The sequence below is a fragment of the Grammomys surdaster genome, unplaced genomic scaffold, assembly GCF_004785775.1.
Source record: "Grammomys surdaster isolate TR1022 unplaced genomic scaffold, NIH_TR_1.0 220, whole genome shotgun sequence".
NCBI classification, from domain to species: domain Eukaryota; kingdom Metazoa; phylum Chordata; class Mammalia; order Rodentia; family Muridae; genus Grammomys; species Grammomys surdaster.
In genome coordinates, this window is record NW_021604665.1 from 15446900 (window position 1) to 15518988 (window position 72089).

The following is a 72089-nucleotide window of genomic DNA, read 5'->3' on the forward strand; positions in this document are numbered from 1 at the left end:
AAAGCTAATGATGACCACAAGAATCACATACTCAGAAGTTTCACATGCATCCAACACTAAAAGCTTAGTGGTAGTTGTTTTAATACTGTAATACTTGTTTAGAGGTGAGAAGGAATAGAATTCTGTTAGTTAGAGGTTTTTTGACTTCTAACAAACTGTAGTTTTAAGTGACATGTACCTATTTTGTTCTCAAAATGCAGTGTTCACTGAAAGAATATTCTAATATGGTCACCCTCTACAGTGCCATCTCCTTCCTCTGCATTTACCACATAAATTAGTATAATGAGGGGAATACCAAATACATTGTTCTTCAAAGTAAAGAAAACTCAAGGACAGAGAGGAACACCATGGAGGTTGTAATGTCTCAACACAGCCAACTCCAATGTGAGAGCAACTGCTTGCATTAACAGGAAGACCCCGTTCTCAAGGGAATGCTCATCCTCATTCCTGTAACTCCATTCCATTTCAAAGATGCCAGTCTTCACTTCATCAATGCCCTCCAAGCACTTTTTTAACCAACAAATAAATTTTGGCCCCAAGAACAGGATGGATTCACTAAGGCTTCATTTAGGGATGTACTGGAGGATTTAAGTGAGAAACAAATTAGATTTAGTCATATTATGTATTGTCTCTGCTTCACTTGTCTCAATGGCCAAAGGCTTTTAAGTGGCAGTGCATACAGTATTGGCCAACACCCTTTGCAAAGCTACAAGATGACAGTTTGTAAAATGTGGAGCCGTTAACAATCTAAAGAATCCATCAAATATCCAATAACTAGGTCACATTCCCCCCAACTTTATCGTCACCGTGCCTAATTGTCCTCTTCAGGATCTCAATAATCTTTCCTTCCAGCCAGCAGTAACCATTTCCCAGCTTCGAGTTCCTGCCCCCATTGCTGGCACACATGGTTTTCCTAGTGTTCCTCTGACTGGAGCCAACAAGATGCAGTGACCAAGACAAAGTAGGTTAGGCTTCCTTCCTCCCTCTTGCTTTGGGGAAGAGAGAAATTAGCTTAAATAAATGATATGCTGGTTTAAAAGAAATGGCTCAAACAGCAGGAAGAGCATTTCTCTTGCTGGCTCTGCCAGTTTCTTGGAGTACAAAGCTGTGGCATCACAATCCCCCATCTGACCTGATGTCTCTTTTTAATCTGTAAAACCTGGCTACATAATGCCTACTAGTTATGTCTGTCAGTGCGTACTATTTGCCACATAGTAAAACGTCTGCAAGAATTATACTTGCTTATTCTCACTTAAGCAGCACACTCCCTGGAGATTGGGACTGTGATTAACCTCACTTTAGAGCCAAGAAAACTAAGGCAAAGTGACTTTCCCATAGGGACATGGACCCTAATTGCAGTTCTGGGCTTTAAACCAATATTGGCCTGATTTCGAAGGTCAAATCTTGATGCCGGATTCACACCACCATCTTCATGAAGTCTTCTAAAACCTGGATGCTGATATAGATCTTTGGAGTAAGCCCTCATCATCAGCCATTGCTTCTGCTGTCTTTTCCAAGCCCTACCTCTCTAAAGCTGAGGAGCCCAGCTGCATCACAAGGTGCAGCAGCATCTCTCTCTAACTCCCAAGAAGATACAGACTTTCTAAGTCCTCTTGAAAGAGCACATATACGTTTCTATTTCCAGTCATAACTCCTTTTAAACTCTATCCTACATGCAGTCTACATGAAAAACGAAGAGACAAAAACAGATAGCCTAGTCTAATCTAAACTTGTCTTTTTTTTTCTTTTTCTTTTTCTTCTTCTGGCTCTCTGCAATTCATTCATTATCTAACCTGCATCCTAACATTGTCTTTCCCTAGAACCTATTAAGGTACCTTATTTGACCTCCCTGTAGCTACAAAATACTATTGGAACAAAATGAAACAGACTGACAAGTGGAAGCAAACACTTCTCAGATACCTATGCAAGACGTCAGTGGGGAAAGCCATAGAGATCAAGAAAGTAAGATTATTGTTACAGAATTTCTCCCCTAGCATTAAACGACTTCAAAAGTAAATTCTGTAATAATGTAGTCTTCCAAATTCCCCAGAATTTCTTGGCTTGCATATACTGGGGAAATAAAATCAGGTTCTCTTTCTCAAAGTTGTTCAATGTTGATGACTAACGATGCTTTCTCTCTTAAAGCTGATTCCCCCAATAACATGTATCAAAGGCTTCTCGTGAATCTTGCTTTGGACTGTCACTTTGAAGTTGAGACCTGGATTCATGTCCAGTCTTCAACCACCGCCACCCCCACTTCCTCACTCTTGCCTGCCACCACCCACCACCCTTGCCCTCAGCCCCCTCTGCAAACAGTCTGCACTTTCAATCAATCGTCTGCTAATGTGAACACAACTTTCACACCTAACCAAACAGAAACTGCAGTTTCAAAGTTTCAGAATTGTTTCCGGAAAGCCCCCAGAATTTCACAGTGACTTTGCCATACAGTTAAGGGTCCTAGAACTATCCTGGGTTCTGCATAGGGCATGAACCAATTCCGCCGCAGGTATGTATGTACGTTTGCACCACATAGACACCTATCTCCAAAGGATGGGTCAGGTCTCATACTTAAACTCCATTGCAGTCCCATTGTGACTATGGCGTTCCTACAAAGGCTTTTTCCCCCTGTCCTTGCCTCCCTCTCCCAGTCGCAGCCTTTCGTCCCTATTTTCAAAAAAAAAGGAAAAAAAAAGAAAGAAAGAAAGAAAAAGGAAGAAAGAAAAAAAAAGGAGCGGCTCTCTGCTCCCTGCAGCGGCTGTAGTGGCGTTGCAGCGATCTGGCAGGCCCTGGGTGGCGGGACCGAGCTGCCCCTTTGTTGGGCGGGCTACAGATGGTGCCCCAGCGCGGGACTGCGCCTAGGCGGGCGTAGGGGGCGGGAGGGGGAGCGGGGAGGCCGGGAAGGGGGTCGGACGGGAGGGGAGGAGACGGCTGAGCAGCCAATCGGCGCGCAGCCCATCAGCTGACCGCTTTTGCTTACACCAGGTGCACGCCGGCTGCAGGGAGCACAAAGCGGGGCGCACGGAGGGCGCGGGCAGCAAGCCGTGGAGCGAGGCGAGGCCCGTGCGCCCCGGTTTGCAGTGCTTGCCGGGCGGGGACCGGGGCCCCGGCGTCCTCTCTGGCAGCGGCATCCGTGCCACCGCACCCCGAGGCGCTTAGGGCGCCTTCCCTGAGACCGGATCCTTCCCTGCCCCGCCCTCTGTACCTCATTTCTTCTACCCTCTTTTCTAATCCCTCCTGTCTCTACCACGACCCCCAAGAACGCGATTTAGCCCAGCCCCGAGCAGCAGCTGTTGCTCCTGCGGCTGTCTCGCCTTGCATCTTGGTGCTCTGCTGGGGGTCCCCCAAGGAGCCAGTGCGCGCTGCGGGCTGGGTGGAGGCGCTGCTCTGCCGGTCCTCATCCTCCGGCTGGTGGCTGCTGCTGCCACCACCATCCGCTCCGTGCGCACCCCAATACCCCTGTCAGCCCAGCCTTAGGGTAAGTGCCCGGACCAACTGGGCCGCAGCAGGAGGTGTGGGAGGCAGCGGGAGGTGTGGGAGGCAGCAGGGAGGAAGTAGAGACAAACTTGGCAGCTTGGTGGAACCTACAGCGTTTGGGAAACCTCGGGATGAGATCGCAGAGCTTAAGGGGAACAAGGGGGCGCGGTTTCTCGAGCTAGAGAGGAAAAAAAAACGGCGAAATCGGGAAAGGAGAATCTACTGATCACCCTCTTGTCTTCAAAATGAAGCAGGGCAGGGGAGAGCAATAGTTGAAAAGGAAGGCCAAACAGAAATGAGCAAAAGGCAGTGATTGGAGCTGAGCCCCCCAGAATCTTAGGGACCCCTCAGAGTGAGGAAGAGAAGGGAAGGCTTGGGTCTGTGACCAGGGGAAAGACGCTGGAGGCCTGGGAAGAGCACAGACAGAAGACTCAGGGAGTTGGAAATGGGGTCAAAAGGAGAGAAAGGAAGGTGGCAGGTTGTGGGGAGAGGAAAATGTTTTGGCAATGGCCTCGATGTTAAGAATAAAGAGCAAGGAGTGTAATTAACAAAACATTGAGGATATTGAAGTCAGAGCATTGGAGAGAACATACTCAACTATTAACGTGGTCCAAGGAGAAAACTGTTCTGAACCTAGAAGGGATAGCCCCTCAAGGAGGCTTGCTGTAGATGTGGAAATTTCTGGGAAGTCTTGATCTTTTCCAGGCATTCTGCTCTGGGGTCACCAGCTAGGAAAGTTTGCCACCGAGTGTCCTTTGTGCTTCAAGGAGAGGGGTGTGGGCTGCTGCCAATTCGGTGTTTCCTAGGTTCCTGCGGTCACCGCTACCTCAGGGGGAAGTCCTTGGCTGGCTGGGTTCCCTTCCCACCCCTGGAAAAGCCTAGCAGCCAAGAGGTGTCCTGCACACTGGTCAGGTTGGAAAGTTCGTCCTGGGTATTTTGCCGGACAGCAGGCATGGATGCGCAGGCTGGAAGATTCCGTAGTAGTACTTACTCCAGAGGGACCTTGCCTGCGGTATCCACAGCAATAGCCTCAAACCCGACTATGCAAAGAGTGAGGGATCAGAGTGTAAACGCCTTTGAGTGCCTGAACCACATTGGCAAAGGCTCCTAATTCCCATCCTGTCGTTAGTTTGTTCATTCGAAGATTCAGATAAGACAAATGAGGATGAATTAAAATTTGCAGAGGGAACAACTGCTGACTTGGACTTTTTCCTGTAGGATCTTTTGAGTCGATACTGTTATCTTGTTTTGTAGTTCAATTTACCACAACCATCTAGGCAATTAATATTACTCATGTATGGTTATTACTTCATTTTTAAAAGCAGAAACTTGAGGAGTGGCGAAAGTTCAAGAAGATTTATACTTTGACCTGTATAAAGCTGGAGTCGAAGTGGTATTACTGGCTCCAAGGCCCTGTGTGTCATGAAGTCTCTAATTTGCAAATGTAAGGGGATCCTGGCAGATGTCTGGCCTCATCCATTCACATGAAGGAATTTGAAAAGACAAGGAGTCTTCAGTTAACAATAGACCTTAAGAACGTGGAATAAAGGCGCAGTGTGAGTTTCTCTGTTTGGGGACTCCATGGCTTGCTGATACCTTTATTCAAGAGCCAAAATTGTAGTGTGGTATTATATGGAAAGCTCACATCCACTGGCTCTTACCTGGCTGTGGATATGCCTGCTGCATACAGGGACTGTTTCTCTGCAGGCAGTAACTTTAATCAATCCACTTCCAGTGCTTTGAAGTGATTTCTTCACAGCCGTCCCAACTTTTAGAGTTCTTTTTCTTTGAATAATTTTTTACCTTGGCCAATATTTGCTCCCTGCCCTATAAGATAAGTAATAATAGGAAGAGGTAGTTGTCATGGGTCATCTGGAAGATCTCACTAGAGTGGTCACTGTCCATTTAACCTCACTTGGGTTCCATAGATGCTGAAGTTAGAGAACTGCAGGTGATGGGTATCCTATTCCAGCAAAGGGGATAGACCTGGCTCTTTGTGCGAAGGTGTCTCAGTACAGAACTGTGAGTGGGGGAAATCATCCAGTGAACTCCCAAAGCAAGGACCTTTCTGTCTTGTATAATAAAATAATATTAGCTGGTCTGCCATGCTGTTCACCTCCTGATATTTTAAGACTCATGGAGCAAACGCCAGGCATCCTGGGCCACATGTGAGGCTTGCAGTTCTAACCCCTGACAAGCTAGCTGCAGAAACTCTTCTTTTGTCAGTCCTAAACACTGTTGAAGGGGAAAAGAAGCCTATTCACTGAACAGCGTTTGCCCCTGTGTTCCATATACTCACCAAAGGAGACATTAAAATACAACAGAAAGATAGTATTGTTTTGAGCAGCTTGGTTGGGAAGAGGGGTGGAAAACAAATGTTGGCAGGTTGTTTCCCATGTTTTCTGAAGTTTTTGTTATTATAGTTATTATATTTTTGTCCGGTGCCCTTTATCTATAAGGCCATCTACTTCAAGTAGGAAAAAAAAAATGAATCAAGTCCAATCTGAGTAAGAATTGTTATAGTCGAGGTGCATTTTGTGTCTTGAAGCTATGCAGAAGTCATAAAGTAGCATGGGTATGCTGGGCTCTTCTGGGACTAGCAAACCTGGCATTTTGTCTCTATGATGGAATTGAGGGATGACTATTAAAAAGAAAAAGATGATATTTCCAAACTAAGTCCACATGCCCCTTTGTTGTAAAAATTATCACGGGGTAGTTTTGAAATCAAACTAAGATGGTATAGCATCACATCTTAGAACTGTCAGACTGTTGGCCTCCCTGGGTGAGATCTTTATAGCACAAGCCTAATGCAGGACAGAGTGAGTGAACATTCCTTTGTAAATAAAAGCAGTAAGGTACCACTAGAAAAGATTATTCTGTTAAACAAAAGAAACACAAACCAGATCCAACCACACTTGGTAGCTCTGACAAAATAGTCATAGGTAGCTTCTGTTAGAGGCTGGAATTGTGAATTAACAAGTAGGTCAAACTTGAGAAAACTGTCCCTCGGCCTCAGTATAGAGCCTGATATTGGGCTCTTGACCTGAGCTGCTCTATTACAAATATTCTCTCTCTGTGACATATCCAGAAAATATAACAAGTATTTAAAAGCTACTTCTAAGAAATAAATCTACTATTACAGTCATATTTCTATTTCTTCTCTCATCTAACTATAAATAATCATCAATTATCTTATTGGAGGCTTTTATGTCATCTTAAATAAGCCATAAACTGACTATAAAGTATGATACATTACAGGCATAGGTGCTGTTTTTACTAAGCTTTCACTGTTCTTTGTTGCAACTTCTTTTTCAGCTGCAAATAGTTATTCTCTGATTCATTCTGGCTGTAATATAAGGCTGCTCCAATATTGTATTTAAGTTTTTAAAATTATTATGCTGAACATCTATTTTGGGTTAAACCAATCTGAAGATAAAGCAGCTTCCATTTTAGAATCATATTTTGGTTTCTGAGAACAATGGAAATATCTTTAACTCATGAATAGAGCTTTGATTAATATTTTATTCAGAATAAAATTAAAATTATATAGATGTCAGAAAAACATGTAGTCTCTCTTATTTTGGCTCAAAGAACAAAGGCTAAGCTCAGTAAATTGCAAGATGTTAGAGAGCACAAGTGAACTATTTGTTATTAAAGTTTTAAATGAAGTTCACTTTAAAACTCCCTCCCCCTCCCACTCTTCCTCCCTCCCTCCCTCCCTCACTCCCTCCCTCTCCCTCGTGTATCTTTCATGTCACCATCCAGGGTATATATGTGAGTTTAGTTTCCATGTCTCAAGGAAGAGATATAGACATAATAAATGGTTTATTGACCTTGTATTAGTTTATCAGTTACTTGGTTGATAAATAGGCTATTACTGATTATACCTAAGTGATCTGGTATGTCTTCCTTAATCTGCCAACTTTGTGATTCTTTGGTTGTAATACAGAGTATCTGGGCAAATGGGGTTGAAAGGACTAACTATCACAATCAGTCAGAATGATTATAGAAGCTTTGCATCCAGTACCATTACACCGTAAAACATTTAGCTTGGATAGAATCCTCTCATCCAGTGAACTGAAATATGGCCCCTAAGAAGCAGAGAAAATAGATGCTGACTTGGAAAACACATCAGAGGTCCTGTCCACCCTCATTTTGGAGCACCTGTTAAAAAGACAAATGCATTAGGTTAGGACACTTAGTTTTGAGAGCTATGGAGTAGAGCCCTCTTTTCCAGTGGCTTCTGACTTTCCATTTACACTCTGTATTTCAGAGTTGTGATGTTATCTGAAAGCTCTGATTACTGTAAATGGGTTGTAATCTCTGACCCAGGCTTGTCTTAGCTCATGTCTATTATACTACAGGCAGACATGGACTCCACAGCTGTCACCTCATTTGTGTATGAAACAGACACATTGGTGGCATTTTTGGGAGGTTACCATAGTTACATTAACAATGTACATGTGGCATGACATCCTTCTATGCAAAAGGTTTTTGTGGCAGATATTTTGAAGCCCTGGAACTAAAGTACAACTATTTAAAGTTTGAGGAACACATAAATTAGTCTCCCATTGTTCTCTGGAGCCACCTTGTCAATCACAGGAGGACAGCCTTCCCATAGCCATGTTCAGGAAAGGGCAATCAAGAGCCTTTACCTAATAGAGATTTCCAAGAGCAGCATTGCTGGACCTCTGAAAAGAGATCAACTGTTGAATATTCATTTCAAAATATTTGGTTTGCCCATTTAGTACTGCCTTTTGTGAGCTAGCATATTAACATAGTCATTTTTAACTCAGAAGGGAAAACCTGGACAGCCCCACTATCAGTGCCTATCTCAGTAAAATCTGGGAAAGGAGAACAAATTAGTCTGTCTTTACTAAGACATTGTGTAGTAAGCACAATGTGAGGATCTTCATTTAGGACAACTCAAACAGCTTTGCAAAGAAAGAAAGGTGGCTTAATTGGTTTCATGTCTGTAATTTCCCCCTCTAGGAATAAAATAAAGAATATCATTAACCCGCATTGTTATTTCACAATAGTAGTGAGTCTTCATCTGTATCCATAGTAATCAGCATAATCAAGTACAGTGCACAGTCAGGAAAGCTCAAAGCAGTTCCCAACTCTGATACTAATGCCGGGATGTATGACCTTCCAGGTGTCATGCAACCATCCTGATGTTTCCTATCCCTGTCAGAGTGCTCTTGTAAAGGATTCAGAGAAGCTTCTAGAAGCCTCTAGGATTGTTACTGCAAAGAACTAGGCTTCTGCTCCAATGCTGTGATTTTTCTGGATAGCTAATGTTCAAAGGAACGACCGAATCTTTCCTACAAGGTGATTTTCTGGTCTTCAGACTACAGTTAAGCTAGTTGTTGTTGTTGATGTTGTTGTTGTTGGTTTTCCTTTTAAAAGAATTTCTGGGGGTTGGAGAGATGGTTCCAAAGTTAAGATCAGTGTTTGTTCTTGAGAAAAACCATGGTTTTCTTTAGATTAAGTCCCCAGAACACATGTGGTGACTTACAAGCACTTATAGCTCCAATGCCAGGGGATCTGATAACATTTTAGACCCTCATGGGTGCTGAGCACACAGGTGTTACACGTATACATGTGCAAGTAAAATACTCATAAACATAAGATAAAACAAATCTATAAAATAATCTCTCCAATATTGATAGCTTCATATTCCCTGGCCTGAGAAGCCCTTTTAGGGGAAAGAGTTTGAAGAAAGAAACAGGAAGCTGGTTATGCTTCCTAAACATCAGTCCACCTGATGAGTACATTCTGAACACTTGCTACATGCAAGATGTAACGGAAGGCCGTGAACCCAAGTGAAGTTAGCTAGATTCATCTGCAGCTCATACACCAAATCCAGCACAAGCTTCTTGTGTTCATTGTATTCTTCCATATTTTTCAGTGCCCAGAATAAAAAAGATGGTCTTCAAAGATTTCTACTAATGGCAAACTCCAAACATGTACACAGGGTAATATATACACAGAAATTTCTTCAAGTCTATCTTTAAGACAATTGAAAGCAGTTAGTGTGAAGAAGCCAATGGCAATAGTAAGCATCCTGAGTGCTTAGGTTGGTCTCCTTCAATGCAGATTTACCTGAATCTACATCAGTAAGGCCCTGAATGTGAAACCATCTTCTCACGGACTTTGCCTCTGCCTGCACTGAGCTTATTCCAGAAAGGACCCTGACAAGTGAGCAAAGAATACTGTGGAAGAACAGGATGTACTTTAATTCATATAATTGCAGTCAGAAAAGGCTTTGCGAATGACACCAGTTATGTGAAGAATGAGCTATCAACAGGAACAGGGATTCAAGAGACAGTTTGAACTCTAGTTCCATTGAGTGAACGTAGCATGGGTTTGCTTGAGGAAAGTCTCCCTTAGTGTATGAAGAGCTGCAGTCTAGAGACTGCTTATCTGTTCCTTCTAGGACTCTAAGTACTCAGTGTGGCTTGTAAACACACAAAGTGCAAAATAGAAAGTCTATAGTAATAAGCAACACAGCACAAGATTGCATAGAGGGAAGATGTGGCCGAGTTGACAATGAAAGCTTTGCTCAATCATAAGATTCATCTCACTTGACATGCGACAGTTGGAGATGGTAAGTATCATCATTCTTCTTTTCCTCTAATAACTAAAGGAACAAGAACAATCAACAGTTTTCTTGTGATGCTAAGCAAGTCACTTAACATATCTCTATGATATTTTTCTGTAGAAGAACAGGGTTTGCTTCTTAGCCCAAGTTGAAACTATCTAAGGTCACACAGTGAGTGAAGGAAGGGAAACAAGATCCAAGGCTCTCTACCTCTCGAATGCCCACTGCCTCTTCCTCTCTGACTGTAGGGCAGGTAACCCTATGAGGGTGACTCAGCACTCTAGCTCCTGGGTCACCAAAGTCAAGAACTGAGATGTCTCAGTGAAGGGGAATTATGCAGAGGAATTTAAACTGGGTTACCTCCACCTGCAGAGGAATGGGGGGTAGGGTTAGGGCACTCTCTGAGGTCTAAACCTGACCACAGCAGCTTAAAAAATATATACCAGGGACAAACTGGCAAGAAAGCTTATAGGAGAGTGACAGAAGGGTTAGAAAATGCAGAAAAAAAACAGAGAGAGGATGGTCCACTAAAAAAAAAAAGGGCAACAATATGTGTTACCTGTCTGTGTGCATGCACGTGTTGCATGCAGGTACAAGCATGCCTTTGTGCAAACCTATGCTATGACGTGTAGAAGTATGAGAAAAACTTTCAGGACTCAGCCCTCCTTCCATGATGTAGATCCCAGGGACCAAACTCCACCCAGATGCTAGAAGAACTGCTTCAACTTGTACATAATATTCTGAAGAAAATGTCAAAGCCCTGCCAGCAGACACCTTTATCTGCTAGGCCATGTTGCTGGCCTCAGGAATGTAGCTTTCTGGATTTGATTGTTTCTTTTCCTGGGCAAGGATGGTTCAGCTTTTTTTTATGAGAAAATGATGACCAAGATGTGCATGGATGCACACAAGTGTGTTCATATGTATGTACACACACAGAGAAAGAGAAAGAGACAGAGGGACAGAGATTGCATAGTGAAAAGCTTATGCCTTTTTATTTCTTATGCATAAGACTAGTACATCATTGTGAGTTTTGAAGAGAGCTTTCTTTCAAGACCATAGAGGTGTATTGACCCTTTGCTTCTCTTGGATACGGTAATGTTTTCTTGGAAGAAGAGAACTAAGCTCTCTGGCCACTCAAAGCTTTATGCATTCTCTGTGATACACAGAATCTAAGTAAGAGTTCATAGGATTTCTGTCACATCCTGAGATTTCCAAGGCACTGCTAAGGGAATCTACATTAACTCATCAGACATGAGTTATGGAATCTGCATTCTCATTAACTCACCTGACCATCACAGAACCACCGAGGACAATGAACTAACCATTACTGGATTTCTGTGGCTTGTTATTGCTGATTAGGGTTCTGAGCACCCGGGATGACATGCATGGCCCAATCCTCCAGAGGACCAGTTAACTTTGCTTTACTCTGTGGGGACACAGCTAACCTCCTCCTGCACTCACGAGCTCATCATTTCTCACCCAGGAGGCCAACTGAGACTGCAGAGATATTTTCAGGAAAGCACGAAGTTTTATGCACAGATTTTCCATATGGAGTGTTTTTCTTCTCGTATATGAAGGATAGCACTGTCAAAACAGACCCCTCGTGAAGAAGTTTCCAAACGGCTTCGCTCTCGCAGCTGAGCAATAGAGTGAGAGATTGGGTCTATGTAAATGAGATGCTTAGTAATTGGAAGGAAAATATTACATAGGGCTCCTAAATTATATCCCCAGAGTCCATCATTTTTCCCAACACACCAGGGTAGTAGGAGAATGATAATAATCTCCAATATTCTTGACTTCTGCAGTGTACCAGGAGAAACTGCAAACACTTTATATACATTAACTTATTTACAACTGTCACAGAGATTGTTTGACACTCTCACATAGATCCCCATTTTAAGGCTCTTTGGGAAACAAAGGCAGAAAGTGCTAAAGAATTTGCCTGAAGGCATATGGTCTTAATACATATTTGTTGGGTGAGGGGATGGATGGATGGATGGATGGATGGATGGATGGATGGATGGATGAATAATGAAAGTGATTTAAGTTTTTGAGGAGAATTCTTTGTTACAATTATATCATTTCTGCTTTCTATCGAAGACATTTTAAGACCCTCTTCTGTGACTTACAGGGCTGTTGAGAGGCAGAGTCATGATGTGAACCTGGCTCCATCTCACTATAAATCTTCACCATTGAAGCTCTTGTTATAGCTCTCCCTCTTTAGTTTGCAGCTCTGGAGCAAAGTACTAGATTAGATGAACTCTAGTAGCCTACCAATAATGTACAAAATTCTATAATTTCACATAGAGTAATACTTAAATAAAATAAAACATTTTTCGGCTTTTAATTTTCAAATCTAGTTTCATATTTTACCTACCTCATAACTATTGAACTGTCTTCTAAAATTATATCAAGATTACTAACCACATATTTCTAAATTATATTTAAAATAATTTGAATGGATGAAAATGCATTTTTGAAGATTATGTTCTTCTGACCAATATCACAGTGTATATTATTATTTAATATTAATTACACTGGCTCAATTTTGGTTTCTGAAAATTGTCAACTTAGGGAATAGAGGATGACTCAATTGGTAAAGTGCTTTCTGTATGAACATCAGGACCCAAGTTTGGATCCCAAACTCCTGTATTATAATAAGACAGACAAGATGTTGGCATGCACTTGTAATCCCATAGCTGTGACAGCTAAAACACCAGGATACCTGGAGCTTGTTGGCCAATCATTCTAGCTCAGCCAGTGAGCTCCATGCTCAGTGAAAGGATGCCTCAAAACCTAAAGTGGAAACAAACAGAGGAAGGCATCCTATTCTGACCTTTGACCTCAACATTTATATACACATCACAGTGTATATATTCTCCCCACACATTTGCACATATACATGACCATGTACACACACACACACACACACACACACACACATACCAACAACCAAACCAGTGCTAGGCACCATTCTGTTACACATAGAAAAGGCAGATGTAAAGTGTTTAACATTGAAAAAGATTACTGTCTTTAACATTTGCAGAGGTAAGTTGCAGAATCTTGAAGAAAAGCGTTAAATGATTTTTCCCAGAGCTTCAAGCTGTGAGCAGTGTTTAAAACAACTGCTTGAGCTGTTTCTAAAGATTGTGCTCATTCAAAGTGTCCCACAGTCATGGTAGTGACGCATCAAAACAGCATGCCAGTCAGTGCTGGCGTGTTTCAGGATGTACAGCCCAAATTCAGTGGGGTGGGTACAGTAACAATGTAGTTTTTAGAATTAGGGGAAAAATAGTTTCAAACAGTCTCAGGTTTGGAGGTATTTCCTTGAGCCTGAGTATCCCCATCTGCAAAACTGGGGTTGTGATGGTAAAACCTATCTTATACTACCAATATGCATACAAAGCCACTCACATTGTGTACAGTAAATGGTCCATAGTACATAGTAGCAGTGCATAGAAGAGGGATTATGCCAGCAACTGACCTTTCCATTTGCTATATGTCTGCATTTTCAGGATGCTAATTCTGAGACAAGAATTTAAGGGACAAGAAGATTCAGAATCGGTGTTCTATGAAGTCACTAGCTCACACAGTTGGGGCTTTTTGTCCTACAGCATAAGAGAAGTTTACATTTAAGAACTAGCAAGAAGATGCATGCATTCAAACCTTTGTCGGTATTATTTTCAGATCATATTTTGTGCTAGTCCATTTCCTGTAGCTATAACAAAATACCCGGGACAGTATATTTAATAAAGCTGGTTTGGCTGATGACACTGCTGACTAGAAAGTCCACATAGCACAGGGAAGTCATCTACCACACTGTGACCCCTTCATTGTGTTATCACATGCAGGAAAAACCACCATGGACAGTAATAAGTAAACAAGGACATTAGACAGGTGAGGCAGGGAAGTGAGCTTGCTTCAGAGCAGTCATTCCACTGGAGTCTGGCTGACCTCACAGCCTCTCCCGTTAGAGCTACCAGATTTTCACTGGCACCTTAGTGGAAGAATGTGGAATATCATCTTTGAAGTCCCTGCGTCATGGAAACGAGGATCACTTACAAAGAGCCTCACACACATTGTCTTGTCTATCCCATAACCATGTCTGACAGTGGACAAGTTTACTGGTTATTGGTAAATTCAGACACACTCTTAGCCTTTTCTTATTCACAAACGGTTACTTGCCTACCTTTAGATGCTAATGAATAGGATTTTCTAAGCATGTAGAGAGGAGTAACAGTGAAAGTTAAGTATTGTAAATATGGGGGCAGGGAAGAAAAAAAAAAGGATAAAAGAAAAACCTGACATGCCCAGTGTCAGTTAGTAAATAAAGAACAGGAACTCTTAGCCTTGTTCCCACCCCCCAGACTGAGTTAGTCATGCTGCCTTTTCTTTTCTCAAGTCTCCTCCTTGTCCTCACCTCAAGTATAGAACATGCTATCTTAATTTAAGATTATTTATTTTTATCACTCTAATGCCATCGCTACCACATAGCTCCATAAGGGAAAAGCCCACAACTTAGTCTCTGGTTCCTGGCACCCGTAAGAGTACTTGGCATAGGGAAAATGCGCTCAGCAAATATTCAGTGAGTAGGAGAAGAAATGTTCATAGTGTGTCTGTTTCATTTTGCCAATGCCGCATCTTTTAAAAAATGTTTAGTTATTTCCTCTGTACTCAGATAGAAGATAAGTCCTTCATATGCCTGCAATACACTAGGATGTTAGTGTGTGTGTCTCTCTCAGAGAGGTTGTTACAGAGCATTGAACTCAATTTGAGAATGCTTTCATGGTATTATTACTAAAGAATGTTATTAATCCAAGTATTCATTACATGAACATAGAATTCCGAGTTTCTCTTAGAAAGGCAATGTGAGGAATATGTAAAATTACATGGTATTATTTCCATCCTAAATGAGCTTCCAGACTCAAGAGAGATATAGAGAGTGGAAGCAAGGCAAAATAATTAAGTGACCCTCTGTCGATGCTCTTGAGCAAATCAGATAAAACAGAAGATGAGGCCAGATGCATTTAGGTTTGACTCTCTGCTATAAGACATACTGGCTGTGCAGTCTTGGTTGGTTTTAAAAGACTGCTTCTTTTCCCACCCTCTCTCATCTGCAGATAAGAGTATGTATGGGAAAGAAATTGGCACAGTTCTCAGAGCATGACAGTCTGCAGTTCAGTCATTTGGCAAACAGTGACAGCACCATTTCTGAGCAGATTCTTTTTTTCCCCCATAAGCTGGGGATACAGTGGCAAACAAAGTGGTTGATACAGTCTGCCTTCCCACGTGGAGCTTGCCAGCTGCTGGAAGAGAAGAAAAGCAGCAATCCAGTCATCACATATGTAAATATGATATCATGGCTTTATTAAGTCCAGTGAACATGGGGCCTGAAGAATATGACCTTGTGATATTTAGTGGAAGACCTCCTCAAAGAGATGATCTTTGGACTTGGACAATTAAGAGTTACCTAGGCAAAGAGTGTGGATCAGGGAGAGCTTTGCAAGTGAAAGCCCAGAAGTGAGAAGGAGCTTGGTGGGATTGAGGAGCAGGAGATAGAATAGCATGATTGAAGACCAGAGATGGCAGAGCTGATGTGCGGAACTGGAATAGAAGGGTTTGAGGTACATTGAGAAGAGGTGGGGCTGGGGAGATGGCTATGCAAGCATGGGGACTTGAGTTCAGATCCCTAGCATCCAGGGGAAAGCCAGGCATGGGACAGCTGTGCACTCCTATAACTCTAGCCCTGGGAGGCAGAATAGTAGTGTCTTGTGGGCTTTCCTTGATAGCTTCATCAGTGAAGTCCAAGTACAGTCAGAGAACCTGTCTCAAAATCCAAAAGATGGAGGGAGAGTTGAGGGAAGACACTCAAATGTCAGCCCCTGGACGTCAATGTGCATGCATGAGTATGTGCATCTGTGAACAGAAATACACACATGCAATAATAATAATAATAATAATAATAATAATAATAATAATAATAATAAAAGAAATGGATGGTGTGTAGTCCTGGGAGGGGAAAAAGATGAAGGTTTGAATTGCTTAGTAACAGAATAGCATGGAGTCCTTGCTGGCTGTGTGGCATGACAGTGTCCGACATCTTTTTTATGGCATGTATCCTGATCTAAGAATAATGGTCACAGGGGTTGGGGGTTCTCTCCTGTATTATGTGTGGCCTTGTATGTATGAATTAAGTTATCTGATTTTTATCAGAAAACAAACCATAGGATTGAAAGAATGAAAAGAAAAATGAGTGCCAAAATAGTATCTTATAAATTAGCTTCCTACTTTTGACTTAGTTTCATTGCCCCTTACCCCCTTCTACCTCGCTTTCCTCTTACAGCTGAGTTAACTGACAAGCCATTGCCTGTGTTGTCCATGAAAGCACAATTTCTTAATACTGATTTGGAGGTATCTTGACTCTCATGCACATGACTCATGTATGAGATGTCGTTCTTGCCTATGACCTCCACGTATGTTAATCATACGTCCTTGGCTTCATATTACATTACTAAGAGAATGGAGCCCAGTGATGAGTCTGCAGTCTCCTCTGTGAGACTTGCACACTGACTACCTTCCCCTGAGCACTAATGACAGACAGGTATTCATTAGTGATTTGTCCTTACTGGTAAGGTCGACGCCCCTGTCTAGTCTCTATCCCTGTGGCTCACAGCTCTCATTGTTGCACTGAATGAGGAAGTTTGCCCTCGTAATCATTTTATTTCTACTGTTGTATCTATTTGTAACTATAATCAGATAATGTCACCAAGTAATTATCTTAGGAGGTGGTAGAGGTGCAATCCGTGTGTGTATGTGTGTGTGTGTGTGTGTGTGTGTGTACATGTTCATGAATGTATACGAGCAAAAGCTAGGAGGAAAGCTGTGCATGCACATGGGTGTGCATATGTGAGTACCTGCAGAGGCCATGGGTCGACCAGTTCTCTCTCAGGCAACCTGGGACTCACCAGGTTGGCTAGGCTGGTTGCCTAGGGAGTCCAAGGGATCTACCTGTCTCTGCCTCCCCAAGTGCTGGGATTACAAATATCCCCCAACCACTCCTGGCCTTTTAAACACAAAAGTATATATTTCAGGTGGATCACGCTCTTGTCCTTGGGATTACAAGGCAAACACTTTGCTGACCCAGTTATCACCCGGTCTTTCCACTCACTTGTTTTGTAAGCAATGTTCAATTATAATTCATATTTTTGCTGCGTGACCCCTTTGCTACTCACCTTTTCTTTCCTTGTACCTTGAGATCTTAAAGGTCCCATTAGATACTGATGAAATAATCTCTTATATTTCAATCTCTGTACTGGAAGTGAGGACAATTTTACTCCAAACTGCTGGTTGTCTACACACAAATGTCTGCTGGATCTTTTCACCCTGAGGTACGAGAGGAAATAGCAGTGTGTATATCCTGAATCAAGTGCATCTAGGTGACAGAGTTTGTTTTCTGCATAAGAAGGAAGACACTGTGAGTTGGCCCAGCAGGTGCAGAGCAAGAGAAACCCAGATGTTCATTTCCCACACTCTGTCACTCCAGTGGAAACTCACTTTATTTTAAAAAATGTGCACACCTGGCTGTCCACTAGCCTGGCACCCACCCTTACCACAGTGGCCTCTGCATTTAATAACGCCTCCTTTATTCACCTCTAGACTGCTGTAGTGCTGTAATAGATGCTACTGAAGTTGTCATTCCCAAATACTCCTCAAATGTGGCCCTTCTTTGTTATTAGCCCTGTCATGCCCAAGCCAGGTCCCCTTACATTTTTATTTAGCTTGTGTAGAGGCTTATTAACCCCTTCCCAAATATTCCTGTTTATTCTTGCTCTGTCCACTCTACCTTGTACATAGCTAGCAGATTGATCCTTATTAGAGAAAAGATCCCTTGTATTCCCCCAATAAGAAGTAAGTGAAAAATACCTTAGGAAAATCTTCAAAGCCCTGTACTTACTTCTCTGTCTGGATTCCCATCCCTGTCGTGGTACAACCTAAATCCCACTTATGTTACATAATTCCTGTGCCACACACTTGTTCCAGGTGTCTGCTCTGGACTTTAACCAGTAGAGTGCTATTCACTGGTGAGCAGCTGACTCTTTTTAGATGCTCCAATTTGTAGGCTATTAGGCCATCAGTGTTTCTGTGGACTAGACTTGGACCTAAACACAGTTAGCTCCAAACACCACTACTATGCGCATACCTTCCCCTCTGTGAAGAACAATGTGCAGCAACCTCCATTCCTCTGCCCCAGAAACATTGCTCAGTAATTTGGAATGCATGGAACCCCTAATTGCAGCACATGTGAGTCGTAATATTTAATTAGCCCCAAATATGATACTAATGTGTATGCTCCCTAGGTTTTGAGACATAAAAGCCACAAAGTTATATGTTTGTTTTCTAAGCCACCATGCTGGAATCTAATACTGGATTCTCTAAGAAAGTGACAGATTTTCTGGTTTTGTTTTAAAATCCATTGTTGTTTTCCAATTTTAAATACAATTTTGAATAATATTAAACATTTACTCAGCCAGACTTGGTAATGCAGGCTTGTAATCTCAGGCACTTAGGAGTCTAAGGCCAGGAAGATCACAGGTCCAAAGCCAGCCTGGGCTACAGAATGAATTCAAAACAAGCTTGGGGAAATTTTATGTAAAAACATTTTAAACATAATGGAATATGGGTGAGTGACAGAGCATTTGCATATCATGCACAAAGCTTCATGTTCAATCCCCAGCACCAGAAAACATGTACATGCTCATATATATGCATATGTGTGTGTATTCCTTCAGTGTCACAAGCATTTGAATATCCCATAGTTTAGTTTGTCATTAAACCTAAAATCCTGCAGAAAAGTTGTAAGGTTCTTAGTTATCTTTGATGGTATCAAATGGCAGTGAAGATTTTGTTTGTGCAAAGCACCAAAATAGAGAGAATTTTTGTAGTTAAGACATGTCCAACTGTCTCAATGTGTCAATGTTTTCAAGTTGATATGGTTAGGAAGGAAGGGACTAAGGGAGGGATGAGAGAGGGATGGACAGAAAACAGACACAGTGTAAGTGAATGTGGCTTCATACACGGTTCCTTACAGGCTCCATAAGATTCTTCCCCAATGTCTGTCCTCTTGGAGTTGTGCCTGATTTTCTTACTGATTTTCACCCAAACCTAGTGCGGATCAGGATGAGTTTGCTGTTTCTATTCCACTAATAGCTTGATCAGCAAAGCCTCATGAGATGATGTGGTTGTTTCAGAAGAAAGTCAAGTGCACATTGAGAATAGCAGAGACAAGGAGATGGTATATATTAGTCAAAATGGTATGTTATTAAGAAAGAACCTTTTTATTTAAGAGCTAACTTTAGTTTTTGCATCAATGCAAAAGTGACTTTTATTTTTAAAGTTCAAAGTGTTAACTATAATTTCTGTTAGAAAACTAGGGGCTGAGTATGTAATATAGATGATCTTCTAATAACATTGGGTTGCTTTATAGTTTATTGGTTAAGAATTATACTGTGGATATTCAAGGATGATTTTTCTTTTTACTTACAACTTAATAAAACTCATGAATTGAAGAGAATGCATGGGAAGCATGATTTATAGTACCTGTGGGCATGTTAATGTTTTCAGCTGTTCCCTTGCACCGTCTGATTAGATAAGACCTTAGCTGCATAATGAAAGACCAGCAACTAAAGTCCTCTGGTGGGTTTATGGTCTCCAGGTCATCCGTGGTCTGAATACTTCTGAGTACTGGACCATTAGTTTCAAATGCATATAAAGATGGGGAACACAGCTGTATCAGGGAGATGCTATAATACGAAATGGTTTCAAATTCATCGAAGTAGTTTTCACCTGATTGTAATTTGCTGCAAAACAATTTAAAAACCTGATTAACAAAAATTCTCATTAACTACATACCCCTTACACACACACACACAGACACACACACACACACAAGTCTACTTTTGGAACAAAAAGGAAAACTTGTAAGAAAATCAATTAATAACAAAGGCTCTAGTTAAAATATTCATTATCAGAGTTTTGAAGAAAATAATGTTAAAAATAAACTTTAAAGGAGAAAGAAAATATTAAAGTTTGAAACTACAAGCTTTCCAGGAAACTTGAGCTAACCAGAAATCTAAATTTGCAGTTTTCTCAAGCCTACCATCTTTTTTGTAGATTTTACACTAAAAGTTTGTTTCCATTTATGTAATGAATAGAATACTGCAGTATATCCCAGTGCACACTGGAGTACAGGTAAGCGACTGAAGCTAGTATTCTATCACATAAAATACTAAAAACTCAAAAACTAACACACTTGGCTTAAACTCAACCCTTGTTCCATTTGTTATGGGAATTCTGACACTTCAGTTAGTCATGGTTCTCCAAGAAAAAATAAAACCAGTAGGTAAACGGGAGGATAAATAGTAAGTGGGTAGGTAGGTAGGTAGATGACAGATAGATGACAGATAGATAGATAGATAGATAGATAGATAGATAGATAGATGATAGATCACTCAGTTGGGGTTCTCCAAAGAAACAGAACCAATAGAGTGGACAGGCAAATAGATAATAAATAGGTAGGTAAATATATGATTGTTTGATTGATTGATTGATTGATTGATTGATTGATTGACAAATAAATAATAAATGTGAGATTATGCGAATTGCCTCGGGATTCTGAAGAAGTCAAAAATCAGACATATAGCAAACTAAAAACTCCTGAAACATATATAGTCTCAGTGTGATAGGTGCCTGCCCCCCCCACCTGCCCCATGTCCCTCCACCCCAATGCCCCTCCATGGTTTTGGCCCTGCCTTCTGCCTTTACTCATTGCAACACACTCTTACCGCAGAATATAGGCATAGAGTTTTCTTTATTCTCTCAATGTGATAAAGTCACACAGTTCTTCATATCCTATTAGACACGTTATATAAAAATAGTTTAGAAGAAGCATTGGAAATTAAGTTTATTTTAAGAGTTCAGAGACAGCTGGCTTTGTTTTGCACTCTAAAATGCACAGCTCAGTGTGCTGACTTCCACACAAGCCTAAGGACAACTGACATTTGCCAAATAGTGCTATATTTTACCTTGAGCAACAGGAGATTTTATACCACACATGCATATAATTTCACAAATTTGACACTATTTATTTATTTCCTTACTTTGAAACAAGGGCCAATGTGTTTGTTGAAGGCTAGCTGTGAACTTGTTTTGTAACCAATGGCTATGAACTTCCAATCTGGTTACCTTCACCTCCCTAGTGCTGACATTGCTTGTGTATATCAGCACACCTGCTTAGTACAGTGCTGGAGACAGAACACAGGGATTCATGAATGTAAAGCAAGCAGTTTACCAACTATTCCAACCACACTGTAGCCCAGACACTCTCTTCAGATTTTAAAGGAATACTTAAATCTGGAAACCATACATTCTTGACATTTTTCTGAAGTTTGGAAATTTGAAAATTTCAAGTAGCCCGACACTTTAGAGAATACTACATCAGAGATATAAGCTTTCATCTCATTGAATATATCATTTAAAAAAAACCTTAAAAAGTTAAAAATGTCAGATAACTGCTGGATTAAAATGATTGGAGACAGTGCAGAACCTAGTAAAGCAAAGGAAAAAAATGCAGTAAGTATTCTAAAATAAATATAAGACTGGTACATTTTGGTGAAGAGATAATTTCATTACTACAGGCCAATCTTTAATTCTGCCTTAGAGTGAAATCAAATTTGCTAGAGGAGATTTCTAAAGACGTTTAAAGAAGGTGCTCAGCTTGGTGAGCATGCCGGAATCTATAGCGTGGCATTAACAGTCAATACATGACATTTTCTGTATCGACTATGATGAATCTTGTATTGCCATAGGTGCCTCTATAGTGTTGAGTGTTCAAAGTTACTGTAGCAATCAGCCCCACAGCCGCACCTATTTAACACAGCACGGCGAAAGCTGAGTCCATATCCAAAGTAAAAATACTAAATAATATTCCATGAAGAATTTAAAGTAACGAACCTGGGCCCTCCAGGCACACTGATGTTGCCAAACTAAAGATGTAGCATGTTACTTAACATTTACTCGGCCTACTAATTAGAAAACAATTATTACATGTAGACAGATTACAAGATGAAAATTAAAATAATCTGTAAAAGACTAAAATTAGTCAGTTTCAGTTTCACGATAGTTTTTATATCATTTGTTCTTGCTAAAATATGGAATAAAAATAGCACAGTTGTTGGTTATAGTTCTGTTCTGTTTAGCCTCCTGTCAGTTCTTCAGTTTGATAATGTTAAATTGCTTCTTTAATTCGATATGCAAATAGTCCGTTTCTTTCAAAGGAAAAAAATTTAATTGTACAAGTGATTTAACCAGAAAGAAAAATAAAATATTCTTTTGTCGGTCCAGATTTCAGAGTTTTCCAAGTTATATCTGGTATGTGGCCTTCAAAATGTTGGAAGAAAGTGATTTGAGCATAGCCTGAGATGGCTCATAAATAATTACTGGTTTAGCTATGAGGTTCTTGGAAATGAAGGGGTGGAGGTCGTTGAGTTTACTCGAGCTCTTGGAATGAAGAACTAGGTTTCCCTATCTGCACTCATGAGAACCTCAGACAGTGCAGAACACAGACTGCTTCCCTAATCCATAGTGTGTTCTGGGAGTGTGTGGGGAGAAGGCACATAAGGACAGTTGGTGCCTTAAGTATTAATAAAATGAGTATCATAGAAAAGTAGTTTACATGGCCTCAAAGTAATTATTATGTGTATTAAAACCACAGACGTTATTAGGTCCCTAAGGCCAAAGTACCACACACTGGATGGTTTAAAACAATAGAAATTTATTGTTTACAGTTAGGGAGACCGGAGACCAAGATAAAGCTATTGTGGTACCAGCAGGCTCAAGCTAGCTTGCTCCTTTCCAGATTCTGGGCATTTGGCTTGCAGATCCTCATTGTTAACATTGTGTTCTCTGGCCTTTTCAACTTTGCTCTTCCTTTAATAGTAATCTGGGCTCAGCAGGTTAATGTGCTTGACACCAAACCTAACCAATCCCAGCTTAGTCCCCAGTACTCACATGGTAGAAGGAGAGAGTTGACTCCACAAGATGTCCTAGATGTATACTTGTTGTTTTTTTTTGTCACACACACACACATTGAATAAATGTAAAAACATTATGTTTAAAGAAAAGTAGTCATATTGTATTTGTTGCCTATCTCATTTCAGTCCCAGCTTTTCTTACATAATTACATCTCTAACCCGATTTCCAAAAACAGTCACCATCTAAGAACTTGATATTCCTACTTCTCTTTCATAACATAGTTTATCCTAGACCAAGCCTAGACATGTGTGTGTGTGTGAGAGAGAGAGACAGAGAGAGACAGAGAGAGACAGAGACAGAGACAGAGACAGACAGAGCGAGACAGAGAGAGACAGAGACACAGAGAGACAGACAGAGAGACAGACCTGTGAATCTATATATGTGAACTCACTGTATCTTTCTACAACACCCTAGGTTGTAAAAACTGCTGCCACACTCAAAGGGAGCCAGAAAGAATAGGGAACCAATACATGTACAGAGCCAAGTTTGCATCTCAATCTGTTGGTTCAATTCTGGATTGATTCATTCTGAAGAACTGACCTTTCTAATATCATTTATCATATTTCCCCAGCCCCTTCCTTTTTTGGCTATTGGCAAATAAAGAGATAATTTCAGGAGTTCCCAAAAGCAGTTTCCATATTCCTCACAATAATATGAATGAGTGTGTGTGTGTGCATGCATGTGTGTGTGTCTGTATCTGTGTGTGTGGTGTTTGTGTGTGTCTGTGTGTGTGTGTGTGTGTCTGTGTGTCTGTGTGTGTGTGTGTGTGTGTGCGTATGTTCAGTACTATTTCTGAATGCCCATTCTGTGCACAGCCTTTTATTAGACTGTCTCATGGACACACCATCAGAAAAAAATTATGAATAGTTTCAGGAAGCCTCCCCTTTAAGAAATATGCCATGGCATGACATGCAGTACGGGGCTTCACAGGTTTTATAAGGAATATTTTCTATTATTTTCAATGATAGCATCAGAAAGAGCAATACAGTTTTTGATATGGGAATGTGTCAGTTCTAGTGAAGACTTATGCTGTCTTCATCCCAAGAGTCTGACAAAACAATTCATTACTTAAAATTTTCAATTTATTTCTAATTCAAAATGTAACTGATCTTCTCTTTTGAGAATTTTAAGTATGCATATGATATATTTTGATCATGTCTGACCCCTGTTCCCTCCCTTTACCCCCCTTCTATTCCTATGCCCTATCACTCCCCCACCACTACTCCTGCTCAATGTCTTGTGTTCTGTTTTAAAGCCCATTGAGTACACTCAGTGCTTCCATTAAGTACATGACTACAGGATCATCACTAGAGCTTAGAGAAGTTCTCAGGACCAGCATCACTGAAAACACTGACTCTCTCACCACCAACTGGCCACCAACTATCAATATATATCCTTAGCCTAGGGAGTGAGTGAGGCATAATGATCCCTTACCACTTCATGCTGGGTTTTTGTCTGTCTTGATCTTGTGTAGGTCTTGTACATAGTGTCCCTGCCACTATGAGTTTCTGTGAACAGCTGCCCTGAGTACAATGTGTCTTTGTCCACTGCCTCTGGCTCTTACAATCTTCCCACCCTCTCTTCTGCAAATTATCCCTAAACCTTAGGACAAAGAAGCATGATATAGATGTCCCATTTACAGCTGAATAGTGTTCTCTCTCTCTCTCTCTCTCTCTCTCTCTCTCTCTCTCTCTCACCAGTTATGGATCTTTGTGTTAACCACCATCTTGTGAGTAGAACGATGAGTACCTCAAGGGCAGTTTAATACTATACCATTTAGCAGAGAGCCTGGCTTTTCTGGTTTTCTTCTATGTGCTTGCACTGACATCTATCAATTCACTGAGCTTTGGTTCTTTATTGTGTAATAGAGAGGAAAAAACTCTAATCCATGGAAGACTATCTAAATGTATTCTGAGACCCCCTTGTTTGCTTGAGCTTACATTTATCAAACATTTGCAGACCAGACCCTCTGTTAAGAACAGTGTCTACTGTGATGAATAAACATAACCTTGGACCTATCATTGTATAAACATGAAGTCACCTGTGATTACATGCATGATAGAAACACACAAGGCAAAGCCAACTCTAGCTATGTCTTTGCGGATACTGGGATCCAGCCAATAGCTTATAAGTCCCTCTGGGCCTGTGTATGGTATCTGGGTGAAGTCAGACCAAGGCAGAAGGAGGTCGAAGTATCTAAACATAGTCTACATGTCAGTCTTCGGTGGCACTTTTACAAATACATATGCATCTTCAGAACCTATCTGGATGTAGTTGATCAAACTTCCATGAGGCAAAAGAATTCACAGCCTATGTAATGATCCCGGGTTAATGAACAGCTGGATTTGGAGAACGATAGCCATGCTGCCTGCAATGGTAGTTGCTGGCCACATCTGGTTATTTAAATTTAATTGAAGTCAGTCAAAATAAAATAAAACATAAACATTCCATTTCTTGTTCCCACCAGACACATTTCAAGTACGAAACAGGTACTCAAGAGCTGCCATGGTGTGATATGTACATACAGAATGTTTCTGTCATGGCAGGGAGTCATCATACTGGGTGGTATTGATAGAGCAGATTGGTCACATGACGACAATTCTCATGTCTGCTTCAGAGGATTGACATATTCACTCCTCTCTTTTGACACATGTTGTCTTCTAGGATCCCTGGTATACTTGTCTTGTTATCTCTCATAAGACTATAAACTCTTTATGGGAAAGATCTGGTTAGTGTTCCTGGCCCCCCAACATCATAAACAATGAAGTTCTTTTTAACTGAATTAAATCAGTCAGATTCAGTCAGTACCATCATGTTGGATGTACTGCCTGCAGATTGACGCCAGATTTCAGCAGAGACTGGAAGAAAAGGCTAGATTAGAGAGTAGATTTCTCTCAGTCACAAGTATATTCGAATGGGGTGGAGCAGAACTGTACTAAATTGAAAGATGGATATTTGTTTGTTTGTTTGTTTGTTTGTTTTGTAAGAAAAGATGTCTGCAGGGTTAAAATATGATTCATTTCTTCAAAGGGATTTATCTTGAATTTTCACAAACTAACAAATTAATCCCCTTAGTTTATTACTTCCATCTAGAATAGCTAAAATGTGCATAGGCGATAGGGTGGCTTTCCATGTCTGGCTTCTGTTGTTGGTTTTGTTTTATGTTTTGTTTTTGTTTGGTAGATGGGCAGAGAATGAAACTTGCTGAGAACATTATTTTTAACAACATTATTTTTACATTCACCAGAAACGTGAATGGTTTGTCTGTCACCCAACCTTTCTTGCAACAAAGAGGCATATAAAGGCATTTTAACATAGTGCATGGAGAGGAGACTTCTCTAAAGAAATTTCCCATTGGTCTACAAAGTTGAAATCCTAAGTAACTAAAATGTGAAGATTTAATTAACATTTTATGACTTGTTTCTTATATTCAAAATAATGGCACTTTTGCAAATGCATTCTGAAAGTGAGTTAGGAAAGGGAGAGTCAGGCTTTCAAGAAGCAATATTTTTCTTTTTTCTTCTTTTTAAAATAACAAACACATTCTATATATATCACCAGCAATTTGGGGGTAATATCATATCCAATAGAGCTACAAAATTTTTAATACTCCTAATATGAACCATTATTACTGGTTTTTGTGTGCATTGGTGCTTTGCCTGAGGGGTATCTGTGTGAGAGTCTTGGGTCCATTGGGATTGTAGTTACAGACAGTTATGAGCTACAATGTGGGTGCTGGGAATTGAACCTGGGTCATATGGAAAAAGCAGTTACTACTCATAACCACACAGCCATCTCTCCAGTCCCCAAGAGACAATCTTAATTCATGGGAAGTTGGCAAGTTGACCTTTCCTGAGACTTGCCCAGGAAGACACTGGCGTATACCTGTACATTATGATAAAGTTGATTTAAATTCTGGAAGCTGCCACATCCCCAGCTTGAATTCATTGGAAACTGAACTGGACATGCTCTACAATTTTAATATTCTAGAAGTTTCTGAGGATAGAGAGCACTCCAGTCTTCCCTGTGGTTTATTGAGATAAATCATCTGGGAGGAATCTGCATTGTCTTCAACACGCACCCCAACCCTAGTGCAAGAAACCAGTCTGTTGTTCTGATATTTTCAATCTGTCCGTTCATCTGACTCAGCGTTGGGAGAGGGGCCTTTGGGAACATCAAATGACCATGGGAGTTGATGTCAGATGACGAGCTTTAAAGTCAAATGATTCCGTCTGAATTCTGCATTATGTTCTAATTCTATCTTTCTGAACAGACCACTGGGAAGTGCATGCCTCAGTCAGTTCTGTAGTAACCCTACCCTCCTATGATGTTATAAGAGAAAAATAATGTGCCAAGCAAGTGTCAGGTAGAAAAAGAGGAAAAGCTATTCCAGATAATTTTGAATAGACACATTAATATGCTTGTAGGAGGAGTAGACACTAACTTGGGTTTGCAGCACCTGACTAAGATCTTCTATAATGGGAACTCTAAAGGAAAATATGTTGTGGAAACTTGCTTTATACCAGACACTGCTTAAGACATGTTCCTTCATTCAATCATCACAACACGCACATGAGGCGTAACTACACATGAGCTGTAAATGTGTCCTGCTAGCAGACAAGGAAGCCAAGATCCAGGAAAGTGAAGTAATTTGTCTCTTGTGCCAATTTGTAGTGCTAGGGTATGAACCTAGCTGTGCCCTCTTCTTGAGACTTCTTTGGATTTTCTTTAAAAATAAACAACTAAACTCAATTTTTCTTAAGAAGCCAGGGCCAGGAGTCGTAAGGGGCTGCCCATGTGGGTCAGAATCTGAAAAAAGCATTGGTCATCTAGAATCCTAGAGCGGCCAGATCCTAGCACATCCCCTGCTTTCGGCTCAAACTGAGCACCCACAGAAAAGAGACATGCATACTCAGCTCAGAGGTAGAGTCAAAAACAAGAGAAAAGGACTCAGATTGCTTAACATTGGTTCAGTCTCCATGGCCATGTATCTCATGCTACCTGAGAACTAGTGAGGATTTGGGGCTCCAGTAGCAGGAGGTCCTAGGCCCCTATTCCATGACTCACTGATTCCTTAGACTTTGTCTCTGAAACACAAGGACCTTTAGACAGTATACTGTTGTTGCTGTTTCAGGACCTCATTACAAAGAAGAGATTTGTATATTTCACAAATTTAGAGGATAAAATTTCAAGACTGGGCGAACCCATTCGTTTAGCTTCTAGTGGAGACTCATGATGGATCACTATGGAAGGAAAGGGTCATGTGATAAAGCAGGAAGCAAAGGGTCAGTCAGGCTCAGGTTCTTAAACAATTCCTGAGAGCCAATAATTCTTTCTGAGGTCAGTACCCTCAATGGCCTAAGACCCTCCCACCAAAACCACCTCTTAAAGCTTAAAAATTCCCCTCAGTATTACTGCTATGGGATTAAGCTACAAATGGATGACAAACAACATCCAAGCTGTAGCTAATGTTTTACTCTGTTTGTACTTTATTCACTCCACACATGCACAGGAAGTCCCTGAGTTAAGGCTATTATTAAAGTTAGCTATGACATGTTATATTTCCCATGAGGCTCTGCAGTCTTAAATTCATGCTTCAATATCCTCATTCTTCATATCCTCTTTTCCCATCTTTCATTTAAATTTCTATGTCCTTACAGAGTTTGCATCACATGGTCAATCATCAGTACAAAGGTTTTCATATATGCATTTTGAAGATTAAACTTGTGATCTGACTTTTTTTATATAAAACAGATCAACAATTGTGATCAATTCTTTGGCATGATTAAAAAAAAACAGCAGTGAACATTGTTTAGCTAAACTGACTACTTTTTGTAAATTGTTGGCTATCAGCAATATTAACTGAGGTATCTACTGTATTCCTGATTTTCCTAAGCAAAGATTAAAGGGGAGGTTACAGTAGGAGGGTTCGGGAAACCATAAAACTAGTGCTAATCTGAGGGTGGTATTTTTTTTCCTGTGTTACAAATACATGGTTGGTTAATAGGACACTAAACGCCAGTGACCTTTAAGACTGAGAAAGAAGGAGATCAAGAGATCATTTTCAGCCTTACCTAAATAGCCCAAGCTAAGTGAAGAAGTATGGAATTCAGGACCAGTGAAATGCCTCAGTGACGTGGATGTCTGCCTCCAAGCCTGACATCCAAGGCTGATAACCTGAGGTCAGATGCTGAACAGCTTGTATAGATTGCCTTCTGACCCACACAGATGCAGGATGGCATACCCCTCCCAAATCAATAAATGTAATCTAATGTTTTTTAAGAAATAAAGAGGGGGTGATACTCTATAAAAGGCAGGTGGCTGGAGATTTGGAATAAAGTCAGAGTTCCTATCCAAATTTGTAACCCGAAAGCAAAAGATTGGTTAAGATGCTCTTGGCCATCTATGAAGCCTTCCTCCAACTTGGCTTCACCATATCTTGCAGAGAAATGGCCTCTTTACCTTCAATTAGTGGGAGCCTAGACACAGTCTGAGGCTACTGCTCTTTCCCCAAAGCTCTTCTCAATCATGCCAAGCCACCCACGTGGACTGAATTCTTGCCAGCTGGCACTGGACTATTGACTTCTCGTTTTTTCTTTTGTTTTGCTTTTGTTTTTTCTTTCTTATAATTTTCTTTGGTAATCCTTCAGTCCACCCAGACCAGCCCTGCCCTGTTTACCATGCCTGGCCAACGCTCCTCAAAGGACTAATGTGCTGGCCATGCCCAGCTCCTCTTAGGAGCTGAATGAATTGTGACCTCAGCTTTTATGCTGAGCTTGGAGACCAGCTGCGCCTTTGAGCTTTTCCCAGAGACGTTGGCTGAGGCTGCACCTGCAGGGTGATGAATTTGCCCTGGCCTGAAAGAAGAAGGAGAAAGACGGAGAATCAAAAGATCGCTTGTGCCCGTCCTCTTTGCACACTAGTGTATTTATACCACTCAAACGCACCAGAGAATTTGGGAGTCCATTAAATAATAATTACAGCATAAAAAAATAAAATGGGGGAGAGAACAATTATATTTTGCTTTGGGAGCCAGAAAAATTACCGCAGATATTTAAAGTGAGCTTCAGAAATGCTGAATTGGAGCATTTGGGATTTGCTTTGTCTCTCTACCAAATAACTGGGTCATTTTGATCACCTAGGGAATATCTAAAGTTATATCTGCATTTCTTTTTTTAAACAGGGCCTCCCCTACCCCTACCCCCCCAAAAAAAAATTAGTAAAAATGGAGCAAAATGTCTTTTAAAAAAAATCTAATGAAGTTTTCCTCAGAGCAAAGCTTCTCACCTTAATGTTTGTAATTGTGGGGTTTCACACATGCAGTCTTTACAAGTAATATCCAGGCATCTCTGTCTAATCATTTAGCTATCAAACTTTCCCTGTAACTCAGCAGTATCAGTGATCATGTTGGTCTATAACTCAGAAGTTACAACGTGCCTACGTGTTATAAAAGACCACAGAGACCTGATACTTCATAGCCAGCACAGCTAAAATATGTTTGATTGGCTTACTCTCTCTTCCACTGTTTTCTACTGTGTTAGACCTGCCAACCTTAACATTCCTGGCCCTGAAAAGCCAAGAAATTCTAAATTTGAGAACATTGGAATATTAAATTCATCTCTCCATCATAATTTAATAACAAAAAGGGAAAGGAGGGCAGAGGGAGGAAACCACAATTGTTTCTCTTGCAAATAGCTGGGAGTGTAGTTTTCCAAGGCATCAGAAGAATGGGTAGAGCCAAAGGCTCCTGAGTCTCCTTCTGGTCTGGGACGCTATGAGGACTTTTACTCTCTACCTACTTAGTTACACAAGTTGTTCAAGGTCACCTAGAAAGTTTGTGGTGAAGACAGAATGAATCATTTCTCTGGCGGGTATTTCATTGTGCTGTTTGGCCCACTCTGGCATACTGCTGCATTGCTAGCTGATGAATAACGTGGACTCTCAGGAGAGTTCTCTATGCAAAAGAGACCCCGAAAGCTCCCTTCAGCCCTTGTGATGGAATATCCTTTGTTGTTTGCTAGTGCATTGTAGAGACAGATCTGTTTCTCCTGTTTGGATTTAATATCTGTGATCACTTTTAACAAGACAGAGTGGTCTATCTTGGACAATGTCAAAACCAGGAATATTACTATGAAAAAAAAATGGCTAGACAAAGAAATCTAAGAGTGAGAAGAGGTCAAAGATGAAATAAAAAGTCTGAAAAATTAATGTCTAGCCTATGTGTATTAGCAGTTCAGATACACTTGTCAGGTCCCTTTTCCTTTAAAAAGGAAATAAGATGGATACCCCAGAAGGGATTTGCTATTATCTCTTTCTCTGGCTCCACCTGCAGTATTCGTCTACATTAGGTTCTGAAACATCAACGGGCATCATCTGCTGATTCACCTACTCAATGATTCCTTCTGTTATCAATGTCCAAAAAAAAAAGATTTAGATTCAACACGAGGCAACAAACCTGTAAATATAACATCTAACATCTATTGGGCATTTGCAATATGCCAGGCACTCTGTCAAAAGCGATACATCTGCTCTCAGTTCTCACTATGCTTGCAAAATAGATTTTATGATTTTCCTTTTCAAAAAGAAAAAGAAACTGAGACTTAGGAAGTTCCAGTAATTGGTCCAAGGTCACAGGGCTGAATTTAAAACCAAGCCTTTTTCAAAGCCACACTTTTAATTCTAAAGTGAGGTTCCTGTTGGGTTCAAAAGCTTAAAGACCTTGAGAGTATCAACCGTAAGCACTTGTGTGTGCAGCAGAAGCCGGCATGGACTTCAGGTCCAAGATAAATCCTTCTGGAAGGTCAGTCCACAATGCTGACTTCATATTATCAAATTACTGTTATCTCCACATGGGAGGGGCTATTGGGATAATTTGTTTTGATATAATAATTCTTTTTTTAAGCCTGTATGTGTATAGTAAACATTGAATTTGGACAAAAATCACACTTTATCATTACTGAAATTATTCTTAAGAGAAAATATAAAGGTTATAGTGCAGTAGTCCAGACTTGCAGACTTGAGAGAGCCAAATGATGTCTAACTTTAATTTTTATGTGCATGGGCGTTTTGCCTGTGTGTCTGTATTCATATCACGTCCATGCCTGGTGCCTATGGAAGTTTCTTGGGTTTGCTATTGGTGTGACCAAACATCATGACCAAAGGCAAGTAAAGGAGGAAAGGGTTTATTTTGCTTATATTTCTATCAAGAGGGAATTCGTGGCAGAAACTCAAGTACAGAAAAGGAACTGGACATAGGAGTTGATGCAAAGGCCACTGAGGGATGCTGCTTACTGTCTTATTCCTGATGGCTTGCTCAGCCTACTTTCTTATAGAAACTTGGACCACCAGCTCTGAGATGGCTGCACCCACAATGGGCTGAACATTCCCACATCAATAACTTACTAAACTAATGCCCTATATTATTATGGGCAATGTTATGGATGCATTTTCTCAATTGAGTTTTCCTTCTCTCAGATGACTCCGTGTCAAGTTGACACAAACATAGCCAGCACTCTCTGGCACTAGAGTTATAGTTCATTGTGAGCTGCCATGTTGGTGTTGGGAACTAAACCAGGGTCCTCTGGAAGAATAACAAGGAACTCTTAACTGAAGAGTCAACTCTCCAGCCTGCCTGAACAATATTGGAACAATCTGTCCATCAAAGAAAGTGTGCATATAAAAGCAGATGTATTAAGTCATTCTATCTTCATTTGGGGATCAAATTTAGTTTTCCATTATTGTAACTAGAGTACCCAGGGTTAGTAATAATTCCAAGTTGGAGCTTCAAAAGATTTGAATTTACGTGTAAATGGATGTGCCATGTACACACTGCAATCACTCTTACACTGAGCTGCATTCTCAACTTGACATTGGTACTATATTTGTTTGCTCACACACAGCATTCATTTAGGTCTGTAGCTTTCTAGCTACAAATTCTAGTTAACACTGGTTGAAAACAGAAGTGGTAAATTATTGTTGTATGGATGCTCCCAGGTTCCTTCCATGCCCCAGGGCCTTAAGCTTTGCTCATTCTTTACTTCCCACTGATGAGCTGAGAATGGGATGAAATGACTCAATGAAATGCCAGAGATCCAAGTACGTTTTGAGAGCCCACCATGAGCGGCGCTGTTTCTTAAACCTTAGGTTAAGTATTTCCACATAGATTACTTTACTTACTTAAAATAATTTTTCATGTATGTGGAATATATAAATGGACTTAATTTTAACTATGAACAGGGATTTAAATTAAAAAAAAGAATTCAAGTAGTTTGCACCAGGCAATACATCTATAAAATGGAGAAGTCAGCATTTGAATATAGATAAATTGACCTCCTCCTCCCCAAAGAGACTTCTTTCTACATCCCACAGCCTTTGTTTGCTTAGCTTTTCTTGCAGAAATAGAGATATGTGTAATCACGATTCTATGGCAAATGTGTATTTCTTTTTTCTCAATTCCATATGATCTTAATGCTTGTATTAAACATTATGTCTCACCAAACTATCATTTTGCATAACATCCAAATTAAAACAAATGGGGAAGGTGAGAGCTTGTGTCGTTCCTATCGTGGTGATGCCATGCATTCTATTTCCCCTGGGATTTTATATTCAGAGCAGATTGTCCCAAACATATCTCATTGGGAGAAAAGAGCATCAAATGTAATCGTCTAATTGTTTTAAAGACCTCTATTGAAATGTGTCCCTTGCCAAGTTTGAGCCGTTAAGGCCACAGTTTGTTCTTTAAGAGATTGTTTCCTGAAACTGCCAGATTTTGTTTGTGGAACATTATTCTCATAATTAGCAGAACATTTTCTTCTCACATTTGACAGATTTAACCAGCCAGTCCCAGAATAAAACTGGGGTTTTTGTAATTTTGTTTTTAACTAATCGACACCAGCCATTTTTATTTTTGCAGAATTTAAAATAGTTAACTCATATATGTGATAAAAGTTAGCCTGAATTATAGTGCATTCACTGTCATCTTTACAGCATTCAATTTACTCTACCCCCATTTCCAAGTTCAGTTGAACTCAGTATCTTAAGACTGTTCAGCATCCGTAACTAAAACTACCATTTAGACACTAATTCCTACACTTGGTTCTTGGTAGTTCTCTTTCTGCTTTCTAGTTCTATCATTTTAATAACACTAGATACTTCTTAGGAATAGAATCATACAGTATTTGTTCGTGACTGATTTGTCAGTGTCTCTGAGATTCATACATATTGTACAATATGTCTGGCTTTGTAGCGACTCTCCTAATTTGCTTTCTGATTTTGTGATAAAGACCCTGACAAAAACCAACTCTGAGAGGAAAGGGTTTATTTGGCTTACACATCCTGATCACAGTCCATTCTTAAGAAAAGCTAAGGCAGCGACTCAAGCAGGACAGGACCCTGGAGGCAGGAACTAAAGCACTGACCACGGGGAGTATCCTTTACCCTCTTACTCCCCAGGATTGTGTTCAACAATCTTTCTTGTTCTCTGAGAACTACTTCCCAGGAATTGCATTGCTCATAGTGGACTATCCAACATCAATTATTAATCAAGAAAATGCTTCCACAGACTTGGCTATACCCCAATCTGTTGGAGCCTTCTTCTTAATTAAGGGGTTTTCACAAATTACTCTAGTTTAAAAAAAAAAAACAACCTCACACAATAAGCAACTACCTGTATGTTAATCCCCTATCCATAGGAGAATGTGTCAGGGGATGACCCAGCACCCCACATACCAAGAAATAATGCATACTGAAATGCCTGACATAAAAATGATGGGGTTCTTGGGACCATTATTTGGGTTCTTTTTGCTTATTTCTGCTGGTCCCTGGCCCTCAAATAGGCAGACTAACTCTGTGATACAACAGATAAATAATTTGGTAGCAAAACCTACTCAGAATCATTATCATAAGTTAGCTATGGAGGACCATGAGACTCAAGATGAGGTTGTTACTTTATACAGGGTGTTCCCAAAACCCATCTCCACCCAACCTAAAAGGGAGGACTTCTGCTCGTAGACCAAGCAGAGAGGGGCCACCCAGAACCCCCTCTGACTGGCGATCTGAATTCTTGCTTAGGCTCCGAGGCTAAGCACTGCAAGGGAATACAAATAAAAGATAAAAATATCTCTCTGGGTTCCCTGAGTGACAAGCCTGACTGCATAGGGGTTGATGTCAAAAGTATCCCCTCTCCAGGAAAAAGACATCGGGATGGGTATGGCCCTCATGCTTCACTGGACAACGACAGGGGGACTGGAGCCATTACAAGGTCCCCTTCAAATACTGGAGGTCAGGCCTCTGTCCCCGCCTTCGAAAGTTTAGAATTACCACAGCCCTTCTATACTTAGAGAAGGGAGGAGATATCAGGGGCAGCTCTGCTTACACACTGAAGGCCTACAATCAGCCATAGGCCTAAAATCAGCAATAGGCCTGTCATACATGTATACTAACACCAAGTCTTGGGTCTCAGTGGAAAAACATTGAAACAGATGGCTATAAGCTAATGTAAACAGGCAGCTTTTGTGGAAATTTACAAGCCTGAGTAGTCATAGACCTTGTAAATAGGTAGCCTTGGCAGACAATATCAACTTAGATAAGGACAAGCAAGTCATAGGTAGAATCACAGTGATTTGTCCCCTGAACCTTCACCCAGCCGATACCCGGTTCTGAAAGATATCTGTATTGCCCCTGAACACCCACACTCCAGTGGCATTTTCTCCCCCACATCTTGCCTTTCTGTGTTTATAACCCCTGTGTGAATGAGTTACGATTTGAGAAAAAATAAATTATTTTTTTAAAAAAAAGGAAGTGCATGCTGACAGGAGCCTGATATGGCCCCCTTGATGTCTTCCAGAGAATGACATATGCAGTGGTGGATGCTCACAGCTAATCATTTAACTGGTCATGGGGTTCCCAGTGGAGGAGTTAGAGAGAAGACTGAAGGAGCTGAAAGGGTTTATGTCCCCATGAGGAGAGGAACAATACCAACCAACCAGAGCTCCCAGGGTCTAAACCACCAGCCTGGGAGTACATAGGGAGAGACTCATGGCTCCAGCTGTGTATGTAGGGGAGGATTGCCTTGTTGGACATAGGTCGGAGAGGAAATCCTTGGTTCCATGAAGGCTGGATGCCCCAGTGTGGGGGAGTTCAATGGTGAGGAGGTAGGAGTGGTTAGGTGGGTGGGGGCACATCCTTATAGAGGCAGGAAGAGGGGGTCTAGGATAGGGGGTTCCTGGATGGGTGGGTGGAAAATGGGGAAAGGGGATAACATCTGAAATGTTAATATTAAATAAAATAAAAAATGAGAAAAAAATGATTGGATATTTGCCTATAATTTTGTACACACTTTCCTGTAAGAAGTACTTTAAAACATTTATGTATTACTTATAATACTCAAGTCCTTTGAATACTATGTAAATGATATGTAATTCTATGCAAATAATGTTAAGCATCTGTGCTTATTCAATACAGTCACACTTTTTCTGAATACTTTCCATTCAAGGCTGATTGAGGCAGTGATGCAAGACCCGTGGATGTCGAAAGTCAATTGTGTACACCACATTTTCTTTATCCAATAGTCTTGTTGGCAGACATCTACCACCAACTCCTGACTCTTATCAACAATTTTTCTGTGAAAAATTGTAGGCAATTGGCAAATGGCACATTGATATCTTGCCTTTAATTATTTTGTATCCATACACAGAAGTAGAATTGCTGGATCACATGATAATATAATTTTTAAATATATATTTTAATTCTTGAAAATTTCACATTGTATTTATAATTTTTTGAGAACATCCTATACTATTTTCTATAATGGCCTCACTATTGTACAGCCTCACCCATGCATAAAGGTTTCAATTTCCCTGTCTTTGCCACCACGTCCTATTTTCCATACTCTGACAGTGATGTGCATGAGATGATAACCCATTATGGTTATCATCTACATTTATCTTATGATCTGTGATGTTAATCGTTTTTATTGCTTGTTGGTCATTTGAATATTTTCCTTGAAGAACTGTCTGTTTTAGTCCTTTACCCAGCTTTAGTTAGGTTATGGTGTTTGTTTGTTTGTTTGCTTGCTTGCTTTTACTGCTATTGTTCAATTGTTGGACTTACTAATACTAATTTTTAATCTCTTTTCCCAATAGATAACTTCAAACTATTTATTCATATATTTTAGGCTGACTTTATACTTTGTTGATTTATTTCATGCACAGAAGGCTGTAACTGTGAAATCATCCTACTTGTCTATTTTTGCTTTCTTACCAAAGCTTTTGGTCTCATATGAAACAAATAACTGTGAAATCCAACACTGAAATTTTCCTCTTTGCTTTCTTCTTGGAATTTTATTATTTTGTATGCTACACTTAGGCCTTCAATGTAATTTGAGTTATTTTTTAAGACAATATAAGGTAAGATCACAGCCTTATTCTTTGCATGTGAATATCCACTTCAACCAGTTTTCTGTCTAAAGAACTTTGCTTTTCCCATTACGCAGTCTTGTCAGAGATTGTTTTTATTTATTGGTTCAATGCCCCATTGGTCTATGTCTTGAGTTCATCCTTTGTATTCTAAAAGTTTCATTGTGCATTCCCAAAAGAGCCATATTTAGGGTTGAGAGACGTATTTCATATGAAATCTGACCTCCTGGTTTCTGAGGTTCTTGGCTGGTCAGTTGGTTGAGGCTATGTATGTGAAAATACAAATTTGAACTCTTGAATATTATTGTCTTATCCTGTAATTAAAACTAAATGATGTATTTTTCATAACACCAGTGATACTGTAGACCCATTAATGCTCTTTCAATAGTAATACACTATTTGTAGAGTTTCTAAAATAATGTTAATGCATATACAGCTTCCTAACACATTTATTTAAATTCAATCAAAACATACAAGTTTGCTGTAATTCCATCCCAGAGTTCTGAAAGATAGGCTTGTACATTTGCCTCTCTATTGTGAATTAAGATTGAGGAATAAACTCTGGCAGATCTTTTGTAAAGTTTATAATGCCCTTGAACTTGTGAAATTGATCTAAATCAGTGTTTCTTAACCTGAGAGACACAACCCCCTTGGGGATCACATATCAGATATCCTGCCCATGAGATATTTCCATTATAATTCATAACAGTAGCAAATTACAGTTATGATGTAGCAACAAAATATTTTTATGGTTGGGGGTCACCACAACATGAGGAAGTGTATTAAAGGTCGCAGCATTAAGAAGGTTAAGAGCTACTGATCTAAAGAGACACAAGCAGAGAATAAACTTGTAGAGGTTATGATATTTGAAACCTATTATTCTGCATGTTTGCGTTCTATAGAATTCACTGATAAACATCCAAATCAGGTAGCTTAATACTGTTGAAAATTTCAAATACATAATAAACGATAAAGTAACCAGATTTGGGGGTGAACAAGAAAACAATGCTAAATGTGCTTTCCCCACAGACCTGCAAGCTTCTAGCATCAAAGCCACACAAGTTCATTTCACCTCAGACTTGTCACAGTCTGAATGGTACGATACTACCTTGTGAGACTAGTAACAAGGTTTATATAGTTAATAAAACAACAATAAGTTTTAGGGCTTTTTAAAATTTTTGTACTAAAATATGACTCAACTGTTTGTACTGGCTATTTGTATTTTGTATTTTGGTTTTTGCTCCAGTTCAAGTACATGCTTTACAGAGTAAAAAGGCACACAGGGTACTGACACAAAGTGAGGGCTTGAATGTAAATGTTGCTTTTATCTCCCCAGATGAGGTGATGAAATGAGAACCCCATTCAAGCTGTGTAAATTAATCTTCCAAGCTGACTGAATAAATCTGGCTTCTCTCAACTTCTGACTGAATTGTTCTGCCTGGCCTCATAACTATCTTTGGCAATATGTTCTAGTCTTCTGGCCCCTTCTCTTTCTCTGGCTCATTATGTCTTCAGCTGTGTCTAGCATTTTCTTTCTGTAACCTGTCTCTGTAAAACTGTCCCAGTAAAACGCATGCCCCCTCCCACACACACACACTCATAAACACACCACACACTACCTTTTCTTTCTCTCACTGTTCTTAAATAGTCTCTCTTACCTGTGCTGTTGTCCTGAGAGTTGGGCATATCCTCTGACTCATCGTGACAATTCTCTGATTTGTAACTTTGTCTGCCTCTCAATTAGCCATTATTTTCAAATATGACTGCTTCCTTCTACAAAGGAACCTTACCTTCATTGTTAGGGATTAAAGGTGTGTACTAAGGGCATGTCTGTATTTCAACCAGATCATACTGTACTCTAGGGCATGTCTACATTCTGGCAAGATTAAAGAGACATAGAATTTCTTTGGATGTGATCTTATGCCAGAGCAGCTGTGTTGCTGGAATAAAATTCATCTACAACTGAAGTTCCTCAGTACTCAAAGCTGAAATGCATTATAACAAAAAAAAATAGGAAATATACAACTATACTTAGTATAATTAAGAAGTGGCCAGTCTGTTCTTAGGAAAACAGAATTACTGTCAGCTAGCTATATAGTGGTTTTTTTGCGCCTCATTGGAATTCATAACACTAGAACCAGTAACCACTGGTATTATAAAAACTAGCAAGACATAGACTTTTTCTAGCTGGTATCTTGTTAAAATCAATACTTAAGTCAATAGGATCAAGTATTTGTCCTCTGAGAACCACTATTCAGCTAAGACCACACAATGCCGTGTAGAAACACAATAGCATAACAATACATAGCAACTACAACATTTATGAGCATTTAATATGTGCCAAATACGGCACACAGGATTTTATATAGATTTCTAGTTTTTGTAACAGATTCAATTCTTCAATGATAATGTAAGAGTCCTAAATGAGCAACCCTATTTTGTAACTTGAATAAATTGAGAAACAATACAACCTATCCTTGACTGTTAAATAGCCAGTGAAATTCCAAGGAGTTAATTAAAACATAGATGTTAGGTATATACACATTTTCTTTTTTTAGTGCTAGGGAATGAAGTTAGATTCTCACTCTGCTAGTGTTCTTCCACACAGCTGTTTCTTGCCTGAGATATATTTTCACATGTACATATTGAATATATTGGCGTGTTTATAAAAATTTGTAGTGAGGCAGATTAGTCATTGCTTTCTTCAGCCTAGATCAGATGGCTATTAGAAAATAGGGGAATAGAATAGAATATAGTTGCTATTTTCTTTCCATAGTTTTGCTAAAGTAATTTCTTACATATAAGTATTTGAGCTTGGAACACTCTTGCTGAATATGTCTACAGAATGTAGCATTTGGAGAAGAAAAAAATGTATGAAAGCAAATGTGGTATTAATGAAAATACCAGAGATAATGTGCAGAGTCTACCATCCATGTTTGGGTTTTACTAAGAGTGACCATCTTTTTAGAAGCATATACATACACTTTCTAAAATAATCTTGGTTCCTAAATAAATGCTATATTTTTAGGTTTTCCTGGGTATTCCAAGTATGAGTGTGTATTGATGTCTATCCTGAAGTATGTGCAGTTCTAATTATAAAGGTAAAGAAGTTCTAGCTAGTGTTAGTGCAGTAAGTGGGCCATAATAAGAGCATCAGTCTGCTGGGATATTCTGAAAGCATTCTGAACACATTTCTTCAGCTATACGAGTGGCTATACCCTTGTAGTAAACAAAAGGCAGTCTACAGAATAAGCATAACATCTCCCCTGATCTAATTTTCAGACACGTCTCCAGCTTTTGATTTGGCTGAAGTAACTCCCACAAGGACCTGTGCACATGCCCAGAATTGAGTGACACGGTTCAAAGACTACAGATTGCTTCCAGCCTCTTGGGAAGTTGAGGAAACCATACCTTCAGACTGGAATTCTAATGAGACTCGCTTGAATGTTTACACTATCTGCTTGCTGTTCTACTTGCCACTGAATAGTGTCCAGATCTTGGTCAGGAACTGGGTGTGGTTGGCAAGCCACCATGGCCAGATTGAGCACTGGGAAAGCAGCTTGCCGGATGGTGCTGGGCCTGCTGATAACTTCATTAACTGAGTCTTCCATACTGAATAGTGAGTGTCCCCAGCTTTGTGTTTGTGAAATTCGTCCTTGGTTTACCCCACAGTCCACATACAGAGAAGCCACCACTGTTGATTGTAATGACCTCCGCCTAACAAGGATCCCTGGCAACCTCTCTAGTGACACACAAGTGCTTCTCTTACAGAGCAATAACATCGCCAAGACCGTGGATGAGCTGCAGCAGCTTTTCAACTTGACTGAGCTGGATTTCTCCCAGAACAACTTTACAAACATCAAAGAGGTAGGGCTGGCAAACTTGACCCAGCTCACAACCCTGCATCTAGAGGAAAATCAGATTTCAGAGATGACGGATTACTGTCTGCAAGACCTCAGCAACCTTCAAGAACTCTACATCAACCATAACCAGATTAGTACAATCTCTGCTAACGCCTTTTCTGGCTTGAAAAATCTCTTAAGGCTGCACCTGAATTCCAATAAATTGAAAGTGATTGATAGCCGCTGGTTTGATTCCACGCCCAACCTGGAAATCCTCATGATTGGGGAAAACCCTGTGATTGGAATCCTGGACATGAATTTCAGACCTCTCTCCAACCTGAGAAGCCTAGTTTTAGCAGGAATGTATCTCACTGATGTTCCAGGAAATGCCTTGGTAGGCTTGGATAGCCTCGAGAGCCTGTCGTTCTATGACAACAAACTGATCAAAGTCCCTCAACTTGCCCTGCAGAAAGTTCCAAATTTGAAATTCTTAGACCTCAATAAAAATCCTATTCACAAAATCCAAGAAGGGGACTTTAAAAACATGCTTCGATTGAAAGAACTGGGAATCAACAACATGGGCGAGCTAGTTTCGGTGGACCGCTATGCCCTGGATAACTTGCCAGAGTTGACAAAGCTCGAAGCAACCAATAACCCCAAACTGTCATACATCCACCGCTTGGCTTTCCGGAGTGTCCCGGCTCTAGAGAGCTTGATGTTGAACAACAACGCCTTGAATGCCGTGTACCAAAAAACAGTGGAATCTCTTCCCAACCTACGTGAGATCAGCATTCACAGCAATCCCCTGAGGTGTGACTGTGTGATCCATTGGATCAACTCCAACAAAACCAACATTCGCTTCATGGAGCCCCTCTCCATGTTCTGTGCCATGCCACCTGAGTACAGAGGACAGCAGGTGAAGGAGGTGTTAATCCAGGACTCAAGTGAGCAGTGTCTCCCGATGATATCACATGACACATTCCCAAACCATTTAAACATGGACATTGGCACAACACTTTTCCTTGACTGTCGAGCCATGGCTGAGCCAGAACCAGAGATTTACTGGGTCACTCCCATTGGAAATAAGATAACCGTGGAAACTCTTTCAGATAAATACAAGCTGAGTAGTGAGGGCACCTTGGAGATAGCAAACATACAGATTGAAGACTCAGGAAGGTACACATGTGTCGCCCAGAACGTCCAAGGAGCAGACACTCGAGTAGCAACAATCAAGGTTAATGGAACCCTTCTAGATGGTGCCCAGGTGCTGAAAATATATGTCAAACAGACAGAATCTCATTCGATTTTAGTATCCTGGAAAGTTAATTCCAATGTCATGACATCAAACTTAAAATGGTCATCTGCCACTATGAAGATCGACAACCCCCATATAACATACACAGCCAGGGTGCCGGTAGATGTTCATGAATATAACCTAACACATCTGCAGCCTTCTACAGATTATGAAGTGTGTCTCACGGTGTCCAACATCCACCAGCAAACTCAAAAGTCATGTGTCAATGTCACAACCAAAACGGCTGCCTTCGCCCTGGACATCTCTGACCATGAAACCAGCACCGCCCTTGCTGCCGTGATGGGGTCCATGTTCGCTGTCATCAGTCTAGCATCCATTGCTATTTACATAGCAAAAAGGTTTAAGAGGAAAAATTACCACCATTCGCTTAAGAAGTATATGCAGAAAACCTCATCCATCCCGCTGAACGAGCTCTACCCTCCACTCATTAACCTCTGGGAAGGTGACAGTGACAAGGACAAAGATGGCTCAGCAGACACCAAGCCAACCCAGGTCGACACATCCAGAAGCTATTACATGTGGTAACTCAGTGGGTATTTTGCTTCTGGTAGTAAGGAGCACAAAGACATTTTTGCTTTATTCTGCAAAAGTAACAAGGTGAAGACTTTTATATTTTGACTTTGCTAGTTGTGGCAGAGTGGAGAGGATGGATGGATATTTCAAAGTTTTTTAGTATAGCGTATCGCAAGGGTTTGACACAGCTGGTAGTGACTCTTGGCTTCCAGTTTGTGTTTGGTTTTTATCCTTATCATTATTATGATTATTATTATATTATTATTATTATCATTATTTTATTTTAGTTGATGTGCTAAAACTCAATAATGCTGTCTTAACTACAATGCTCAATAAAAATGATTAATGACAGGTGGGGGTTCTCCTGTGCTTGACCCCTTTCTTCTGAAGCCATCAATCCGAAGAACCGAACTTGTCCTCTCAACAGCTAACATATGGTTTGGAAGCAGCATTGAATCTTTTGTAGCAAAGTGGTCCACAGACTTTTAACTCAAGCTAAGACTAAACTTGCTACTTTGTTGAATGATGTTAGTTGACTGTACTGTAATGTTGTATCAACTGAACTGAATGTTTGCCTTTCAGCAACAACTTTCTTTTCCTTCCTCTTTGTTTTTTTAATAGTTGAAGAGGCTTAGAACAAGCTAACAGGCAATAGAAATATGTATATCAGATTTTCTAATGTAATGAACTACATGTTAATTGTTACTATATTCTTTTTATCTTTAGTAGACACTTTTAAAGAAGAAAAGATAATTTTGTTGTGTTTAACTCACCAACTTGGTGTATAATGAAGACAGAAGTATAATAAATTAGTTTGTTCTGATTTTTTAGAACACTTGCAATAATGTATCATTTATCAGTTCTTGCTAGTTGCCTAGGTAATAGCATTCTCACCAATGCAAAGGACAACCACAGAATATGTGTGCATGCTGTCTTTTACAGTCAGGCCCTAAGATCTTTTGCTTTCTTTTTGTAAAGAAAGAAGTATCCATTTTTTTCTAAGACATCCTGGGCCAGTGAGATGGCTCAGTGAGAAACAGTGCCTGCGGCCAAACCTGACCTGAATTTCATCCCCAGGGCCCACATGATGGAAGAAAAGACAGACTTTGAGTTGTCCTCTTGCCACAATACATGACCCATGATATGCACACCCAAGTGTATCCACACTCGTACACACATACAATAAACAAATTCATTGGAAGAAGTTAATTAATGGATACGTTTTCATGAACAGGATTTCTATATTTTCAATATCACTGAAAATAGCTGTTAAAGAAAGTGTTCATATAAAGAAAAAATGTATACTACTATAACCCAGACAAGTGTTTATATAAGGAAAAAAACACATACTATTGTAAGCCAGGCATAATTACACGTAGGATGTATTACTCTCTGTCTTTCATTAATTTTATAGTATGACATTCCCTAATGTTTCAAAACTTATTATAGTATCCCATTTAATAGCTGTCTATGTGCTTATGGGGTATCAATTGCTATGGCGATGTCTTCTGGTGACCTGGGTTGATAGAAGGCAGAGTGATATCCTAAGGTTGACATTTGTCATCCAAATATCACAAATCACATACAGTTTATCTCAACTGACTATTTCACGATTGCATAGGAGCTATGTCTGTGAAGTTCAGAACAGGGGAGTGAGGTTTGCAGCATCCTATGAAGGTTAGAGGAGGCAGATTAAAAGGTATAAGTAGATGACAAAAGACCTGTCTGAACATCTGCATTGATAAGACAGAAAGAAAGAAAAGCTGTGTTCCATGAGGCAGCTGCTGTTTCTGTGGACATGCTGCTGCATCAGGAATGACAGGACTGTAGAAAGGGGCTAAGAGGAGACAGGTGTCAGATGAGAAGAAGAAAGGACAAAAGAACAAACAGAAAGTCCAGATGAGGCAGAAAGGGACAGGACTTTCATTATCAAAAGCTTTGTTTTGTTAATCACCCTCTGTCAGATCAGCCTTTAAATCTCCAGACCACAAGGGAGTAGGGAAAAGAATCCCAGATTCTGCAAACAAACTGCAACCAAAATATAGCCAGTATCAAAATGAAAGGCATTTTTCAGAGACTTCATTTGCAGATGAGAAAAACAGAGGGCACAGGGAGGCCGAGTGACCCTCAGGGAGCCACCTCTGCCCTCCAGCGATTTCTCTAGGCCCAGTGGTTTTACAGTTCTTACCATCTGTGCCCCTGCTTCAAACATGCAGGATATCTAGCAACTCCCATTTACCTGGAATAAGGTTTAGAGCAAATACAGGCCAGAGGATTAGCAAGGTCTCTTACATTGTTTTACTGCCAAGATCACCTATGAGACAGAATTGAAGGTGCTCCCTCTCCAACAGCAGGCATTCTTATCTAAAGACATCTGAGCAGCAGATCATCTAATTACAAATTTGGAAGCCATGAGGCAGGTAAGCACCAAAGCAGAAGGCCTAGGGCCACTACAGTTGCAAGAAGACATCATTTACCCATAAAGCCATGTTTTGGACTGGCACAGAACAAGCCCACTCAGCCATTCCTCCATTTTGAAAACAGGACAGGCACAGAGGAATCCAGATGTTCATTGGAAGAACATTATTTCCCAGGACAGTTTGGAGTAATTACTTCTTTTGCTTAAAAAATTACCACAACTAATTTTATCCTATCGATGTCACTGGCTTGGTTTACACTTGATGGAAATCAAGATGGCTTCTCATTAGTCAAGTTTTTACTCATTTATAATTCATTTGGTAAGTTAAGCAGCCAGTGAAATTAGACATCAGGCTAGATCCTGGTGGACAGGGGAAGTCCTGTCAGCTTTACCCATGCCATGGCTGCTATAGGTCATGTTCTAGTCTCCTATTTTCCCTTTTGCTTCTGGTTGTCCTCTGACCTGATTCTCCAGGTTTATTTTTGGAGCAGTTTCTTAAAATAAGCATTCCCTAATCTGTTCATTTAATTAATGGCAAAGCAAACTGGAGCCATTAATATAAAAAGATACATTATGTTTGATATCACTGTTTTTAATTTGTCTTTGTATAGCAAAAAGGAATTATTAACCAGTCTTGGCAAACAAGACCTAAGTCTATTGTTCTCCCCATTGGGCTCTGAAGACAGCACAGTTTGTGTGTTTGCTTTCTGTCATGGCATTCACTTCCCAAGCAGTTCCCGTTCTTCCTCCCTGTTTTCACCATTTGGGAAATAAAAACTTTTTGTGTTTCTAACACTGCTGGGAAACCCATATGCTCTGCCTTTTGGTTCACGGAGAAGGGACTTTAACTTCTGATACAGTCAAGGTACAACTGAGAAATGCTTTCTTACCTTAATTCACCTTTATAAAATTCAAAAGGAAAGCCATGCTCAATGTTATGACACATATACATATGCTGAGGGATAAAATGTATGAGGTTTAGTACTCTCTGCAGTTTCAGGGTATGGACTCTCTTGAAACAACCAACATGGAGAAGGAAAGATTATTGCAGTATGGGTTATATTCAGGTCATGTGTGTGTGTGTGTGTGTGTGTACATATATACTCACATACATACATATACATCAGGTGAGTTTGCTTTTTAAGAAAAAAATTTAAAGCAAATAGCTGTTAGTGAAGTGTGTGTGTGTGTGTGTGTGTGTGTGTGTACATGTGAGTGGCCTGTGAATGCAAGAAGGGGACATGTGATTCTCTGGAGCTCCAATTAAACATTGTCGTGAGCTGTCCTATGTAGATACTGAGAATTGAAGGTCCTATGCAAGAATAGTGTATACTTGTGACTGCTGAGCCATCTTTCTACCTCCAGAGGTGGATTTTCTATATCTGAGTTTTAATATCACCATCCAAAGCTCTCAAATGAATTTAGCCAAGAACTCATGGGCAGATTGACAACTCTAATGTGTGTACGTGATTCCCCTACAACCTCCCCCTGCCTCCAACACACAAGCACGTACACCACACACACACTTGCGCGCACACACAGCAGATTCTCTTTGTACTGGACATCAGGATTTTAAGAAATAAGAGATGGAAGGGGAACTAACTTTTTATCCTTGTGACTTCAGCACAAGTTCACAGAACAAAGTGAGTTTCTTGTCTCATAGATCTTCTCAGTCTTGATATTGCTCATATAGAATATACCTCACGTGAGTATCGTTGTATCTCACAGACCTTCCTGAACCATGGGTTCTGGGAACATCCTCCTGAAAACAACCAGATAAATTACACCTTATTCTTGCCAAGTCATAGCAAGACCTCTCTATGTAGGCATCAGCCAGTTAGAGGCTCACTTGCAGTTTTCTCTGTCAAGCACTCTCCTAGGATGGAAACGGGGGTATCTCTTGACCAGCAGATGAAGCACGTGGCTATAGAGAGAGGAAGCACACAAGAGGCTCTGGTGTGATTACATTGATGAGAGATCCATCCTGGTCCCTGACAGAATGATCACAAATTCCTTATAAGCTGGTATCTTAAAAGGTGGCATTGTGCCAGAGCATACTGGCACATCTAATAGACACCAAGTCATAATGAGTCCATGGAAATTGAAGACCTTGTCATAGTGGACAAGAATGTATAATTTAGAGCAACACTTTAGGAAAGAAAACATGAGGAAGATTTTTTTCTCTGTAGGCATCTCTAAGGAAATCCACTAGTTCATTTACTTATCCATAGCCTCTAACAGAAGCATCTGTGAACGTCCCTCAGAGAGGGGAACAATACCCTGAAACCAAGCAGCTTCTAAGGAACAGGACTGAGAACTTCAACTACATGACTAAAGAGTATAGTTGTTTGATGACATAATGGTCCATGCATTAATTCAAGTATATTTGGCTGCCTGAAGCAGGAACGGTGGAGCTGAAGATAGCAATGCCCACGAGGGAGGCCAAAGCAGAGTCTAATTTAGGACTCCAACCTGAGACAGATACTCAGCCCTCCAACTAATTCTGTAGGCTCAATGTCCCTTGTCTAAATGCTTCATTAGCACCAGATCTCCAGAAGTGTTTGAGGTTTCAGTTTGTTTGGTTTTTTTTTTTTAATTTTACACAACAATGATTTGTACTGGATGATCATCCATAACCTGAAACACACCACTTATAAAAGTTTGATCATTCTTCCAGTGCTCCAAGCACTCTCATATATATATATATATATACGTATATATATATATATATATAAAGTTGCATTCAGCGTTTTGGATGAGGAGTGTCAATGTGGATTTTTAAAGTGTTACATATGTAGTAGACACCTGAAGACTCTCTCAAGTACATGTGCGAATGTGCAATGCTTTGTGCAAATACTGTGCCTTTTTATAGGACGGGCAAATACCTGTGGCGTTTGGTAGCCATTGAGTCCTAGAACCAGTTCCCGAAGAACATCAAGAATGATGACTCTTGTCATCTTTGCCAAAGCAAGCCAATGGGAAAAGGTCAAAGGCTTGTGATACTAATTCCATAAGAAGAAATTGGGAGAAACAGAAGCTGTGGAGGTAGGGAGTGTATAAAAATTAGAACAAGTGGGCAGTGGCAATAAAAGGAAATTCTGCACAGTGAACTCGTGACCTTTGGGATCATATGGAATCTTCCAACAACTCGAAAAAATAGTCATTTCCTCATATTTTTTTATATGAGGAAACCCACTCAGCTCAACCTTCATAAGTGACAAGGCCAAAGTTTCCACTTTGGAATCTGTTAGCATCAAAGGTCCAACACGGCCTACTCTCTAGCTATGAAGTATCAGTGCCCTAGGCCAGGTATCACATTTGCACAACTGATTTAGTTTGTAAAGTGGAAAGTAAGTTCATGATCCTGAAAAGGATTTCCCACAAAAGCTTCCTTAATGTCATATTTCATGCCATGGGAAAGTAAGGAAAGGCGAGATCATTCAGTGAGTAAAGATGGTTACCATGCAAGCCTGGCTACCTGAGTTCAGTTCCTAGGCCCCGTATGAAGAATGGCAGAGAAATGACTCCACAAAGTTATCCTCATCCTAGACACATACTCTGTGGCATGCTCATGTGCACACACACACACACACACACACACACACACACACACACTGTCTGTGTGGTTTATAACATCATCCAGGGCAAAGAACTGTTCTGCCCTTTGTCATCTGATCTTTCTGGACAATACTGGATAAAGAGTATAAACTCCCTTGGGAACTACAGGAAGAATTTTATATAAGCAAAGTAGCTGGTGCCTATAACCCTGGAACACAATGAGACCCTGAGGGAAAACAGTTTTGTGGTCTCAGCACATTGGATTTTTAAACTCTTATCACCCTTCCTGTCTTTTAGAGGAAAATTGGTTGTAATATCTCCCACATCACTGGTGAAACTAAGAGTCATAAGCTACGGGAGTTTTTGTTTGAAACCCTACACACTCATCAATAACACTTGGTTTCACCCATTTTATTGTAACTGGCATCGGGTATTGGAATCCACTATAAGATAAATCCTTCCTGCCATTCATTTGAATGTAGTATTGTCTTTCATTTATTTAAATGTGAGCACGCATGGCACACAGGTGGAAGTCAGGTGACAACTTGCAGAAGTTCTTTTTCTCCTTTCATGATATGGGTCCTGGGCATCGAAATCAAGTCATTGGGCTTAGAAGCAATCACCTTTACCCACTGAGACATTTAAGGAGTCCCTATTAATTCTCATTATAATTGTAGCATAGTCACTGTAGAGTGCATATTAATAATAACAGCATGTGAGTCCATGGCTCAAAAAATGAACATTTGGTGCAATGTTCATTTTCACTGAACATGAGTATATACATCTATAAGTACATATTCATATAGAGTTTTAAAATACGCACTCATGAGACTATAAAATTAGAATCATGGCATGGTGTCATATACTTTTGCTATCACACAGAAAAGCAAGCAGCTTTTCATATAACTAACTTTTCATATATCTCTTGCAAAGCAGGGTATTAATGGTTATAGGCATCTCATGCATACACACATATAGCATATATACATACAGATTGATAGGTGATAGATAGATAGATAGATAGATACACACACATGCACACACACACACACACACACACACACACACACGAACAATTCCTTCCCCTCGAACTAACTCCAGAGATGCGTCTCACATCAAGCTCTAGGTGGTTGAAAATGAATCTATGCTTCCCACATCCTTCAGTGGCAGTCGTAGAGAAAGCTGTCCAACTAAAGGAAGATGAAATACAAAACAAGATACACCCTGATAAAACTACAAATGGAACTACTGAAACTCTGAACTGAAATTTGTGGTAAAAGTCCCGTTAAAAAACATCCAGAGGCAAGAGTGGGGACACACAACCATATGCTTTATTCGGCTTCTGCCTTTGCAACACACAGCCAAGATTATCTTGGGCTCACAATTTGAAGAGATTTCAGTCTGTTCTCCTGGCTGCAGCTTTCCTGGGCCTGAGGTAGAACCTGGTGGGGAGGGGTGTGTTATGGAGGAATCTGGTCACCACCTGACAGCTGGAACACTGAAGAGGAAAGACCATGGCCCTCTTATCTCCTTAGATGGATGAATGTAACTTCTTTCAGCTAGGTCCTACCTCCGGAAGGTTCCACCATCTTCCAATAGTGCCACAAACAGGGGACCAAGCCTTTTGCTTGAGGACCTTTGGAGAACTATTAAGGTCTAAACTCTAACTCTGATCAAGGACATAAGGTGGACTTGGAGATTCTGTTGGCATTCTCAAGAGGGAGAAGAAAGGACTCAAGAAGTAGAAAGTGGCTAACCTGGGGGATAAAAGTGAAATTACAAGCTTTTGTGACATGATGACTGTGGCCCCAGATGCACCTCTGCTTCCTTTCCTTTTTCACATCCATCATAACCACTGGTGGCATGACTTCCTAGTGAGAAAAGAGATGCTTCCAAAAGCAGTTTGATCGAACTTTGTAAGCCCTAGAGCATCCGCGTGGAATCTCTGCTGTGGTAATATGTAAAACATGAGCATTAAACAGATGTGAGGCTTTTCTAATTGCCTGTGTCTATCCCAGCCAGTGGCCTACAGCTATAATAGGTTTCCTTTACTGTCTGCTCCCAGTAGTTGTGGGTGGGGGAGGCAGATAATGCTTGTTTGGAAAATTCAAACAAATAATGGGAGTGGGATTGTTAAAGCAGGAATCAACTCTCTCCATGACTTTTGCCTTGTCCATTCAAAATATCTCTAGTTCATTTGCTTCACCAAAATTCTGCTTTGTGGGTGGTACAGTACTACAGAAGGCCAGCTCTAGAAATACTAATAAAGGTCAAGAGTCAGTGAGATGGTTCCACGTGCAGCTCAGGGTACTAGAGCCTGACAGCCCGAGTTCCACTGCTAGACCCTGAATGGTGGAAGGAGAGAACAATCCTTACAAGTTGTCCTTTGTTGTCTATACATGAACAGTGCCACAAGTGCTCCTGCACACATACACACAGAGGGGGCGGGGAGGGAAGGAGAGAGACAGAGAGAGAGAGAGAGACAACAATAACAAACCATACTTTGATATCTGTACCCCAAGCCCACATATTGCATCCATTTTATTTCAAAAAATAAAATAACTTAAATACATTATAGCATAGCCTACCACAACATACTCTGGCACAAACTCTAATCTTGTGAGGTTACCTTTGTTGTGTGTGTTTGGGGTGGGGTGCCTCTTTCAATCTCTCTCTCATCTCTATATCTCAGCTTCTTTATCATTCTGTTTCTGTCTGTCTGTCTGTCTCTGTCTGGCTTTCTCTCTCTGATCCTGTTTTGGTATCTTTGTCTCTCTGTCTCTGTCTCTCTGTGTGTTTCTCTGTTTCAGTTTCCTTTTCTTTCTGACAGCTTTTACTTTAAAAATATTTGTATTTATTATTTTTAAGTCTCTCATTCTGTCTCTCTCTGTCTCTGTCTCTCTGTCTCTATGTGTGTGTATGTGTGTCTACGTGTGTGTGTGTCTGTGTTTGTGTCTGTGTGTGTGTGTGTGTGTATGTGTGTGTATGTCTACTGTGCACTTCTGTCCACAGACTCATGCACTCTCATGAGATTGGTATCTAGTATTTTCCCTAGTCATGTCCTAATTTTCTAAGACAGGGACTCTAAATCTGGAACTTGCCAATTCAGCTAGACCCAGGGATGTTCCTTGTCTTTCTCCCCAGTGCTAGGATTATTGGCACACCTGGCTGTTTTACATGGCTGCAGACTGTACCAACTGAGCCATTGCTCCAGCCCTCTCCTCAGTATTATTAATTGGATTATGTCCTGATACTAAGAAATCATAACAGCAGAGACAGAAATGTTGTGTCTCACAGTACAAATCTTAACAAGTGTTTTGTCAGCCATAATACTAGATGATGTTTTTATCTCAGAGAAAGGAATCCAAACCTTCTTGCAGATTCCATCAACCCATTCTCTGAATTACTAGTTTCTCTTTGGAGAAAATTTTGAATAAATATCTTAATTCTCATCCATTTCTCTGGTTGGAAAGATAAGTTATAATTAACTTCTTATTAACTATGTAAGTTGAAACAAACCATTTGAACAACACACACACACTCGCACAGACACACTCACACACGCAAGCATGCATATACATACATTAGAGAATATGGAAGTCAAGGGGTTTGTTGGTCGGGTGAAGCCACTCATGATTTTGGCCTTGCAATAAATAACAAAACTTTGCTAGAAGCAGACATGTCTTTCTATTTCTATGTTGTGTCTGATAATAGATTTTTTTTGGACAGTTGCAAAGAACATGCTGGCATTTTGTTGATTGGGGAAACAGTGCTTGAATTTTCTTTCTCACTCAGCCCCTCCATTTTGAGGACTTGGAAATTCTGCATGAACTACTCCCATGTTGTAGGAATCATTCATCTAGAGCACCACTTGTGGGGATCAGGGACTATTCGGATTTGTGCTCAAGCCCCAAGTTACTATTCAAATTCACAGCAAAATAGCTTACTCTTTCTGGATCATACTGCGGGTCTTGATGAATTCTATAGATATGAAGACTACTTCAGAAGATAAGTCTGCATCCCTTATGGTTCTATGGAACATGGTTAAACAATTCCTCAAACTCTGAAAGCCTTATTCAAAACAGTCAGCCATCTTTGTGATGTCAGCATTTCCTGAACTTTAAAGATGATTAGTATGAATTCATACACAATCTTTTTTGTATTCTACATCAGTGGGTGGCCAGGTCACTTGTGGAAGGGGAGGAGTTTGGGGAAGAATAGTGATAACAGGGAAGAAATAGGAAAAAAAGTTGAACAATTAGTGTGGAAGTCCCAAACAGTGGCATAGCAAACCCAGAGAATGTCACATGGGGACCAAGTAGCAGGCATCTAGTACACTACAATTTCCAGACTATGAGATAGTGGCAGCACTTGATAAACTGGTGGGGGAGGAGCTTCTGAGGTTCCATTGTCTTCCCCTGTGTCCTTTTTGTCCTTTTTCTTCATAAAAGGCCATTAGTATTTTGGATGAGGCCCAATGTAATGACATCATTTAAACTTGATCACCTCTACAAATAAAAGAATGCTCTTAGGTATTGTGGGTCTTGAGTTGGAAGAGGGCACAGTTCAGCTCATAACTGCCCTATTTTTGGAAGCTTGCTTTGACCTCTGGGTAGGATGTATTCTTTACAGTGCCAACGTGAGTTCTGCTTCTTCATTTACTGTGGAAGGTTATGTCATCAAGGTGTGTTAATAAATAAAAGAAGAACCTATGCAAACCATTCAGTTCTACAGATTTCTTTTACTGAGAAACTGAGGCCTTAAACAAAAGAAGAATTTGATCAAGTCCCCCTGACCATGGAACAGAAGAGTTTAAACTAGAACTAAGTTCTAAATCCCAGGAATAGGAACATGAGGGCTCCCCTCTCCACAAAAAAATAGAAAAAAGAAAAAAATCTCCACTATACATTAAGGAAGTTTTTTAAGCCTTGTTATTAATAGTCCTGGGGGGTGTATAGACTATACATATACAGTGTTGACTATGAAAGTCCTACTCTGAGTTCCTATACCACGTGTGAGAAGTTCTTTTCTACCTTAACCCCACCACTCTGCCTAGATCAGTTATGTTGAATAACCCCAAGTGGTATCACTTTCCCAGACCACTTCTGTACATCCAGAAAAAGGACATTTTCCCACTTAAAGCATGGCAGACCTCATCTTTTTCTGGTCATCTTTCAATGATGGCAAGATAGAAGTAATTCCTCCCAAGCTTTTCAAGTACCAAAAATTATTCAGGCACAATTATTTTTTAATCAAGAAATAACTACAGGTATTTATTTTAAAATATGTTTACATTGAAGAGTGATTGAATCAAGCAAATTAACACACGAAATACCATGCAGTTGTTTTATTTTAATTTCTGTGATAAATAAGCGTGATAATGACCTAAAGAAAATAACTAGGTCGAGATCTTCATAAAGAGTTCCCCAAAACTAACTTATTTGAGTCGTAAAATATATGTGACATGCAATTAGTCTTCCCCAGCCCCAAATCTCACAGAATTTTAGAGTCTCATTTCTACATATCTGATGAAGTCCAGTTTAGGATGAAGCCAGATTCTCAGGCTGCAGTGCTACATATTGCAGCCACCCACTTATTGAACACCTACTATGTGTAGCACATGACTACAGGGTAGATCTGTACTGGTCAGGATAAGTGGCATGGAAAAGAAGCTGGCAGACATTGCTTTATCACAGACATTCATAGAAAAAGAAGAAACATACTGCAGATGTCAGCCACCTATGCAGGGGTCCAGAAGAGCATTCTTAATTCATATGGCTGTCACATTGACCTCAGAAAAGGCTTTATGGAAATATAGAAAAAAATTACTTAGAACTGTGAAGAGCAGAAAGCAGGGTAGGGGTGGTTTATTTTTAGTTTTGTGAAAACAATCATAGAAAAGGAAACACCTCAGTGGGGACTCAAAAATGAAGAAAAGGATGACACTTGGAAAGTGGAGACAGAGTGACAGACAGCATAAGGCAACAGGTGTTTGAAGGAGAATGAAAACTATCAAGTACTCTACAGTGTTTATACCAGGAGCTCAGTTTCTGGACCCAGAGACACAAGGCAAAAATAAATATTAAGAGCCTTTTCAACATTCTGTGCACAAAGATGGGTGCTTTATATGCAGAATTTCATTTTATCTTCAAAGTAATCCTAGGAGATGGATTTCATTCTCTATTTACCCCTGCCACCATGTTATACGGGAGAAAATGGGAGGCTTAGCAAGTTAAGCCATTTTCTCAAGGTTACCCAAAGTGCTGAGCAGTTGTTTAACCCTGTGTCCCATGCTTCTGACCGCTATACTATTTAAGTATTCAATGATGAAGAAAACTAACAGCTGGAAGGAAGGCTTGAGCTTCATTCTGTATGTGTAGAGAGCTACAAAGGGGGTGTGAACAATATTATTCTCCAGAAAGGCAGGGGCCCAGTATCTTTTAAAATTAAAACTGATGCATTTTATGCAGTAACAACACACAGCCGAATGTTACACACAGACTCCATTTCAAATATAAGAATTAACTTTCTTCATATGTTTCTCTTCTACTAAAGCACACTGTATCTCCCGAAAAAGCTCACGTTCACATATAAGATACCCGCTTACAAAGTAGCACTTGCAACTTGGCTTATTGTTCTCCATAACTGAGATTTTAAAAACCAACATTCATTGCAGATTACCTATTTATCTGTGGAACTACAAATGTGTGTGTGTAATCAGGACTACCCTGCAAATGAGATCAAATGTGTCATAAATATTAAGGTATTGTGTTTTTCCCTTAAGGTCTTGGATTCATTTGGGATTGATTTTTACAAAGGGTGAGATATTATGCAGGGATATAGTTCCATTCTGCATTTATACAGATTGGCACTTGGAACCTATTAAAGGAAAAAAATAGGGAAAAATTTTCAAGTTATAGATGTAGGCAAGGGATTCCTAAACACAGTTCCTGGTGCTTGGGAAAGAATACCAAGTGACAAATGAGACTTCATAACACCAAGAAGCTTCTGTACAACAGAGGAAACAACCAATGAAGAAACAAACTAAAGAGTGTGAGAAAAATCTTTGATAGCCATACATCTGACAGAGGAATAACAGAATATACTAAGAATTAAAAACTCACACCGGGCAGTGGTGGTGCATGCCTTTAATCCCAGCACTTAGGAGGCAGAGGCAGGCAGATCTCTGAGTTCAAGGCCAGCCTGGTCTACAGAATGAGTTCCAGGACAGCCAGGGCTACACAGAGAAACCCTGTCTCGAAAAACAAACAAACAAACAGAATTAAAAACCCTAATTAATAAGAAATCAAATAATTCTATGCATAAATGGGATAACAGAATAAATAATTCTCAAAAGAGGAAGTATAAATGGCTAATGAATATGTGGAAAAAATGTTCAACTTCACCAACCATCAGAGAAATGAAAACTTAATGTTGAGATTTCATTTTATGACAATCAGATTGGTAGTCATTTGGAAAACAAATCACAAGGCTGGTATAAATGTGTACTGCCAGTAGGCATGCAAACTGTTCCAGTCACTATAGAAATCTGCATGGATGTTCCTCAAAAATCTAAAAGTAGACGTTCTATATGACCCAGCTATGCCAATCCTGATATTTACCCAAAATACTCCACATCAAGTATCAGAGAGACACTTGCACATCCATATTTATTGCCTTACAATTCATGGTAGCTAAATCATGGAGCCAACCTAGATGCTCACAAGTAGGAGAATAGATAAAGAAAGTGTGATACTTATGCATAGTGGCTTTTTTAAAGATAGATTTATTTATCTATCTATGTATTTATTTATCTATCTATTTATTTATTTATTTATTTATTTATTTATTTATTTTATGTATAGGAGTACACTGTCTTCAGGCATACCAGAAGAGGGCATTAGATCCCATTACAGATGGTTGTAAGCCACCATGTGGTTGCTGGGAATTGAACTCAGGACCTCTGGCAGAACAGTTAGTGCTCCTAACCTCTCAGCCATCTCTCTAGTCCACAGTGGCTTTTTTTTTAAAAAAAGTCATAAAGAAGAATGAAGTTGTGTCATTTGCAGGAAAATAAATACAGCCAGAGATGATAATGGTAAGTGAAATAAATGAGTCTCAGAAAGATAAATGTCATCAGTTTTCTCTCATCTGTGGTACCTAGATTTTAAAAAAATGATAGATAGATAGATAGATAGATAGATAGATAGATAGATAGATAGATAATAGAATCATGTATCCATATATGACACTAAAGTAGACACTAGCCCAGCAAGCAAACAAACAAACAAATGGAAGTGGGGGGATGCAAAGAAAGGGGGAAAAATAGGGATAATTGGAGAATATGAACAAAATACATTATACACTTACATAAAAATGTCCTGAGATTATGCAGTACTGTGTATGATAAATATATGCTAATGAAAACAGAAATGTGTCTGAAGTTTTTTCATCATAGATTGTATATCATTCAATCCTTTTTGAACTCCTACAGTTTGCCACAGGATATCAGGAATATAAAATTGACTTGGTCCTTGCCCAGTTTGGATTTGTATTATTAAAGGACAATTGTCTATAATTACTATAGACAAGTAATTAGTTCATTTACAGTGTATAATTGCTATGAAAAAATAGAATTGAGATAAGATTGGCTGGTGTCAAAAAGAGAAGTAATCTACACTACCCACCCCCCGACCCCACCCCACCGGCCATGCACAGCTATCCACAGCACATTCTAGACCTTGCAAACAGGAAAAGCCTCAGTCTCTTGGCACCCTTTGTAGCAGTTGCTGACTGTATGCTGATGAGGATGCCTTGTTACTTAAATACCTCTGCAGAAAAGGACTCACAGCAGTTTGCAAATGGCATTTCCATTCATCACACACCTCTGAGAGGCTAGCAAAAGATTTAAGCCTCATTGCCTCTACTTAAGGAAGAAGAAAGTCAGTGACTGGAGAAGCACCTTCAGCCAACTGGTCAGGAGTTTGAAGGGCTTATGCTGAAGCCAAACTCCACTCCCCTTGTCCTTACCTGTCCCATCAGACCACATATTCCATGCTTCAGTGAAAGGAAGGGGCTAAAACATGCCTGGAGCTTTTGGAGGTGAATCGGTCCTTTTCCAACTCAGAAGAAATCTGTCGGCTGTCAAAGAAACTTTTTTTTTCTGTGATCATCAATATGACATTTATTTACCTAAAAATTAAAAAGTACAAAATACAATGTGTATGAGTGTGTGTGTGTGTGTGTGTGTGTGTGTGTGTCTACAGGTGCGTATGTGTTACAGCAAACATGGTCAGAAGATAATTTGCAAGTGTTGATTCTAGGGATCAAGCTCAGGTCTTCAGGCTTTGCAGCAAATAGCTTTACCTCTTGAGTCATGGCCCTCTTTCCTTCCCTTAAAAGTAAAAACCTATCGTGGAATTTCTCTTTGGTGAATTTATGGTGCCGTGTAAAGAAAAACCTGTCATAAGGCTGTCATCACAAACCGTGTCTAGATTACATTATTGCTGAAATGCCCAAAAGACATTTAAAAAACAGAAATGAATGTTCTAGAAGGATTGAAGATTGCTTAGCACAATCCTTAATGATATGGGTAGAGATCAAGAAAAGTGATAATACTTCAAGGCTTTCAGAAATAGTGCACAAGACTCAGGTTACAGTTTCATGATGGCAAAACTCAGTGCCCTGGCAACAGGCATCCTCGGCTTCCCAGTGGGTATATAGACAGAGAGAAAGCAGCATAAGGTCAATGTCATTTTACTTATTTTATAATGAAAGGGTAGCATCGTGGAGGTAAGCAGGGCAATGATTTAAATGATTTAAACTGTTTACATTCTCAACTTTAGCATAATTAAATGCATACACAAAAGTCGTAAGAACAGTAGAACATTCTTGCTAATTTTCAGGTGCTTCAGATATGTTCTACACAGGTTCTATTGAAAAGTCTGTCTGTCTCCTCTCTAGAAAAATAATTTATGGATATAGTATTTATTCATTCTTAAGTGCTCCTTCCCCAAAACAAAAAATATTCTCTTACATGACCACAACACAATTTACAAGATCAAAACAATATGAATAAAATGTTATCTAATCAATGGTTCTTATTTACATTTTTTCAGATTATCATAGCAATATTCTTTACATAATAATAAAAAGTCCATGATTATGTGTTTCACTTAGTTTTTATGCCCGTTTTCCTCTTCTTTTACCCTCTTTTAATCTGGACTAGTTGTGGTTCCTTCCTTACAATTGTATAGCACTGACTGTTTGTGAAGAGAACAGGCTGGTTGTTTTATGGAACGCCTTTGAATTTGGGTTTTTCCAGATCTTTTTCCATGATTAGATCCTGTGCTGCTTTCACAGGAATTACAGTCACAGGGTCCCCACTCTCAGAGAGTCATTTCAGAAGGCTCCTGCAACAAATGTGCCCTGTTTCACAGTCCTGTAATTTGTGTATCTATCTGGTTTCTCTGCATAAAGTCATCCTTTGCTTCTGTTATCACCCTACTGGAGAATGCTTTGAGAGTACCATCCACTGATGGCTCTTGGCTGCATCTTTTGTTACATTTCCCACATAATGATTTGCTTCATATCAAACTGAATTATAAAATAAGCAAGCTGTGTTTAGTTTTTTTTCTAATTATCTCATTTTTTTCTGTTTCTTTCACACTTGCAAATTCCTGCCTCTCTCTAGAATCACAGTAACTTTGAGAAAGAAAAATTAAGTTTTCAAGAAGGGATTAGGAGATGCAAATTTAGTTTGCTAAGTAGAATAAAGTTGTGAAGTGGCAATAACTGTACTGATTTAAGAAAAATGGCTGACTTCTCTATGGCACATTTTCAAGGAATTCTGTCTTTCGTACAGTTGTCTGCAAAACAGGCATCTGGAAACAACAAATACAGGTACTCATGACAAGAGTGCTATATATTTTTTTAAAGATTCATTCATTTAATATGTATAAAGTGTGCTGCCTACGTGCATATCTGCAGGCCAGAAGAGGGCACCAGAATTTATTATAGATGTTTATGAACCACCATGTGGTTGCTGGGAATTGAACTCAAGACCTCTGAAAAAACAATCAGGGCTCTTAACCACTGAGCCATCTCTGCAGCCCAAGAGTGCTGTATTTTAAATCTTCAGTTTTTACAGCCACGGGATGGGATCAAAAGCATGGACTCTGGAGTCAAACAGTCTAGAGTCACGTACACGGTCTGCCACTTACTTAAATAAGACCTTAGACAGGACCTTAATCTCTGTAAGTCTTTTCTCTCACCTACAAAAGAGATCTAATACTAGTAATTATCTGCCCGTCAGATACTAAAGACAATGCTTTTAAAGTAATAAACACAGAGGTTGCTTGCCAACCCACTTTACCAAGGCACATTTCTCAGAACTAAGCATTCTGCTTTCATGGTATTGCAGTAGTCACTGGCCATTAAAAATGAAGTAAGATTAATATTTTTCCATTAAGATCCCATAACATAACAATAACAACACCTACATCCCCACTATAACATGATATTATGGTCAATATGAATACAACACTATGTGCAGACTATCAATGCCTAGTTATTTTTTCTAGAGCTTGAAATTAAATCTAGACCTGATGCATAATAAGAATTCATTCTGGGCTGGAGAAATGGCTCAGTGGTTAAGAGCACTGACTGCTCTTCCAGAGGTCCTGAGTTCAATTCCCAGCAACCACATGGTGGCTCACAACCATCTGTAATGGGAACTGATGCCCTCTTCTGGTGTATCTGATGACAGCTACAGTGTACTCATAAATAAATAAACCTTAAAATAATAAAATAGAAAAAATATTTAAAAAAAAAAAAAAGAATTCATTCTATCACTAAGCTATGGTCTGAGCCCAAGGGAACTATTTTTAATGAGGACAATGAGAAACCTTCAAAATGGACATTATTTTATGATCAATCCTTCTCCATATTTTTTTAAAAGGTGGGGGATAAAATTCCAGCAGGTATAACAGTGCAGTCAAGGAACAGAGGTAAAATAAAATGATATTCTTGGAAGTGTAAATGGCTTGGTGAGATTGGAGCATGGCCTATATCTATAATTGGTCTGTAAAGGTATGCTTCTCCACTTTCTGACCAATTTATTGATGGAGCGACTGAATCAACAAACACTAATCGAACATTTACTGTGTCTTCATTATGTAATAAAAATAAAACCAGGAATAAACATGGTGTTTGAACTCATGGCATTCAGTATCTATCTGGAAATATTAGCTACAAGAGTGCCATGAGACTTGTAAACCATTTCCAGAAACACAAGGGCAGGACTGCATGAGCCCATACTGCAAAGCTATCAGTTTTATCAGAGGTTAGAAATGAATACAGGTTAGTGCTAGTCACAACAAGGTCCTACATTTACATAAACATCATTTATAAACAGAGCTCATACTTGTCATTTGATTCTATGTACAATTCTGGATTAAGTAAGAAAGGTATCATTATCGTAATGTCTACATACAGAAACTCAAGTTCAGAGCATTAAATACTTTGTTCAAGGTCATAAGCAAATTCGCTGCTCAGTTCACAAAAACAAGACAAATAATCTGCTATGTCACACTGTAGAGGAAGTCAATCAAGAAAATATAATGGGCCATCACTCCCTGTTGGCCCTTTGGCTGACCTTCGAGTACAGTGTCTGAAAGCAGCTAACCAGTTCCCAAGGTAAGGAATGATTATACTTTGCCAAGTTAAAAAAAAATCACAATGTGAATCCTACTGACAACAGTAAAAAGTTAGCAAGTGTATCTGTACATTGAAACCCTCTCATTTCATAAAGGAGATCCTACTAACAGTGACATAGATGAGAACTTTAAAGGCAAAAATAGTTCATTGTTCAGTGTCGCACAATGAAGAGTCGAAGAGAGATTTGTATATAAGACCATGTTACTCAGAGCAACTCTAGGGTGGCACAGGTTCCTCTAGCACTTCTAATCATGTGTCTGGCGACCCTGAGACCCAGAAATACTGTAATCGCCCAGCATTGAGGAACAAAAGGTCCTGGGTAATGCCTGTATGCTCATGGAAAGTCGGCTCCAGTGTTTTCCCAACACCTAGAAGGGACTCTCTGTTTACAGTAGATAGGTGAAGAAATCTATTGATGCTAAAACTCTGTTTCTGTCCTTAACATCCCGTGTCCTCTCAACATTTTTGTCAAAAACAAAGGTGTGTTCTGTGTGCACGTGCAGTGATGTGTCTGAGTGCTGTATGCACATGAGTATGTATGTATGCATAATATACATGTCATCCTCAATCACTTTCTACCAGTAACCTTGAGACAGGGATTCTCACTGCACTGGAATCTCAACATTATGATTAGTCATGATGACCTGCAAGCTCTTGCCCCAGACCCTCAATAGCGAGGTTAGAGGCATGCATACCCACATTCAGATTTTTATATGGGTGCTGGGAATATGAACCCAGGTCCTCATGCTTGCACAGCTAGCACTCTGACCGTTGAGCTGTCTCCCCAGCCCCACTCAACATCTTTCTGACTGGGCTAGCATTGCTTGTGTATCATTTCATTTAGTAGCACAACCGTTACTCCCAAGACCCAGGTATTTCCTTTTACCCTAACTAAACCCTACCCCAGGCAAAGTTAATCCTCTGTGAACCTTGAATGTATATTTGTATAAATGGCTGTGAGTAAGACTGTAATCATTAAAATGTCCCACCTTTTAGTTCATGACAACGCAAATGGTTCCTAGGCATGACAAGTAATGTACTGGCACTTCCCAATATGTTCCCTATCCTAAGAACTATGTCATGTGACTTCCTCCAAGGGCTTCATTTCTTCTTCTTGCACTGAGACATAGAAGGCAACAGAAGGGACATTGAATCTCTCAAGCCATTTCTGCCTATCCACTGTATCTGTGTTTACACGTTCTGCCTCCCCTCTGTTACTGTTTCCTGACCAGCTGGTCTCACTTAAATTCATTCCCCAGATGTACAATAGATCCAATTCCTTTCTCGACTACTTCAGGATATTCCCTAACATTTGTTGCCTCTCTTTCATGCATAATTAAATGCTCCTTCTGTTGAATGATCTGTGTCGTCATTCAAGTGTGCTGTGATCTCCCTCGTCTCCAGAAAACACAGCGATCTTGACCTAGTTCTCCCTGTGGCTATAACTTCATATAACTTCATTTCTTGACTGTCCTTTAAAGAAAAACTTTCCTTAACCTCTCTTTTGAATCTATTTCCCTGAAAGTGATCCCGACAAACATACCAATGGCCTCATGCTGCTAAGCCGAGTGAATGATTTGAAATAATCTTACTTGAATGGTGGAAAACAAGACTGGATGGGACATTTGATCACACCTCTGCCTGCTGTACGGACAAATTCCTGTTTCTCTTCACTTGTTTTCTCTCATCTCTCCTACTCCTTAAAGTGAAGTGCCTCTTGCTCAGTTTGTCCCCTACTTCTTCATTCACGTGCACCCCTTCAGTTGCAGGGCTCTAATGGCTAAAAGTGTATTCTAGTCTTCAACCTATAACTGCCCAATTTTCCTCTCTATCCTGATATCAAATAGTCATTTCAAACTTCAAGTAAGTTCAAAGTGAAACTCCAAGCATGTGCCTCTCCAAATCTTCCTTTTATCAATTAAGATCAAGTGAAACCAGCCTTAATAATTCCAGAGCTCCAATCTTGAATTTGTCCAGATTCCTATTCCTCTCACCACACATAGTTATGTTCAATTGACAATCCACATTGCATCTCCCTCAGTATAAAATCAGACAGGAGCTGCTTTTTCTCTAATTATACAACCCAATCCATGTCATCATCATTGTAAGTTATTAGTGAATTCTAATTGGTCTACCTTAAAGATAGGTAGAATTTCATTTATTCTAACTTGGATCTAATCACCATTCTCTAATGTCTGGGTAGCTCTAGAAGTCTCCAAACTGGTCTCCCTGCTTCTGCCTTTGGACTCCATATGCTATTCTTGACACAGTAGTTACAACATTCCTCTCAAGTACAGTATTGAGCCTACAATTCCTTAGCTCAAAATATCCCAGTGGCTTCTCATCTGATAATAGAATCTCACAAACTTCAAATTTCCTTGAGACCTAATATGAACCCCCATCACATCAAACTGCTCTGAGTCCCATCCTGTCCCCCCCAACCCCACACCCCACCTTCTAGTTCTCTCATTTAGTCTTCAGTTCCCGCCATGCCCACTCTCCTGCTAATCTGCAAATGATGCATACCTCCTTTCATCTGAGGGTCCGTCATACTAGGCACTGTCTATTTCTTATAATGAGAAATTTCCATAACAACAGAAATTCTCTATATCTGCACTCTCCAAAGCAGTCACTGTGAGATATGACACAGTGGCTGTGGAACAGATGTCCTACAGTGAAAACAACTAAATTTAAATTTAGTGTAAACATGGATGCTACATGTAGCAGGAGCCTACCATATTAGACAGGGCAACTCTTTTATGTTCTTCATTGGGATATCCACATTGCTCATTCCCTGGCTTCTTTCCAGCACCTGCTTAGGTCTCCCCATAACACTGAGGGCTTCCCAAATCATACCCCTTACAATGCTATCCCCATTACTTGCTTTGCTTTCCTTACTCCTCCAAGGGAATTAGAGGTACAAGGCACATGGCATCATCTATTCCTTTATCCATTGTCTCTATGTTCAAGTTAGGATTAGAGGAAGTCCCAATAAAGTCAAGCGGGTTTTGACAGCTTTATTTTCAATACCTAGAACTTGACCTGGTGGTATAGACTAATAGTTCAATGATTACCTACTGATTCAGCCAACAGTCTGCCATGAACCATTACCTTCTTCAGTGGTCTTGAACAGGTACAGTCCACCTTCAGATCTGGCTTTTCTCTTCTATCCATTATCCTCTGATATTCCGAACTTTAGTTTTTCTTAGTGCTTAGTTCAACTGCACAACTGCACAGCGTCAGAAAGATGGAAACTGTGCTGTGACTTGGACTCATAGGACTGGGGGCCCCCAAATCCCTGAGTGATGTGAGGATACTGAGAGAAAGCAGGCCTTACACTAACATATCTGCTGTCTGCCTCTCCAGTCTCTCCCTTGAGCTCAAGGCATTTACTAGAGAAGTTGCTATTTTGTTGTAGTGCTTTTGTGCAAAGGCTCTTGGGAGAATCCTCACATAGTTAATGTTACCGTCTTCCTGATACCTATCAGTTGTATAAAATGACTATCCCTGCATCCCTGCTCAATTTCTTGTTCCCATTCAACCTCATCCATGGCTCCAAGAAGATAGTTTCCATTAGGAGGCTCTTCTTTCCTTTACTACAACAAGTTTTAGAAAGCAGCAGAGATGAGGTACTGAGCCAGCAGTAAACTTGCCCACTAACCTTTAACATTTCTAGCTCATAAAATATACTTTACTACTTGAGAGTGGGGAGTTCTTGAGAGTTAATGCTTTCTAAAGGACATCCCCTCAACTCCAAACAGATTTTCCATAAAAGAGAACTGGGTGTAAAGATTAGTCCCTTCACCAAAAAAACAAAACAAAACAAAAATCTAGTTTATCAAGATGAAATTACTGTTAGTATTAATCAATTCACTTGTTTACTAATTTAAGGGAAAAGAAAGAGGTAAAATTGCCTCTCATCTATCTTACTATAGGGAAAATCATACTAGGCCTTATTTGATTCCTCCCACAGTTATTTCTCTTCATAGTGACAAGAATACTGCTTATGGTCATCCACAATCAAGCAGATAGTCATTATTTCATTTCAGGGTTAAAATTTACGTTTACTCCCTAACTTGGTCACTTGTTTCTAATTCTGCACTGTGGCTCTTATTTTTTTGCCACTGTATCATCAATCAAAGGCTCAGAGGCTTAGGGCCTTTATTCCTTTGTGTGTGATACAGTGCTGATGGACTGTAGCACATGGCCATCACTTATCCATGTCCATTTCAGAGGGTAATTTTTTCTGCCAGCTCTCTTCACTTTCAGAGGCTGAGTGGTGACCTTGCCCTCTATTAACCAACCTCAGGGCCAATTGTTGACACTTCCGGTTATTTAGTGTCACTGAAGTAAAAGCCGTCTCTAAAATAAAAAGCCTAAGAAGTATTTGTGCTTCTGAGTCGCCTATTGGCCCTCCTGGTTCTTCTCTGATTTCTTAGTCTATAAGACTACTGATAATAATGTACTAATTATCTCTTTAGGAAATGAAAAAAAAACATGATGAATTAATGTAAAATAGAATTGCTGTAATTTGGTTAATTGCTTTGTGGCTTTAGTGAATAATGGACAACAGAGTGACCCTAAAAAAAATTTAATACACTCTATCATTGGTTGTAAGCCTTACAGAGTTGAAATGTTGGTGCATAGAATGAATCTGAAGTAGAGAAACATGCAAGCTTATAGAATATAGTGAGTAAATGCATCATCCCATCATCAAGGGTAGCTAACAGCACAAACAGGTTCTATCAGTATTTCTGGGCAGTGTATGGAATATATCTACCATAATGAGAGTCAGGGGAAACTAGAAGATGCGAGAGGATAATTACTGAGCATAGAAGTATACCTCCATAAGAAGAAAAACTGGACAGGTTCAATAGCAAAATATAGTAGCTATGGATATCGTAATAAATTGAACCTTTTAAAATACCTAGTAGAGAAAATTTTGAATACCCCCAATACAAATACATGATGAATATTTGAGATGATTTGTGTGTCAATAGCTCTGATCTGATCATGAATTCATTAATCTGAAGCCAAAAATATACGCAAATATTATGTGTCATTTAAAAACTACTATAATGAAAACTCAATACTTGTCCACAATTAGAAAGTGAGTTTCCTTAAGTCATACAAAATCTTATTTCTTTTCTAGTCACCAAAACTTTATCCCAAATTCTTTTACCATGTAGAAACAAATGACAAAGTTTTGACTGTTTTTTTACATTAACTCACTAGGGAAGTTTCCTGATTGGATGACCATCCAGGAGGCATTGGTATCCTGTCCGTCCATCTCAAAAATGGGGAGAGGAAAAATTGCAAGCAAGGCAAACTCTCTCCTGACCAAGTTGTACTCACTTCCCATGTCTTTTGGGCTCTCCTAGTGTACAGTTACATAACATATCAGCTCGTTCAGGATGCGGAGAGCAGCGGCAATAGACTAGTGAAAATTACCCTTGTGGGGCATGAACAGACCTTGAATCTAGCTCACGAGAGTCCGGAACTACCATATGACTCATACCAATGTCTAGCTGCCACCCCCTTGTCTACTAAATGAGGGGGTTGGAAAAGCCATTCTTCAAAGGCCTCATCCAAACTTCAAATCCTACAAGCCAATGAAGTATAAGGATTTACGGGGAGATAATTCAATGAAGTCATATTGCCTCTACCTAAATGATTATCTTGGTTTCAAAGTTCAAATGTAATTACAAAGAAATGAAGGAGATGGCAATGAGTTTCCTTCTTAGGCTCACAGGCATTCAGGGCAGCAGCTCGCTGTCTTGAAATGCACGTTGACTATTAGCAATGAATGTCTTCCGGAGAGCAGCAGATGCTCAGGAAGCCCTCTGGCAGGCAGGAGTCATGAAGTTTCATCAGATTACTTAACTGATATTTTATCACATGATAAATTAGGTACCTTCCCATCCTCTGTAATAATATATATCATGCAATAATTAGAGATGATTCAAGGCCTGGCATCCTCTGGCCAAGCCAGGCTAAAGGAAAGTGCTTACTTTGTCAAAATTTAGTTGGTGTGTGCCAGCAAAGAAGCATGATGAATAGTTAGTTACTTGTGGCCAGTAAAAAACAAAAACAAAAACAAAAACAAAAAACAAAACAAAAACTCTCCCCCAACCTCTAGCACTAAAATTAAAACATTGGACCAATTACTTGTAGCCTTAGCCCTCATTCAGATAAGGCTAGACTCAAGAGATAGCTAACATAAGGGCCACTTGTACCCAGTCTTACACTCTTTAGATCTGATCAATTCTATGTTGGCTTATGAACAAGTTCTCACACAAATATAAACCTTCAGCTATAGGATCCTCATATGAACAAGAACATGCTGAGATTGTCTTTCTGGGTCTCTGTTACTTCACTCATTATAATTTTTTCTAGTTCTATTTCTTTGCTGAAAATTTCATAGTTTCACTTTACAGCTGAATAAAATTCCATTGTGCATAGGCATCACTTTCTATTGTCTATTCATCCATTGGTGTCATCTACTGACCTAGGTTATATCATCTAGGCTGCTTCTTGCCCTAGCTATTGTGAACACAGCAGCAAGGAAGATATATTAGAATACATCCCTGTGGTAAGAACTAGAGCCATTTGTTTACATGTCTAGGAATGGTATAGCTGGATCATGTACTCCATCAATTTCTAGCCTCTTGAAGAACTTCCACACTGATCTGCAGAGTGCCACCACCAGTTTTCATGTACATCAACATTAAATGAGTTTAATTTAAACTTATTCTTGTCAGTTTTCTTTGGTTATTTCTTCCTGGCAAGGGTAAGGTAAAATTCCAAATGAATTTTATTTTGCATTTCCCTGATGGGTAAGGATATTGAGCATTTTTGGAGAAGATTATTTCTCCTATTCTATCAATGCTTATCAGTCACTTAACAATTTCCCTTACAGTACAGAACCTTATAAATTTTAGGAGGTCCCACTTGTTGATGACTGAACCCCTTTTCCTTGTTTCTATGGCAACTGTGGCTAAGCATTTCCAGCTATGGGCCTCCAAAAGTCAAGACAAATATCCTGAGCATCCATTAAATCAATTGATCAAGACTGAATCAAAAACTACAATGCTTGGTTATAATATGGTGATCAGTTCTATAATGGATCTCATGCCTAATCTTAAGATGGTGGGTCTAGCAGAGGTCAGCCAACTCCTATCTGGTTGAATAAAAGTTAGAGGAAGTGATGTCCCTTGGGGGAATTGGAATATTGTTAGAACTGGGAGATGGCATAGGGTTACATATCTGTTTTGTAGCTGAAATAATATGAAGTCTCGAGAATGTCTTTGCAAACTTGGACAGTTTCCTCTGAATCCTGTGCCAAGCCTATTTAAAGCTCAGAATGCAATATATTAAAAAAGCAGAAGCAGTATAGCACAATGGTTATGCTCAGAGACTTGAGTCAGACAACCTTGGCGTTGAGCTCTGGTTCTATCACTTATTAGTTCTTCGACTCTGGGTGAGTCACTTAAATTTTACTTATCTGAAAATAGGGCAAGTCATAGCCTTACCTTGCAGAGTTATGTTTGGATTAAATGAGAAAATGAATATACAGCTTTTAGCAAAATACCTAACACTTAGTCAACTAGATGACAATCATTATTAACAGAGAGAGAGAAGGCTTGCCCAGATCCACACAGCTAATGAATAGCAAAGCTGCAACTAAAATTGAGTCTTCTCACTATTAGCTCAGAGCTAGAAATGATTTGAGCTAAAATTAGATACACACAAGTCAATTAGATCCAATAGATCATTTTCAAAAGCCAATCTTTCTTCCCATACTGCTACCTGGAGGCTCATGGATCATATTTCAGAGAGCCAAAGAATTTTAAATCATTAGGCCATGTTGAGACGAGACCTAGAGAGATTGGTCACAGTTTACTTCACTAAACTATGTCCAAGTAGATGAGAGAAAAACAAGATTGACCTGAGCAGTCTTCAAGATGTAGGTTACCAAGGTCAATAGCCAAGTGTGTGAGTGCTTTCTCCATGTTTAGGATTGTATGCAATCTTAAAATAGAAAATATAGGCCTGAATGTTGGTAGAGTTGCATGAATCCCCAAGCTCTATTCTCAGCACCACATAACCTGCACAAGGAATTTCCTGGGAATCACCCCACCCCAATTCTGGTAAACTTTTCACCCAATTCTATTTCCCAAGGGCTTGCTTCCAGGAAAACCAAAATTAAGACATGCTTCTAGAAGCACTGTTTCTCCCAATGAGTTTTAAGACTAAGGTTCTGGAGGTAAAATAATTGGGAATCCTACGTAATTTTCATTTTCAGGTTCTGAAACTTAAAAGATAGGTAGCTGCTATAAAGAGTAGCCATTTGACATTTGGCAGTGTGTGTGTGTGTGTGTGTGTGTGTGTGTGTGTGTTCACATATACTGCACCTCTCAGCTTTTTCTATTACAGACAGAAATACTCTGCTACTTGCTTCTTTGCTCTGATTACAGCCTAAGGTGATTTCAAAAATTCTGAGGCTGAACTAGCACTCTCATGTACACCAGACATTCTCAGCATATTGACTCCTTAATATGAAATCAAGGGTCTTAATGGAGGTCAAACAGTATTAATCAGAAAAAAATTAAAATAATTCAATTTGATAAAGAGGTGGCCAGGGAACTAGAGGTAAACGCACACATTCATAAATGCATGCAGAGTAACACAGGACTTCACATGATAACTAGTGAATTTCATTCCAAGGACACACTTTCAGTCCAGGGAATTAAATGATTCCACTCTTGCTACACTATTTATATAACATTTATAATCCTGACCTTCTCCCCAGAGGGAAAACTTGGACTAGACTTCCTTAGTCTAGGACAGAACTGGCAGATGCTCAATGGTTGCTGCCTCAGTGGTTGGTCCCTGAGCAGCACTTGTGGTTTGAAAGGAGCATGTAACTCAAAATCTTCACTTCATTTTTCTACTCATGAATAAGGATGTATTCTTATATCTGCAATGGTGCTATGAGAGTAGAAATACTTTCATATATATAATTATATGTATAAAGTTTCATTCTAAATTGGAAGTGAGAAGCTAACTAAGCAATTATGGTTAAGATGTAAAAGATGATAGTGTCTGTTTTAAAGACAGAAAAGGATTGGTGGAAAGCTGACAATTATCATGCCCCTGGTCCTGAAGGTGAGCCAGTGCCAGAACTGAGCCACACCTTAGTGTCTTCAGAATCACAGGGTATCTCAGCAGTAGAGAGGAGGGGCATGCGACACTGAGTCTCCATTGAGATCTTGTTATCTCAATTCTCTGAGATGTGTGCTCAGATTATCATTTTATCGTACTATGGCTTCAGTTATTCTTAGGATGTCCATAATTGCCAGTGTGAACTACTGGCAAAACTCACTGTATCCAGTATCTTCAGAATGAGACAAAGACAAAAGGGACTCCAAGAAAACTGTCATCATCTCAAGTGGAAACGAGAATGGATGGTTCGAAGAGTCATGAAGAATTCTTTAATAGTTGATATTCCATGGCTCCACAAACCCAAAAGTTTAATTATGAAAAAATAGAAAAAATCAACACAAAAATCAACACAAAAATCTCATATATTTTTTTCTTTGTTGCATTCTTGAAGTATAAATGAAACTAGAGGAAGTTCAACTTGCTTAAACAAAGGGCTTAATGGATTCAGTTGGTGTTCTGCTACAATGAGGTCTGTTTGTGATGCACTTCAGAAGCAAGCTTGCTCATCATGGGCAGAACAAATCCTATGCTTTGGAAAGTGATGATGTGCTCACAAATGTATCTGGTAATCTCTCTCATTTTATTGGCCTAAGGTGGACAGGTTAAATAAAAATGACTGGAGGCCTTTCTCAACTCAAGAAGGACACTAGTGCTTTGTTTTGGTTTGTTTCATTTCTCTCCTCCATAGCCTGAAGAGACATGGGGGACGGACACTAGTGCTTTGTTTTAGTTTGTTGTTTGAGTCATTGAGAAGGACACTAGTACTTTGTTTTGGTTTGTTTTGTTTTTTTGGTTTGTTCCCTTTCATCCATCCCTCCATAGCCTGCAGAGACATGGGGGACAGAAGTCAGTACTTAGCATTGGTTAAAATGTCTCATTGCTATGAGAAAATACTAGGCAAAGGTAACGTTAGGAAAGA

At 39.8% G+C, this 72089-nt stretch overlaps 1 protein-coding gene across 1 annotated transcript; it reads left to right on the forward strand.

The window, feature by feature from the left end:
* Window positions 1–2957: 2957 nt before the first annotated feature.
* On the forward strand, window positions 2958–44084 carry Lrrn1 (leucine rich repeat neuronal 1). The gene is made up of 2 exons (XM_028773091.1): window positions 2958–3475; window positions 40864–44084. Exon 2 carries the CDS (start codon window positions 41113–41115, stop codon window positions 43261–43263), a length of 2151 nt encoding a protein of 716 aa, XP_028628924.1. The 5' UTR covers window positions 2958–3475; window positions 40864–41112; the 3' UTR covers window positions 43264–44084.
* Window positions 44085–72089: the final 28005 nt, after the last annotated feature.

What these genes read in the sequence shown, in the direction of transcription:
- Lrrn1 (XM_028773091.1), top strand. Translation starts at nt 41,113, where the DNA reads ATGGCCAGATTGAGCACTGGGAAAGCAGCTTGCCGGATGGTGCTGGGC.